Source organism: Silene latifolia, chromosome Y (genome assembly GCF_048544455.1).
Source record: "Silene latifolia isolate original U9 population chromosome Y, ASM4854445v1, whole genome shotgun sequence".
Classification (NCBI taxonomy): Eukaryota; Viridiplantae; Streptophyta; class Magnoliopsida; order Caryophyllales; family Caryophyllaceae; genus Silene; species Silene latifolia.
In genome coordinates, this window is record NC_133538.1 from 28,319,863 (window position 1) to 28,391,951 (window position 72,089).

Sequence of the window (72,089 nt, forward strand, 5' to 3'; positions counted from 1 at the left end):
CTTTTTATTCATTGTTACGCATTAATTAATAATCCTGCAATTCCAATTAATTCTATATTTTTAATTAAAATATAACTCACAAATATTCAACAAATGTATAGAAATAATTGGAATGAAAGAATTCTAAGGTATATATTAGTATAACATGTTAAGGCTCTATGATACACAAGTTTTAAGTAATGTAGAAAAACACTATAACTGAATAATAAGACTACCAAAATATTTTATAAATAATCAATCTCATTAGATACTGCGTATGTTGACGATAATAGTTCAAATAAAAATAGTGTTGCTTGATGTAGGATAATAAGATAAGAAATTATTATATGGATAAACTTCCCCCTAACCCAAACTTTTTATTCGTGTAGTCAATTTATTTGATAAGAAGGTTGGATTCTAGAAATTGCATGCTCGCTAAAATTTCCGATCTATATTTTCGGCCAGGTCCTAACTTAGAATAATGATTTCAATGTGAGAGTAATTATATATACTTGGTATGCTACCTTTATGAGAGAAAAATTAATTTTGTGGTTGTAATAGCTCTGTTTTTTCTTGGATTTAAAGTTTTAAGAAAGTTTAATTCATTCATTTTAGTTTATGTTTTACATGTTAATAAGTTAGTAGTCATAACTAAAGTAAGGGAGGGTAATATTAGATGTCCACTAATTTTTCCTTACTAAATTCAAAAAATGAAACAAGTTGGGATAACCAAGAGGATAAATGGAATAAAGAGGAATGGATGGAGGAAATAACAAACTGAAATGGAGGGAATAATATTAATCAATGCACAGGGTAAATTACGCAAACCGTACACTAGACCAGATACAATGGCGATGCATGAGTAATATGGATATAATTATGTCATCATACCCAAGACGAGGCTCATTTGAAGATAATTTTACCCGTGAAAGAATAATATCTAAGATATTAGTCTTGGGATATATTGTATAATATGTAATTTAGTTAAGTGTATAATATAATTGCCTATCTTGTAGGATATAATATAGGAGGTAGAAGATTTGATTTAGTTGAGGATTGTATATAAGGTAGGGTTGTACGCTCCTTTGCTGAATAAGAAAACATAGCCTTCTTCATTCCACTGTCATTCAGTTTTCACATGGTATCGTGAGCATAAATCGATCCAAACATCTTTAAGTCGACTTCATCATGGTAGGAGAAGACGGCAAATCATCAAAGGGATCCGGTCCAAAGACCATTCCCATAACATCACCTTTATACCTTCACCCGTCTGACAACCCAAATCTTAATGTCACGCAAATAATTTTCGATGGAAATAATTATGATTTGTGGGCGGAAGCTGTTAAGAATGGACTCGATGCCAAAAACAAATTGGCATTCATTGAAGGAAAGGTCAAAAAACCAGTCAATTTAGACGATGAAGAAAGTATTGAAGCTGTAGCATGGAGATCGTGTAATGCTATGATAAGGGCGTGGCTTCGGAACGTAATTGACCCGAGGCTACATGCTAGCATATCGTTCTCTCAGCCAGTAAGTGATATTTGGAGAGAATTGGCGGATAGATATGCGGCAGGGAATGCACCCCGTGTTCATCAATTAAAAACCGAGTTGAATGAATGCAAGCAAGGAGGAGACTCCATTGTTGAATACTACACTCGTCTCAAAACAATTTGGGACGAATTGGCGAATTATAGCAAGGCTAAGGACTGTACCTGTGGAGCGGCTGCCTCGTTGCTAAAGGAACGAGAAGAGGAGAAAGTACATCATTTCCTAATGGGATTGGACTCTAAATTGTATGGAAACATACGATCCAATTTATTGATGGAAGACCCGATTACCACTCTTACGCGCGCATATGCTCTGATGCTTAGAGAGGAACGGCATGTCTCGTTGACCAAAGTTAAGGAGGAAAGAAATGATACTGCCATGGCAGTTCGACATCAAGGCAATGGAAGAGGAAGGAATACCAGTTATAAATCAGAAAGTGAAGAAGAAATTAAGCCACCAAAATGCAATTATTGTGGGAAGTTTTATCATAAGGAGGAAGATTGTTATGATAAACATGGTTATGAGGAAGTGAAAGCTCGAGAAAGAGGCCGAGGAAGAAGGGGTGGCAGCTCTGGACGTGGTTATGGCAGAGGCAGAGGTCGGGGACGCAACAATTACCAAGCATATGCAGTTAGTGGAAGCTCTGGAACGAAAGATTGCGGACCTTCGAAACAGAATGTGCCCTTCTCGGATGAAGAAATTGTTCGACTTCGAAGCTTGATCATGGCCAGTCCAGACGGTGTTGACATGTCGCAAGGTATGAAATTTACTTTTAATGTTGAGTGGTTGATAGACAGTGGAGCGTCACACCACATGACGGGACGTCGCGACATTCTGGAGAATGTTTGGGTTGAGGACGAGTCCACTGTTAACCTGCCAGACGGAAGAAAAGTTCCTGCTAATGTTCATGGACAAGTAAAATTAAATGAGCATTTCATTTTGAAGGACGTATTGTTTGTACCAACGTTGACTTGTGACCTTATCTCGGTAAAACAATTGATAAATGAAAACAATTGCGTAATAACATTTTATTCTGACTATTGTGAAATGCAGGACTTGACTTCGAAGATGAAGATTGGACGGGGTGAGCATCGCGAGGGAGTTTATTACTATCGATCAATAAAACAACAGTCGACGGCACAAGTGACGGTTTCCAAGGAAGCACGGTTGTGGCACAGACGATTGGGACACCCTTCCAAAAATATTTTTGCTCGTTTTTCTCCTTTAGTTGGCAGTGATTTGCATTGGACTACCGATGAGGTTTGCGATTCATGTTGTAGGGCTAAACAAACTCGTAATTCTTTTGCTATTAACAATAAGAAATGTGGTGAATTGTTTGGTTTGATACATTGTGATATTTGGGGTCCATATCGAGTTGCTAGTTTGACAAGAGCACATTATTTTCTGACCATAGTTGACGACCATAGTCGAGGGGTATGGATTTATCTCATGAAAAATAAAAGTGACGCAGGAGATTATCTTAAAATGTTTTGTCAAATGGTGAAAACACAATTTGAAACACATGTTAAAACCATTCAAAGCGATAATGGGACGGAATTGTTGTCTGGTGATATGCAATGTTACTATAAAGAAAATGGAATTTTGTTTCGAACTAGTAATGTAGATACACCACAACAAAATGGTCGAGTCGAAAGGAAGCATCGACATATCCTAGAAAAAGCACGAGCTCTACGGTTTCAAGGGGGGTTGCCACGACAATTTTGGGGAGAATGTGTTATGACAGCTGCGTATTTAATAAATAGAACTCCTACACCTTTATTAGACGGAAAAACACCCTATGAAATTTTGTATCGAAGGAAACCCAAACTTGATAATTTAAAATTTCTAGGATGTCTGTGTTATGCTCATAATAAGGATACAACCCGAGATAAATTTGGTGAACGTGGAAAAAGGTGTATTTTTATAGGATACCTTCATAGCAAAAAGGGATGGAAACTTTATGACTTACAAGATAAACGAGTTTTTGTGTCCCGTGACGTTATTTTTTATGAGCACGTTTACCCTTATTTATTTTCGGGCAATGAATCTTTATCACAACATGAGGATGAAAAGGCTTTAGGATCGAATAAAGGAACGAATCTTGTCTTCGATCAAAGCATAGTGGACGATATACCTCATGTTGTGAGGGGGAGTAGTGATGCGTCAGAAGGAGTAGAGACAAATGAGCATGATTTGGACAAAGCAGGAACAACTATTGGTCAGGAAATGCAAACTGATGGAGAAGCAGGAGCCAATACTGAAGAGAAAAATGATAATGGGAACAGTGAGGGGCAAACCGAAGGGCAGAATGCCGAAGTGTTAGGTCGAGGTGCGCGAGAAAAATTTGAGCCGGCATGGAAGAAGGATTATTATTGTAAGTCGACGAGAATAATTCCCAAGAAATGCGATGCTCACCACGAACAATCGACACCTTCACAGTCAGGTACGCGTTACCCATTAGTTAATTATGTTGTTACCAATTGTTTTTCGACATCTCACAGGGCTTTCTTAGCAAAGTTGGATGAAAATTGTGATCCTAGCTACTATCACCAGGCAGCGCAAGACTCGAGATGGCGGGAAGCGATGAGTAAAGAAATTGAAGCCTTAGAGAAAAATGGAACTTGGAAGGTAGTTCCTCTGCCAAAGGGTAAGAAACCCATTGGTTGTAAATGGGTATACAAGATCAAATATAGAGCAGACGGAACAGTGGAGCGATATAAGGCAAGGCTAGTAGCGCAAGGTTTTACTCAAGTGGAGGGAATAGATTTTCACGAAACTTATGCACCGGTCGCAAAAATGACTAGTGTACGATGCTTATTAGCTGTTGCCGTGATGAAAGGATGGTTAATCGAACAATTGGATGTAAACAATGCATTTTTACATGGAGACCTAGAAGAAGAAGTCTATATGCGAATTCCACAGGGCTTCGAAAAGAAAGGGGAGAACAAAGTGTGCAGGTTAATGAAGTCCATTTATGGTTTGAAGCAAGCATCACGTAACTGGTTTGCCAAGTTGACGGTCTCAATGAAGAAATACGGGTTTGTTCAATCTCTTGCAGACTACTCTTTGTTCACCTTGAATCGTGATGGTATTTTCATTGCAGTTTTGGTATATGTAGACGATATGATCGTCGTTAGCAATGACAGGAAGGAATGTGCAAAATTCAAACATTTTCTTGACGAAAAGTTTGGCATAAAGGACTTGGGAAAGCTCAAATATTTTTTGGGTATAGAAGTGGAGCATAGCAAGGAAGGTTTGTTTTTGAATCAACGCAAATATGCTGTGAGTATTGTTGAAGAAACAGGGATGAAGGGAGCCAAGACGGCTAGTACACCCATTCAGCAAAGACACGGCTTGGCATTGGCAGGAGGATACGTCCTTAAGGACGTCATGAAGTATCGACGTTTGGTTGGAAGGTTAGTATATTTGACAATCACAAGACCCGACCTTGTATATGCGGTACATATTCTTTCGCAATTTGTGAATGAACCTCGCAAGGAGCATTGGGAAGCAGCTTTGAGAGTTGTACGATACATTAAACGAAACCCAAGCAAGGGTATTTCCTTCAAGAAGAATTCGGAGTTCCAAATCAAAGGGTATTGTGATTCGGATTATGCTAGTTGTCCATTGACAAGACGATCATTGAGTGGTTATTTTGTTGCATTCGGTGGTATACCTAGCTCATGGAGGGTCAAAAAGCAAAACACAGTAGCACTTTCGACAGCTGAAGCGGAGTATCGGGCAATGGCAAAGCTGACGAGTGAGCTCGTGTGGATTAAGTCTTTCATGGCTTCGTTAGGCGTCTTTCATACACAGCCAATGAAAGTATTTTGTGATAATCAAGCAGCCATACATATTGCGAGAAATCCTGTTTTTCATGATCGTACGAAACATATAGAAATAGATTGCCATTTTGTACGTCAGTATTTGGTGTCCAAAGTCATTGAAACGTTTCACATTCGAAGTAAGGAGCAAATAGCAGATCTTTTCACCAAGGCGCTTGAAGGAGAATTGTTTGATCATTTGCAATACAAGTTGGGACTCGGATTACCGAGAGCTTCAACTTGAGGGGGAGTGAAAGAATAATATCTAAGATATTAGTCTTGGGATATATTGTATAATATGTAATTTAGTTAAGTGTATAATATAGTTGCCTATCTTGTAGGATATAATATAGGAGGTAGAAGATTTGATTTAGTTGAGGATTGTATATAAGGTAGGGTTGTACGCTCCTTTGCTGAATAAGAAAACATAGCCTTCTTCATTCCACTGTCATTCAGTTTTCACAACCCGACTAATTGTCTACTTCCTCCCATCCAAACCAAAGGTAACACTTCTCTAATATACGTGAGGAGTATTTATATTGAAGTGTTATCTTTGTATGGAAGGGAGTATATGTTAAAAACAATCAAATCAGGTCAATTTCGCGTCAAATTTAAGGAATACTCGATCATACCTGGGCAACGCCCGGGCATAAAATCTAGTATGTATATATATAATTATATATATATAGGCGGAATGTTTGGTTCTTACGGTGAGTTGTGCTCACAAATCTTAGCCATTAGATAAGGGGTAGATATATGGTTTAGATGAATCTTAAAACAAAATAAGAATATGGTCCTCTCAAAATACACACTTTCGGCAATGTGGGAATTCCTATTGCAGTAATCAATATCACCCTATTCAACCTTCTCTCTCCTCCTTCAGGGGTCGGTGTCAATGGACATAAAATTCGGTCTGCTTCAAACCGTCATCACCGCCGGACTTTTCTCCGCCGTTTCTTTCTGGTATTTTATGATTTACTCCAATCAGTTGAACTAATTACTTTGAATCAATTGAATTGAAGTTAAATTTCTAGTTGCAATTTTTTCGCTTCAAATCGAAGGTATGGATTTATGTTCGGAACAGAATAAGCTCGTAAAGAGCTTGGTGATATCATCAATGATCTCCGTCGATGTCGCTCTAATTGGGATTCTATGCCGCCTTCTCACGTCTTTTAATTTTGCAATTTTTCTCTCTACTTCAATTTTACTGAACTATAATATTTGATGGTTGAAATGGTATTGTTTCAATCTCTTGTAGGCCAGGTTTGAGCTATGTGAACGTTTAAGAGTATTATTATGCGGCATTGCTCTCTTAGTTAATCTCCGTCTTTAAAATCTGAATGCAATTTCTGTTGACATCGGTTAAATGAGTTTGATTACTTTGAATTGATCAAATTACCACTGGTGAAAATCTGAATGCAATTTCTGTTGACATCGGTTAAATGAGTTTGATTACTTTAAGAATTGATCAAATTACCACTGGTGTTAGTTGGTGGTTTATGTTAGCATATCCTACATCGTGCTTGGCGGTTTACGTATGCATATCCTAAATTAGGGTAGGATTTGTACTCTCTTTTTTATATCTACATGGTATAAAAGATGGTTTTTTAAAGGATTTCTATTGATTGTTGGTTTTTTTCTTTTTTTTTTTTTTTGATGTGGGTTCTCAATGATGTCTATAGAATTAATACTCTTACTACTACACTTCTTCTCTCTTCATATAGAACTAGTTGGAAAGCCCGTGCGATGCACGGGCTCCCATTAGAATTATCTATAAAAATATACTTTTAAGTTTGATTTAAAAAAAAAGAGTCCAACAATATTGAATCATTAATGAAAAAAAAAAGTGTACTTGGTGTACGTAGTTGTCTAGTTAATCACCGATAAATTATTAGTACTTTTAGCAGAAAATTTTTGTCCTTCATAGGTATAACATCAAGAGTACGTATTTAACTTTTTCATTGTTACATGCACATCCGATTTTAGTTAAATACAAAACACTATGTCTATAACACATGCTGCAGCACACCATAATGAACCCTTAATAACGAAGACATGCCTTATGAGTTTTACAAATTATTTTCACCAACAACAACTAAGCAATACATAATGATGTTACGTAAAACAACATGTATCATAATTATATAAATTTAGTGTATTCAGAGAAAATGCTAGATATCTAACAATATAATTCTACCTTGACTATCTACATAAAACTAAAAGTATTTAATCCTTATAAACTTCTCGCAAAATCAATCCAAACTAAATTCTAATATAATTAGTATTCTAAACAATAATCAGTCAAAAATATATGTGATTCTATTACATAAAATGCAAGGGGCACCTAGTAGTATCATATTTGACAATATCGTTTAATAGTTTATGGCATCAACAAAATCGTTGAGTTACCAAATTAGTATTTTAGGGCATCGTTGAAAACGGTGTACGTTACCATGGTATGGCATAACCGACATAGTCCTCTTACAGAGTTAATGTTCCTCAACAACATAACTGACATGCCATACCTGGTACTGTGATAGAGCTTACCATTATGAGTTATATTTAAAAATGTATTATGTATACTCCCTTCTCTTCTTAAACATCTTCCACCTTTCTTCTTAAGGGGCCAAACTTTTATAATTTTGACCACTAAAATGTCAAAAATTATGGTCAAACTACCGCATTTACAACTGTGTAAAAGCAATACAAAAGATAATTGAAAAGAGGATGAAGTACATTTAGTGTGAGAAATTCCTAAAAGATAATGAATTTCGTTCCTTAAGTCTAACCCTACTAAAGTATTCTGCCAAGTCTTGCATAACGAAAACTAAAATTACATGCTCCCTAGTTGTCATAATTTCTGTCGCGAGTAAAAAGTTTACAAACTATAACCGACTCGACTTGTGGAGATCTTTACTCATTTATTCTATAACTTTCTCAAATAATTCTCATAATATTTTTACCCATGTCTAACACTCATGGTTGTCATCATTTAAAATTCAGTTTGAGTCTAAAACTTTATTTATATTTGTTGCATCCAAGACAAATGCGACATAATTGGACACTTGCGATAGATTTTCCCTTTTTATCAAATTTGCTTCTTCTTATTGTAGAGCTAACAATTTTTATTCTCATGTAAAAAGCTAACGTTTATTTATTTTGAACCAATTGCTTATTATTTTGTCCTCGTGATTATTATAGAGTATATTTGTAATTTGTGTTATAATGTCTAATTGCTAATATTTATTCGAACCAATAGTTATTTATTTATCAATCAAGTTTATAAAATTAAAAGGAACTTGAGATCAACTCCTAACAATAGGCTAGAAAGCAAGTAAACATGGCCAGACATAAATAAGAAATTAATTTGACATGAGTAAGGTCGGGAGATTATGAGAAATCTCATATTTAGGCTCTGTTTCTAAGAAATAAGCTTACGCTTATTTGACCAAAATTTCATTTATCTTAATTTCTTATAAGTATTTGGTAGATAAATTAATTACCAAAATAAGAGTAGCTTGTGAGTAATAAGTTACTTGTTTCTTATTTTTAATCCTTCAATTTAAAATATTAAATATGAAGTACTTACTAAATCCTTTTATGTCATTTTACTAAAAATTAACTATCTTTTGGTTAGTTTTCCAAACACTTTTTATTTAATCAGTTAACTTATCAACTCCTACTTTTCAGTTACCTTTCAACCTATTTTTTTTAGCTTTCAGTTAACTTTTCAATTTTACGATGACTAATGAAATCTGAGATATAGTATATGAATAAGTACTTTGTATGTTATTAATATACCATATAATTAGTTACATTGTGTATTTGGAGTACCACCTACTATTATTCTTTTAATCTTTCCAAATTTCTATGAGTCCAACACTCAAACTCTAAATGGTTAAAAACTGTTTCGATTTTCTGCATTGTAATTAATTTTTTTGTTCTCCGTGTTTAACTTAAGAAGAATTGTGCATTAAGTAAAATTTTAACCTTGCAATATGAATCTAAGAAGAAATCAATATTATGTAATGGGTAGATTACAATTGATCATCAGTTCATCATATATGAATAATACTATGAGTTGCTGCAAGCTTTAAGTTGTGCAAACCACAAAATTTTACTTCGGTTATTCTCGGTTTTGTTCCTCTACGATCTAATGATCTACACATTCTTATTTAGTATAAATTAATGAAACAAAATAGTACTCCCTCTAACCCGATCAATAGTTTACACTTTCTTATTTAAGGTGAAATGGTGAATAAGTCAAATAGTTTACATTTTTCTTTTCTAGTAAATAAACAAACTCATGTGGCTGGGGACCATTTTATTTCCTTCTCATTTCGTATTTCTTTTGTTTTTTTAATAATTATAAACTCATTCCTCTCTCGTTACCTTAATAATCGTGTATAAAGTAATTATAAACTATTGACCGGGAGGGAGTAACGTATATAGATCAGTGAATTATTTTATATGTATTGATCACTTGAATGCATGTTTATCGAGGCATGTATGATTTATATACACACTCCAATAATTATTTTGTGATTATATTTTGATAAAGTAACCGTAGTTTATACTTCGTGTAACTACGAACTACATCATCTTACCATCTTACCATAACACTTTAATCAAATAAATTCATTATTTATCCATTAGCTTCTTGAATTTTGATGCGGGAATACAAACTACAAATGTATGAGACCATAAGTGTGAGAAAAATAAAAATGATAATTTGTTTTATTATAATTGTCTGTTATCTGCTTGATAATTGTAATCTACTTATATTAGGATAATTTTACTAAAGTATATTTGATCTACTTATATTAGGATAATTTTATTAAAATTTGTTTTAAATATTAAGAAATCTACTTGTATTAGGATAATTTTAGTAAATTTGTTTCGAAATCTACTATTGTTAGGATTTCTAAAAAAGTTGGACTCTTTAATATCGCTTGAAAAGTTTCTGCTTTATATATATGTATTGATTAAGACTCTTGCTACTACGTATGCATATCCTAAATTATGGTAGGATTTGTACTCTCTTTTTTATATCTACATAGTATAAAAGATGGGTTTTTTAAAAGATTTTTATTGGTTGTTGGTTTTTTTTATGTGGGGTCCTCAATGATGTCTATAGAATTAATTAAGACTCTTGCTACTACACTTCTCTCTTCATTATTATTCCTCTTTATATTATACTTACATTAAAACCATACATTATACATTAAATGATTTCCGAAAAAGAAAAAACGAAATAAAATTGTAAAAAAAAAAAAAAATTGATTCAAAGAAAAATTTCAAGGATCAGATGATATTATTAATCAATCATTCACTTTATGTACAAAGGTAAAAATCTAGAGAACATTAACAAAGTATAATCTTTGAAATACGTTGAATACAATTTAATTGGACTAACTATTGCAGAAAATGGGAAAAAAATATATCTCTTTAGAAAATTAACAAGCATGTTTGGTTCACTACTTAGGAATGGAATGGATTGGAATCAGAAACCATAGGAGTATGGGGTTCCAATTCCATACCTTCCAAAACATGTTTGGTTCATTAGAAAAATAAACATGAAGGAATGGATTTTGAATCCATGGGGAGGAGGTGGGTATGGGATTCCAAGGGGCTGGGGTGGAATGAGAATCCATCAGGATTCTAACTCTATTCCAAAATACCCCAACCAAATAGTAGAATAACTAGAATCCATTCTATTTCATTCCAAACCTCTCAACCAAACACCAAAGTAAATATTTTGAAAAAAAATATTAGAGGACTTTAATTAGCGAAAACAAATTGAAACAAAGAAGTCACAAACACATTAAAATTATCATTAATCCGAGAAAATCTTATAAATCGACATCAACAACATGCATGTATTTACTGAATTGATGAGTCGATCAAACTGAAGAAAACATTTAACATTATCACATCAAACACTTAATCAAATATGAAAATATTCAACTTCATATCAACGAATTTTCAGATTCACTTGATTGAATATTTTTTGGCTAACGATTTTGATAAATATTTTGAATATATAAGATGAATTAATTGACAGGCTGAAAATTTAAATCTGTGAAAGAAGGTAGAGAGATAGCATGAGAGTGATGGTGAGGTGAAATATAGAAGTAGCTAGGTTAATTAATTATGTTTACAAAAATATAGTAGTACTCCGTATTTGTCTCTTTCTAAGTACTAGGAGTATATGATTTGGTTATGAGCCCAATTGTATCTACTTCTATAATATGGAGTATCATCCTACTATTTTCTTGGATCGTATATGAGCTATTTTAGGATAACTTAATACAGAGTATTTTATTTACGTTAACAAAGTAGATATGTTCTCATATACATTTATCATAAATGGTGTATCGTATTTGAGCCATTTGAGGATAACTTAATACGGAGTATTTTATTTGCGTTAACAAAGTTGATATGTTTCCATATACATTTATCATAAACGATGTATCTTATTTGAGCAATTTAAGGATAACTTAATACGGAGTATTTTATTTGCGTTAACAAGTTGATATATTCTTATATATACATCTATCGTAAACGGTTGTAACATAGTTCTATCTATAATAGCAGTTTAATGATAATCCTAATTAAATTATTTCATACTGCTTTCGTTTTGGTCAATTATTTACCTTTAATTTTAACACAAAAGCCAACAAAAGTCGAAGGGAAGAGTAGTAATAGCGTCAAATGATAAATTACTTTACTAAATTACTAAAATTCGTATTTATGTAGTGTTTAATACTATTGAAAGGGTTTTATAACTAATAATGATCGATAAATTCAATAAACGAGATCACACTTAGGCTAATAATTAATATTTATAAAAAATTGGACCGACCCAATAGACACTTTAATAAACATAATTTAATGGAATTTAAATGTAAATAGTCAGTCATATATCGGTAATCTTGATAAATGAGTATTTTTTTTTCATTATATGTGAGCCTACGCCAATTACTTTCACCACAATAGGTTCATAAAAAGTCATGTATATCATAAATAAAATATTTAGCATAGTGAGTACACATTTTAAATTCTAAACTATTTAACTCCTGTATCCAATGGTAGCGCCTGCTACTACGACATTACGACCCGTGCATTTTTTGCACGGGTTTAAAACTAGTTGAATATATTTCCGACTTTTTATCTAATTTGGCAAAACATTTTTGGGGAAAGTTAAGTATATAAATTTCAAAGAATCAAAGTGTGTACAACTCATCATATATGATATTTACATCAATACTATTCTGAGAAAACGAAAACAAAACTTCTTCAGGAAATTTGTTGCAACCAGGCTCTCTCCCGTGGTTTGCAAATTGCGGCATTCGATTTACGGAATCTATGAAGCACATCATCTATAACCTTCTGTATGACAAAGCCTGGTCTTTTAACCAAACCATTTATCCTTGCATCATTTCTGACAAGCCAAATAGAGTATAACAGATCCACATAACAAGCCCCAACAAACCTCTTTTACATCTTAGTAATACCTTTACACTTTGAGAACCAGGTGACCATATCATTCAAGTCCATAGAGACTTACATTTTCTGTTGAAAAAGGGCCAAACACTGTCTTGTGTACCGACACTCAGAGAACAAGTGCTTATGATCTTCAGGAGCAACTGCACAAATCTCACACCCACCATCCACAATGATACCCATTCTCAGCAGACGATCCTTAGTAAGCAAACGTTGATGCATGATCCATCAGCATATAAAAGAGGATTTAGGGATATTTAAAGTATTCCAACAAAGAAATCTCCATCTTACCTTAGGCTGACTTCCACAAAGCCAAGAGTAGCCTGCTTTCACAGTGTACTCAATGGAAGTGTCAAGCCACTGATTATTGGTGTAAGCTTGCTTAAATTTTTTCATAATATGTGTGATCTTCTTCCAGGTCCAGCTACAATCAGAAGGAGGACTGTAACTAGACCACTCACAATCTTTCATATAAACATGGGAAACCCACCTAACCCAAAGTGAAGGAAAAGTAGATCTAAATACTCAACATATTCATATATGTTTTATTTTAATTTGTCATAAAATTAAATGGTGGATCTTATGCATGCAAACATCAATATTTAAGAGAAGAAATCGGTTCCTTACATTGCATGTTTCGGATATTTGGGCACTAGTAGGGTCACCTACCTTACTAGTTCTTGAGCTCTCCAAATGGAAGAATAAGGATTCAAATATAGAATCCCTCCCAAAAGCATATACGCAAGAAATCTCTTAATAACCAACATTATTTAGATCTAGTAATAATATTAGTTTTACTATAAAATTGACACAATATAAATTTTATTTTTACTCTTGAATATTTCGGTCAAGAGAGAGCTTTTGTGAGGTTATTATTTCTCTATAAATATCATAAGATGTAGAGAATAGTGATTTCTTACTCTAGAAATTTTTATTGTGTATCACAAAATGAATGAATGAAAACATAGAGAGGAAAAATGCTCTCTTTCTTTTGATATGGCCGAAAAAGAGAAGAGAGAAGGAGCCTTGGGTAGGTAGCCCAATCCCTTTTATTTTTGCTCTTCTCAAAAGCATAGGTGTGCAGGGCTACTCCTTAGGTATAATAATTGTGTTTTCCACTCAAGATAAAAACACAATGTATATCATATACTCCCTCCATTATTTCGGCATATTCAACATAAAATGGATAGTCCATTTATTTTGTCATTTGTCAATTGTAACATATGTAACATGTTACATGACATGTCACAATGTAATGTATTTTTAACTTATTAAAAATCAACATACTCATAAAATATGTCATTTACAAAATCGACTAGTAATTCGTAATTACTCGTACCAAAAATGTTTCCAAATTATAAATTACAACATTCTGTATTTATAATAATTTATTCATTCCGTTTCAATTGTTTCTGTAAACAATGATTTCATCTAAGTAATAAAACAATTCGATTACTTAGACCGTGTCTCATTTAATCATATTTACAATAAGATACGTAAATTATACTCACAAAATCATCCGTCAATTTTAAGCAATTTAATTAACTCGTATCGGTATACGATTAATTAAATAATCAATTAAAAGTATTTCCCTATAGGTATGACCTAAGGGGATCAACTGATCACCACCGTCGCACGACAGTAATGTCAAACTCTAGTCAGCCAATCATTACCGATATGTGTGGACCAGTTCACTGTAAAATATTACATCCCACATGTATTCTTAAAATGAGATTTAATAATGATATTTAAATAATGTGATCGCACTATTGTTGAGGACACATTTCCCAACAATCTCCCACTTGTCCTCGACAAGTGTGCGTCACTAATTCTCTTGTCCTATTACTATCTCCCACTAAGTGCAAGGTGTCTTTCAGGTCGTACTTGCAAGTGATCATATCGAGAGTGGTTTCCTCGATCTGGAGAATAACTGTTTGACCGGATTTATCCACTCTGGATACCTTCCGAGCGTGGCCACGCATTTCCAGTTCATTACTCCTCGAGTGGCCCTGAGATATTGTTTTAACCCTGACAAGGGGGTGGACAATTCCTATCGCACTTATTCCCTTCGACTAGCCACAGCCATTATAACCCAAAATATGCCCATTTGACCCCATTTACGAAGGTCGTAGTAACACAAATCAAAGTTAATCTGAAACTGTGCCATCTTAGGCGAACAGTCTTTAGTCAAAAGAATCGACTCATTAGAATACTATAGCAGCTCTCGCCACGACCAGGCTATATAAATTGCCAGAACTCTATAAGCGGTCATAAGGCCCGACAAAATGTTCCTAACAGTCTGCCTATGTGATCGACTAGTCATCCCACATGACTCTATGTCATTTGAACTTGCCATCAATCGCATCACACTCTAGTCACTTCGAGACGTCACCTCATATAAGTGACTATGGGCGAATACAATGCTAATCCGTGTTCACTTTAACGGGGTTCAATGTTGTCTCTACAACCCATTTGGATGTAACAAAGTATAATAAAAGAGTTTTAAAGGAAAAACTCGAACGACAAATGCGATTATCACATATGAATAGTCAATGCCTGATTACTATTTCATGTTCTATAATCTAATTTGATTTTGTATGTAGTTGTTCATTTCAATTCAATTGAAATGACATGACTCATCATGTTTAGCCTTTGAGAAGGCTTTGGTTAGTAGGTTTTATCAACTTCTTGTACCTTACTCAACCTTACTACATGCTCGTTTTCCTTTGTAATGTATACATTTGCATCACAAAACTTTCTGAGTACGTGTCGATATCCAATCCAGACATAGGTCCTCTAGCCTAAGAATAGCTCCCACTGTTTTCACAGTGTGCGGGACTCATCCTCTTGCACATCTCATGATTGCAAGTGTACTCAATTTCCGTTATAAATATCTCTCATTGTTCTTTATTGCCTAGAACGATTCTAGAAAATCTACTTCTTAATTAACATAGCCACAATGGTATCTTAACCATCCTAATGTGTTTTGATTATGGTTTTGTCAGAAACCATGTGCAATCTCAATTGTCAATTGTCATTTGTGTAACACCCTTACACAAAATTGCATCATAAACACTTTGCTTTACTTCCTTAATGCTTCTGCAAGCACTTAAGGGTAATCTTTATGACTTACTTGGTAAAGATTACTTAAATTCGATTTTGAAAATAATTCATCATACTCAAAGTATATGAAGTGTTATACATCATTACTTATTTAATTGATCCGGCAGCGGAAGCAAATGGAATCAATCAAATATGTTCAATTTTATTGAACTAGTCATGAATCTTATTAACATAAGACTTCTTATTGACGCTAATATCATGTGGATTTATCTTCATAAATCTGGATATTAAAGATGTATTATATTACTCCAAAAGTCTTAAATCATTCGCAATGATCAATATGTCATTCACATATAAGACTAATTAACATTTTCGTAACTCCCACTAAACTTCATGTATAAACACAACTTCTCGACTTATCGGGAAAATTTTTATACCATGATCAAATCATTGATTCCAACTCATTGATGTCCTACTTAAGATCCTCTCTTAAGTTTCACATTATCTTAGGATTGTAAGAATCTATAAAACTCATGACATGTATTGAATACATTCCTTCTTTTGAAGAAGTGGGTTTTAGATTCACTTGTTGTATGCTGTATGCATATCCTCATAATGAAACACAATCCCTAAGAAGATCCAAATAGACTTAAGCATTTCAATTAGTGCAAAACCCTTTGCAACCAATCTTGCTTTGAAATCTCTCTTTATTAGTACAAAACCCTTTGTCACTAATCAAGCCTTTTATTTCGGATTTTCATGGCTCTAAGCCTTGTATTGAGTTGTGACTTAAACACTCTTATGTAAGTCATTTGTTGATTACTTTCCTGAAATAATCAACTTGAATCAAACAATTTTTTTGTAAGTTATAAGCTCTTTACTTCTTTAAAAGTAGCATGAATTCATCATTTTCAACAAGTGACGAATTTAACCTCCTAGGTTTTAAAGAAACAATGTCTTACATAAAACGTCTCATGTAGCCAAGAAAGACCAGTTTCTTGCGACATAACATTCTTTGTGGCTCTTGAATAATTTCTCCCACTCTCTTCTAGAAATAAACTTGTATTTTAGAAAGACAGTTTCACGAGCCACAAACCCGGTGTACTCGTGACAATTGAAAGGGAAAAATGTGCATTTGTTTCTTGTGAAAACTTACAAACACGGTACCCTTACCATTTCATATCTCATATGATTCGATTTAGTGGAAAAATAATTTAGACAAACCATATCTCATATGATAAAATCCCCAAAAGGATCAAGTAACTCAAAGTAACTTGATTGAAGTTCAAACCATATCGAATAGCATTTGAATTCTTATCTGACCACACATTATCCCATAATGTGTGTTAAGAGAGATTAACTTGTGATACTATATCACATTTCTTTTGGCTTATATCAAAGTCTTTACTTTGATAATCCCATCACGACTAAATCGTGATTCTTTGAACACTTTGAACTTCTTCAAAGATTTCTCTATTTACCTTATTAAGTGAACATATTAGCGTCAACTTAAATCGTTGGTAAAAGAAAATGATCAACCTATTATGGATCAATGATTTACAACCTCGATCTCCTTTTCAACCAAAAGGCACGAGACATCTTGCTTTGAATACAAGATACGCATATACCATTATCAATCTAATGGTTTCAAGAGTACTCGATAACTCTTTGCGTTAATCATTCCAGAATCTAAGGTTTAATCTTGGATTACCAATTTGAGTCTTGCATCATCTTCATGATATATCATTCTAGTTTGGTTTAGAATATAATCACCTTGATAATGGGTCAGCCATACATCAAATCGTGGTGCATAGGGTCACAAAAGTGAAACCTCTTTTGTATCTTAACAAGTTTATATTCTTATTTAGAGTTTATGCACTTAATAGTCACAATTAAGTACAACTTTAAATCCAAAAAAAAAACTAGATTGAGTACACAATTACTCTATCTCTCGACATTATTGTTGTTAGTCGTCATATTCTAATCATCCTATGTATCAAGTACAATGATGAAAACCTCCATTGGTTTCTAATATCGACGAAATAGTTCTAGCAAAATTTATGTTTAATCAAATAAACATTTAAAGAAGAAGGTCCAATTAGATGTCCCACAACTAACTTGTTGATTCTTCAATAATTTGGGATAGTTTCCTTTCTCGTGTCCAACATTTAAGACAATGGAAACTTTATCGGTCGGGATTGATAGGTTTAGTATCGTCATTCTCAACAACTTTACCTTTAACATTACCTTGTATCAATTCCATTATAATCTTTACTTCTTGAACCTCATCCATTTCTTAACGGTTTAAGAGAATGCTCCCACTCATTTCAAAGAGTCTTTACTTAGAGAAGTGATACCCGTCGTTGTGAGTACCAAAAATAAGATTTATAATTTCCTATTAAGACTAACCTAGGCTAGTGGTAACAGGGTCTAACCACAAGGAGGCAGACGTAATTTCTAGCTGTCTAATTATAGTCTAAGGTAACGATTGTGGGGGTTGAGTTGAATTGGTCTATAGCTAAGAATAAATAAAGACAGTAAACTAAAAAGACGGCTTAAACAGAAAAAGAAGGGGTACTAGGATGGTCGGTTCATTAAAGCTTCGGCGGCAGCATACTAAGTCGGTCTGAATCAAACACAAGTGAGGCGGGAAACAAGAGGTCCTCTCGGTCCACTCTTAACAAATAGCATCTTTCGATCTCGCTATAGGTCCCTAATATCACTAATACTGACTCTCGTCCTGAAAAGTGACTAACGGTCTAAACTATACCTATCATTCGATCTCAGCACAGTTTAGTCATCTTAATTGGTGGTCAAACAACTATCCCTATCTTTCGATCTAATGGGTCAGTCATAAATTAAGCATCTAACTGGTCGCATGCATTCGATTCGTTAAATACAACATTAAAATCAATTAAAACGAAGGGTAACCTCACGAGGTTAGTCGATCGACCAAGTATGTCAGTCGATCGACTGACACGCGAATTCGGTCCAATTTAATACTATGCCGCCTACGCCATAATTCGCCTACATCCTAGCACAAACTATTTAGCTACTCATGCTGAAAGTGATAACAACAATAATACTAGGGCATAAAAGTATAGAATTCATAATTAAAGCGGTAGAACAAACAATTAACATGCAACAATAAGATGGTTTCGGGAATCTAACTATCAATTCTACGCTAATAACGAAATAAAACGAACTGAAAGTAGAACAGGAAGAATACCGAAAATCGCAGGAGAACAGTAACGGAATGATTAGAAGTATGAATAAAAATCCGATGCAATTAATATCCGAACCCTAACTATGATATTCTAAAATTCAATGTGAAACTTAGATAAAAAATTGATGTAAAAAAAACTGAATCCTAAACTGATGTTTCTAGGTTACGTTATATAGCAACTAACGTAGCTTTATTTCCTAAACCTAACATAACTTTGGGCTTCAAGATTCACGGTCTTTTAATTCTCGTCTGGAATAGCAATTGGGTCGATCGATTTGCTAGAACGGTCGATCGATCGTCTTCGATAAACGATAGCTTCGAACCCGATGGTTGGTCGATCGATCGATGGCGTGGTCGATCGATCGCTTGAGCTGCTATCGACTTCTATAAACTCGTGGACTTGTCTTTTGGGCCTTGAATTGCGCACCAAGCTCGTTCCTCGGGTGAATACTTCATGTCATATGAAATGCAGGATACTCGGGGACGGATTTAGCTCAATTTCCGCTGGATTCTTCATATTTCTGCAATAATGTACAAAAATACGGAAGTAGACGGAAATAGGGAGAAATGTAGCATAAACTACATGAATGAGCTCTGAAATGCGTGTAAAATGGGATGTAAAACATCATATAAAAGACACGCATCAAATGTCCCCAAACCGAACCCTTGCTTGTCCTCAAGAAAGAACTAGACTCGATCTAAAGACCTAATGGAACGAGTTCAATCTCAGAGCGAAATGCAACATGTAAAGCCTAAACCAATTTAATGCACAACCAACAATCAATTAGCAAATGAATCATGCAAACGAGTTATGGAGCCGTTAAAACTATTGAACCGCCAACTGTAGAGACTTATCAAATTAGACTCTCACGGGTCGCTCAAATCGCTCAATAAGTACAGGTGAATATATGTAAGATAGAAAAAAGTAAATGTAATGACGCTCACCTAACTACGACCTATAAGAACATGCCTGCAGTCTAATATGAAAGCAATCTCTACAACCGTACATACGCATTCCAACTAACAAAAGACCATGACACATGCCGAGGTATAAATGTGGATATGTGAGGTATGGGTAAGAAGAGGCAAAACATTTATGGAAAAGTGGAGGTACAGGTGATCAAGCTAGTACCGAAACGGAACCATATGGCAACATCCAACTTCTTAATCAAAATCAATCGAAACGGTGCTATAGCAAGCACAAATCTCACAATCTCAAGAGATAAAAGTAATCAACTAACTCCCCATAAAATACGAATAATACATGGGAGCAAAAATCGCCAAAAGATAAGGGTTTGAATTATGCGAATTCGATTCTTTCTCTCTCTCGAATCTCAGTCGATCGACCAAAAGGGGCAGTCGATCGACTTCACGAACAGTACAGAACTCTTTTTTTTTTCTTTTTTAGAATCATTTTTTTTTCATCTTTTCTTTTCTTTTCTTTTCTTCCTTCATTTCATCTTCCCAATAACGTCTCAACAGAGCATATGCCACCAAAAATGAGTAACAACCCCAAGAACACAGACTATTAGCTTGACAAACGACAGGCTAAATGTAGGATGTAGTAATTAGGACAAAAAGGATATTTTTGGCGGTGTGGAGCTTATGGGCAAAACGAATAAGGGGAAACCTCTACCACATGTGTCAACCAACCACAAACCGAATGCGTACAGGTATTAAGAAGATCAAGTTCATATTTATGCACATTTATGTGACATGCCTCATAAGGAGTACTACTCACATTCCTAAATAAACCGGTCTTAGATGTCACCAGTTATAGGCTCTAAACCTCAGAATATGATGTAGTTTGCCAATTTTCTAAGTCAAGTTTCAAGTTCAGCAAGGAAATTAAAGAAAACTCGTAGACTAAGCATATATGATTCTACTAATAACATGTCAATTTAGCAAGGCTTAGGCAAAACATGTGCAAAATGCAATATCATCCTTGAAATACTACCGTTCCGACTCGACCTATATGCTAAAATAAACGTGCATTTTATGGAAATTTTTGAAATTTTATCAATTTTTTTTTGAATTTTTTTGAATTTTTCGTAAATATGTAAAATGAAATGAACAATGCAAAACAGAATGTAAACGTGAATGCAAGCAAATGATATGCGACGCAAAACCCTTCCCCAAACCAAATCGCACAATGTCCCCATTGTGCAAAATCATGTAATGAAGAAAAGAGAAATGGGAATTTGCGGGAAAATGAAATAAATAAGACATGAAGTGAAGATCGGGAACTTACAAGACTTTAAGCGCAGCAAAGGAAACCTCCCCAAACCAAATAAGTGAGCTAGGAGGTTTCGATGGCAGCCGATGCTACTAATAAGGTACCTGAAAGACAAATAAAACCCACGCATAAAATCGAGAAGACAATTTGAAGCGGTAAATATGTGCACAAACGAGAAAATTATAAGAAATAACGAACTGGACGGAAAATAAAGTGGAGTAGAAAACTCCCTTAAGTCCGCATATCGACCAAACACAGCAGGGGAGACGTCGTAAATAGGTACAGCAGCGTCTTTGGTCGATCGACTAAGGACAGCAGTCGATCGACCAAAGTGTCAGGAACAGTAGCTCCTGGAAAGTGCAACTCAGTCGATCGACCAATGTAGCCAGTCGATCGACTGAAAGTACTGCTGTACTCCTTATTTCTTCGTATTTGCTCAATAGCTTGAGCTAATGAGGTCTAAAAACCTACAAGTGCACAATAATACGTGCCCAAAATTGCGGAAAACCCAAAATAAAGTCTCAAACGTATAAAATCTTAAGCAAGCAAAATAAAATGCGAAGTTTTCGCGCACAAAAAAAAAATAAAGGGTGTCTAACAAAAGCAAATAAAATGGAGTCTATAAAGAGCTCGATCAACTAATAGTTGATCAAGAATGACCATGGTATGGCCCACTTCGTCGGCTTCTGGCTACTAGAGGTAGCCTTAACGGTGCTTATTTGAGCAGCTGCACCCTTCTTAGCTTCCACGTCCGTATGGCTCAACGGATCAACACTCTCATCATCTCCCCAGTCAAGGATCTCTTCGGGCTTATCAGAATCCAAATCAGACTCTCTGGCTTTGACCGGCTCGTCATCAACAACCTCATCAATTCTATAGCTCAGGCAACCAAGACCTCCTCTTTGAATGATCGGCTTCTTTACAGCTGGAGCAACTTGCAGCACTTCCTTCCCCAAACCAGCTCCTACAACATCTAAAACAACAGATTCTTCCTCCTTTTTGCTCCAAGTTTGGGGCGGAGGGGTTAACACAGAAGTAGTAATAGTGACAGGCAATTCAAGAAGCACAAAGTACGGTTTCTTTTCAGAAACCGTATTACAAGTCACAGGCCACATGGGGTCCTTTTTCTTAGCAGGTTGGGCAAAGACAATAGAATGCTTTCCCACTTTGAAAGTCAAGGTTCCTAGACCGACATCTATGACTCGCACCGGCGGTGTGCGAAAATGGCCTACCCAAAATAATGGGTATATGAGCATCCTCGGGCATGTCAAGTACAACAAAGTCGACGGAAAGAAGAACTTCCCTATTTGAACAGGAATGTCCTGTAAGACTCCTATTGGCTGGACCGCAGATCGGTCAGCCATCTGAACCGTCATATCTGTCACTGCGAACCTTGTTAATTTGAGCTTCCTAGCTAGACTCAAAGGCATGACGCTTATACTAGCTCCTAAGTCACATAATGCCTTCTCAATAGAGAAGGTACCTATATTGCAAGGAACAGAAAAGCTACTCAGGCCCTCTAGCTTATGGGGTGCAGTGTGAGACAAGTAAGAGCATGACTCTTTGGTTAATACGACAGTATGAACATGTTCAAGCGACTTTTTCTTAGACAGGAGTTGTTTCATGAATTTAGTGTATGCTGGCACTTGATTGACTAACTCAAGGAAGGGTACCTGTACATTCAAGCTACAAATAACTTTATCAAACTTACTGAAAGATACCTGTTCCTTTGTTGGCACTAGTCTCTCCGGATATGGGTTGTAAGAAGTACCTTAGCCCTCTCCTCTAAGTTGCGCATGCCGGCATCCGTGGACTTAGGCTGGAAGTCCACTGCTTTCTCCTTGTTAAAGCTCGAATCCTCCTCAGACCGTCTCAAATGTGAGCCATTAACCATCATCGGATCGAACTTCGGAATTGGGATGGACCCATCAGCACTCGGGTCTAGCCCTAACACTTTCGGAGTTGTCGTGCCCCGAAACAAATGGTCCCTCAAGTTATCGGGCATCGGAGGACGAACAATCTCGCTATCAGCAGTAATCTTGGTTGATCGACCACTATCCTCAGTCGATCGACCAAGGTGCACAGTTCCAGAAGCTGCTGTAACCCGCATATCAGTCGATCGATCGGGTGTATCAGTCGATCGACTGATATACCTGGTAGACGCCTTTTTCTTTGAATTTTTCGTTTCAGCTTTATTTTGACTCGGATTTGCCTCATTCTTTTCAACAGCATTCTCGACCATGGCAGGCCCCTCCAGGGTGGACCCACTCCTCAATGTGTAGATACCTCATTTCTGCACCTCCCGCAAACCACCCGGTGATGATTGGGCCGCATGTTTGATTCGCGGAACGATTTGTGACAGTTCGTAAGATTATCGTCAAGTGATTGCTCAAATATTAAATGTCAACCTCTTAGTTGTCATCTACGTCCCGATACGGTCGTTTTGGCAGTAATTAGAGTACATTCGGAGTCCGGGTCAAAAACCGTCTCCATTTTCTGATAACTGTTAAATCCCGAGTCGGAATGTTCTTGAATGTTCCGGATATTTCTATTCCATATTTCATAAATTCTATCTTTTGGCAAATAATATCCCGTAATATTCATAAGATAATCGAATTATTTCCGTCCTACCATAACTCAAACGCGAAATCTTTCTTCACGGAGAGAAACCTCACTGGGAATAGACGCAACGGCAGTCTTTGCGCCTCTTCCAAGAGACGCGATGGGCTGCGCCTCTTCCCAGGCCCTTCTTTGCATGTCTTACGTATCTTTTTTTCATATGTTTCCGAGATTCACTTCCAAAGAGTCTCCGAAACCCTATTCCTCCGTGTGATTAGTATAAATAGGAGCCTTCGTTCCTCATATTTCTCACGCGAGTGTCCGCCCTTCTCTTCTCCCTCTGCATTCTAGACTTTGTTCTTACTAATTGGCGCCTACGTGCTTGGACTTCCGACCACGTAAGCTCGGATCCTTCCGGTACCACCTCTCCGTTGCATGACCAACCAATTTGACCAACTACACTCAATCAACTTAAATTAATCAATCGTTTTCCTCTTACGAGGGCACTCTCTTTGCATTCGCGTCGAGCATTCACTAGTCGATATCTTAGTTCATCTCGTTTCGTCAACATGTAAGTCTGAGGGTGTAAATCTCTCTTTTATTTATTGTATTTTACTTGTCGTATCATCAATTGTAAGGTTTACGTCGAAAATACCGTTAAAATCGATTTCTAAAACCCTTTGTTAAAACCTGTTTTTGCGGATTTCCGAGATAACGATCGAGAAAGGACGCAAGAATCGCTAACGCGCCTCTTCGAAGGAGCGCGATTCTGCTGCGCCTCTTCGTGAGGCCGCCAGATTCTGCTTCCTTTCTTCTTCGTTTGTCCTCTCGTAATTCGTATTCAAATCTTTCTTTTGCTTGTTAAGTCATTAATTCTTCATCGTAGTATCATAATAATTCCACATGTATTATAATCATCATCATGTTCATGTTTTAATTGTCATAAATCCGACTTAAATCCCTTATAGTCCAATATTTGCGGGTTTTCGTCATAAAGTTCAATCCGGGTTGTAGGGATTCAATTTGTTCATATTGAGTTCCTGGAATTCGTCTTTGATATAGTTTTCATCTGTTCATTCACATGTTCGTCATTAATTTGTCATTAATTCATCATGTTTAGTTTGTTTCATTCACCGATGTCACTAATTAATCATTCAACCTTGTAAATAATCCGTTTGCATCCGTCTCATCCATGTTTATCGCTTTCATGACCATCATTGACATGTAATAAAAGTATTAATCACTTTCATCCGAGTAAATAATTTAATCGATCCATAAAATTACCAATTAACATTAACGATTTGCAGTTCCGGCTTCACGGCCAGAACTCACCCTTGGAAAGACGCAAGAATCAGCTGCTGCCTCTTCCAGAGGCGCGATCTATCTTTGCTTTGTTCGAGATGATTTACGTCCCTGAACTCCGTTTCTGCCTTGACCTAGTTTAATTAGTCCACGTATTAACTAACTAATATCCGTAATATCACGCTAATTCTTGTTCGTAATTTCATTCTTTTATTCTTTTTCTCAATCTATCCGTTTTAAAGGTATTTTCGACATAAATCGCCTATTCCAATGTAATTAATGTAATTTTCATTATTGTAATTTATGATTATTGTATTTCTTTTATCATTTGTATGTTTCCACATGTAAATCAACATTAAATTCCAACTTCGACCCAATTGTATGCTAATTACGTGTCAACCGACTTAGTTAATTCTCACATGCTAGGATTAAAACTTGGATGTTGCATTGCATGCATATAACCGACGATATATCAAGTACGAATAACTTCCCTAATCATTAGTAGAGGCCGCTATCGAGGCGGGCGGGATTAGGTGTTCGATCAAAAGAGCTTCCTAATACGTACGTACCCTCACCCCTTACTCCAGATCTCCGTGAGCACCCGTGTTCATTGGCATCCACGAGAGTCATTCTAGACATAGAATGCTAAGGGTAACGATTGCTTAGTGTTCATGTCACTACTTTGTGTCTTGACATGACACGAGGTATTCGAACGGTTCCAATTTCCCATAAAAATTGGTGGCGACTCCTTACAAAATACAAACGCTTGTTTTTCGACCTTCACCAAGCGCCCCCGTGGGCGGCCCGCTGTCCACAGGTTTGGCGACTCATTGGGGGGATAATACACTTACGTGTAGCAAGGGTGAAACTTGAACAAGGTTAGGGAATAAGTTTGTACAAGACAATTGTTTGTTTTCATAACTCGGTCTTCCTAGATCGTTTATTCGGCCTTCCTAGGCCCAACCCAACCCATTCGACCAATCGTCCCGTCTAAACGGTCCTAATTCTTATTTGGGCCTAAGGATGGATAGCGATTGACGTCATCCATACCATGATGCTTACTCTTGTTTGTATCAAGGGCCTTCACTACTTGAGGAAATGGACTAGGAATCGGCCTTACTCTTGTTTGGCACGAGCCTCTCCACAGACTTCGGGTTTGATGGTTCGGTATGGCAACCTACCCTTTAAACCAAAACCCTTCTAAATGCACTCAGCATCCCGTTATAATGCCTGTATAAATGTGTAAACCCTACGTGATCACCACTTCTAAACAAAACCATGACGAATTTTCAAAAAAATCAAAATCCTTATTTTCAAACAAGAATTTCGAAATAGGGCCTTCAATTAGCGCAAAATCCGGTCAAAACTCCGTCCGATTGTCGTGTCAAAATTCGGGCCACAAGCCCATTTCAAACCTCACTTCGAGTCCACTCCTACAACTACACTACAGTTGACTAGGACACACATTTTCAAAGACCTTGTCTTTCTTCAAAATCCACTCAACACAAGTGGCACACACCCACTTCACGAGTCAAAACTTTTCCTCTTTTAGCAAGTGTGATAGAATGGTCGATCGTGTTTTGATTTGTCGCCGATCTCTTATCCAGTTTCCAAGATGCCCGGATCAAGCGATGAAACAAACCTCCAGCAAATTCAAGAGAGTAATGATCGAATCCTAGCCGCGCTAGCCCAAATACAAATCACTCAAGAACAAACCTATGACCGCCTTGAACTTATCGAAGGCCGTATCTTTGATGTAGAGGGAAGGTTGCCTCCCCTTAAAGGTGAAGTACTACGTTTTTCCGATGACGAGTCTAAAGATGAGAATCCTATCATAGGAACAAGCTGCAGTAGAGAAGAGACTCCAATACCTAGAGGAGCAATTGATGTACCTTAAGGGGGATGACATTTATAGGGAAAACAATCGCAAATATGAAGCCGTCAATTCCAAATTGCCAACTAACTTTAGCATGACGGATATCCCTAAGTTTAAAGGACATGAGAACCCTTTGAACCACATCCGCGCCTTCAAGGATTACATGTCTATCAAAGGCATCAAACCCGAGATGTTCTTAAGGATCTTTCCTTCATCTCTTGACACCATTCCGAAGCAATGGTTCTACACTTTAGATCACAAAAAGGTCGCTACTTGGGAAGACGCCACAATCGAGTTCTCGAAACAATACGCGGATAATGCCGAGATCCAAGTCAACATGCGTACTCTAGAGGTTCTTACCCAAAATGACAAATAAGGATTCACCGACTTCCTAAGTAGGTGGAGGAAGACTAGTACTCAACTAGTTGAACGCCCGGATGAGGCTACTCTTGTGGAAAAGTTTGTGGATAATCTCAAGCCCATATATGCCAACCATTTGAGATATCAAAACATCAAGACTTTCAAGGACTTAACTGTACAAGGGACGCGAATTGAAGATGACATCCGTAAAGGACTCTTATCCAAAACGGTAGGTAGAGGATATCAAGGGTCCACAAGTCGTTCATACGGCTCTACTAGCAAGACCGACGAAGTCAACCTTCTCGAGCCATCCAAGAAAACTACTCCACCAAGGAAATTCACAAACCTTGGGGATACGTACTCCAACGCTCTAAAAAGGCTAATGAAACAAGGTAAACTCCAACCCATTGGACCTACTCCCGAACCCGAAAGGAAGTCCAAATTCAGGATGAAAATTCCTCCGTGAATACCATAGGGGCAAAGGGCACGACACAGAAAAATGCTACAAGTTGAAACACGTGCTTCAAGATATGATTGAAGATGGTCGACTTCCAATTCCACCAGGAGGTAAGCCCAACAACACTCAGAATCCTCTTGGAGTTCTAGTGATTACAAGTGATGAATCTACCTTGGATTGCTCACACCTCATTTCTCCCACCGAAAATGAAATTCATGCAATTGAGAAAGAAAGGCGCTACTCCACTATCTCCCCTACCATTTCCGACTTCATCACATGGGCAAGGAATGTAGATAGACAAGTGTGGGAACTAGAAGACATGGTAACGACCTTGCGCAATCCCAACGCAATACCTAAAGAACGCGTACCATTGATCTTCTCTCAAAATGCCACTATGCAAGAAGTAGTCACCGTGGTTGATAAACTAGTCGATCAAATCATACGACTAGAAAGTGACATCATGAGAATGAAGGAACTAGCTGCAGTCAATTGGGTTTGGGCCGATGATGATGAAAACGAATACCTCATTGAAAACTCCTTAGTCAAGGAAATAGTCCAAAATGGTGAAGACCAAGATGTGGATCACCTAACTCGTTCGGGTCGCCCATATCAAAGCACTACTCAAAACGGTCCAACCAACGTCATCACACCAAATGACAACGAAGATGACCCCACTGATCATTTGCTCAAGCAATTACAGAAGACCAAGGCTGATCTTTCGGTCGGCAACTAGTGGCAAGCTCATTTCCGCATCGCCAAGCTTTACTGCAAGCTTTGGCCAAATTGAATGTAGCACATAACTCCACTCCTGAAGATGTAGTCAACTTGGTCTTCCAAGAATCACCTAAGCTAAGTAATCCAGTTACTTTCTCGGATGAAGACTTGCCACCTTTTGGCGCTAGTCACAACCTTGCTCTATACATCACTGTCATTTGTCTAAAGAAAAATGTGCCAATGACCTTGGTAGACGATGGCTCCGCGGTCAACGTCATACCCCTCAAAACGGCATTCAAGCTAGGCATGAAAGAGTCGGATTGGACTCCCACCAATCAAGGTGTACGTGCATATGACGGTACACGACGAAAAGTGGTTGGACTTGCTAGCCTAACCATAGCCACGGGACCGATTGAACGAAAGGTTAACTTCCAAATAGTGGACATCGAAGCTTCATTCAACATACTTCTGGGAAGGCCTTGGATTCATGCTTCCAAAGCGGTAACATCCACCCTTCATCAAAAGATCAAGATTCCACTAAATGGCAAAGTTGTGACGATCACTTCGTCACCCATCAAGGCAATAATCGAAAAGCAATCAAACAATCAAGTCCTTGCAGATCCCATATACGAACTTGGGGGCTTCCAAAGTGTAAATGTCATAGAAAGTGAGTTGGCACCCTTATACTATAATCCCTACTCCAACTTGGTGGTCAACCACATACTCAAATCTCAGGGATACTTCCCTGGAATGCCTTTGAACCCAACTCGGAAAAATACCTTTGCACCATACAAGGAAGGCAACTCGACAAGGATACCACTTGGACTAAGGTACAAACCCACAAAAGAGGAAGTTCTCGAAATGCTCGCTCAAGTCCAAAATCGCAAGCACGTGGGAGTCCAAATGAGACCATATCTCCCCACTCTAAATGGGTACTTCGTTCAAGAAGGAAGTTCAGAACTCTTTCACGGATTTCCCGAACCTTGGCATTATCTTGAGAGGAAGTTAGCCGGAATCGAGATCTTTCACGATTGCTACTTCATTCCTCCCGAAACAGTTCCTACCGTCAAAACCCGTCAAGCACCTTGCTTAGACGAACAAGCCGTTAGCCTATTGTTTGGAGAAGATCGATTCATTAGGGCGCGCGAGATGAGATCATTACTATGATACTTCAGACGATCGCTTCAACCCCACCGCGTTGATCACGAAATCGACACAAAGCGGCGAAAGGATGGAGGAAATCTATCAAATGGACCAACAACCAAGGAAGACTCTTCAAGCTCACTCTTTTGGAGAAGGAGAGATGTTCAAAGGAGAACCGAGAAGACGACGAGTTCGAGTCGAGTCGGAGTCAGAGTCGGAGTCTAGAGAAGTCATTAGAGAGTCTACTTCTGTTGTCATCCCCACTCCCTTCGTTTCTCCTAGCTTAGCCTCGAGTAGTCACGGTAGTTCAGAAATGCCCCAACTCATGTTCCTTTGCCACCACCGACCATGGATCGGTTGGCTTCTTTGTTTCAACTTTACTCAAATCTTAATATGAATAAATCGGGTTACGCTTACTCTCTGTGTTCTTTCGAGTGCAATTCTGTTTATGATGATACTGAGGATGACCAAGACCCAGACTTGACCGAAATACCTCCCTACGTAGCCAAAGAAATATTATAAGAAGGGGAAGGGGGACCAGTAATAGAAGATACCGAACCCATCAACGTAGGAACCGAACTAGAACCCAAAGAACTTAGGATAGGGACTACCTTGAGCTCCACCGAAAGGGCCGATTTCATAGACCTCCTAAATGAATTCAAAGACGTTTTCGCTTGGTCCTACAAGGACATGCCGGGATCGACAGGGGATATCGCCGAACATAGGATTCCGATTAAGCCGGGTTTCAAACACAGTGAAACGAAAGCTTCGACGAATGAGAACAGAATGGGCTCTAAAGATTAAGGAAGAAGTTGATAAACAATTCAAAGCCGGGTTCATCAAAGTTTCCGAGTATTCTGACTGGGTAGCTAACATAGTACCCGTACCAAAAAAGGATGGGAGAATCCGTGTTTGTGTTGACTTTAGGGACTTAAACAAAGCGAGTCCAAAAGATGACTTTCCTCTACCTCACATTGACATATTGGTGGACAATACTGCAGACCACGCATTACTATCCTTCATGGATGGATATGCGGGTTATAACCAAATCAAGATGGCCATGGAAGATATGCACAAGACCGCATTCGTCACCCAATGGGGAACATATTGCTATACAGTAATGCCATTCGGATTGATCAACGCCGGAGCTACATACCAACGCACCGCAACTACACTCCTACATGACATGATGCACAAAGAAGTTGAGGTATATGTAGATGACATAATCGTCAAGTCCAAGGAAAGAGAGGGACATATTGCAAACCTTCGCAAATTCTTCGCAAGGCTACGAAAGTAAAACATGAGACTCAACCCCCAGAAATGCACATTTGGGGTAACATCCGGGAAACTCCGGGATACGTCGTCGATCAAAAGAGGTATAGAAATAGATCCTTCTAAAATCAAAGCTCTGATCGAAATGCCACAACCTCAAACAGAAAAAGAAGTCAGAGGATTCCTGGGAAAAGTACAGTACATAAGTCGATTCATATCGAAACTTACAATGATTTGTGAGCCTATCTTCAAGAAACTCAAGAAAACAGACCACACCATGTGGGATGACGATTGTCAAATGGCGTTTGACCGAATCAAGGAGATATTGGCTAAACCACCAGTGCTCATGCCGCCACAACAAGATCAACCTCTTGGTTTATATCTCACAAGAACGAAACCGCCATGGGTGCCATGTTGGCTCAAACTGTAGGAAGCGAAGAAAGAGCTATTTACTATATAAGTAAGAAGTTCCTGGAATATGAGTGCAAATACTCGCAACTCGAAAAGACATGCCTCGCTCTTGTGTGGGCAACGAAGAAGCTACGTCACTACATGCTTAGCTACTCCGTCAAAATATATTCCAAAATGGATCCAGTCAAATACCTCTTCGAAAACCCGTCCTCAACGGACGTCTTGCAAGGTGGACTCGATGCTCTCGAATTCGACCTCAAATATGTGCCACTAAAAGTCATAAAAGGTCGCGCTGTCGCCGAATTCTTCGCAGAAAATCCCATCAACGACGCACAAACCATAGATACTTGGTCATTTCCCGACGAGGATATACTTCAAACAGATGTAGACTCCTGGGATCTATACTTTGATGGAGCATCAAATTTAAGAGGATTCGGAATAGGAGTGTTGCTCATTTCTCCGAAGGTGAGCATACACCGATTTCTCATCAAACTCGACTTCGAGGTGACAAACAACGCTGCAGAGTATAAAGCTTGTCTCATTGGGCTACAAGCGGCAGTAAGCTTAGGCATCAAAAACCTCCGAGTACATAGGGACTCATCACTAATCATCAACCAAGTTACAGGATCTTGGAAAATCCGAAGTGAAAGCCTCGCACCCTATCGGGCTAGGATAGACCAAGTGGCTCAATTCTTTGATCACGTAACCTACTTACACCTACCTCGGGAGGAAAATCAATTTGCGACGCTCTTGCGAAACTTGCATCCTTGATAAATATGCCGGATCACATGATAGACATGCCCTTGTGTATCGAACGACCAGTCGAAACATGTCCACCAAATCACCAATGAAGAGGAAATCGCACAGAACCCCGGTTCCAAGCAATCCCGAATTTCAAGCTTAATGGTACCTATCCACCGGATATGGACAAAAGGGGACAACGTGCTATACGCCTATTAGCTTCCCAATACATCCTGATGCAAGGAGAGTTATACAAAAGAACACCTCTTGGTGTAGTCCTACGTTGCCTTGATCATTCACAGGCACGAAAGGTGATGGAAGAAGTCCACGACGGAGAATGCGGTCCCCACATGAGTGGGCCTATGACGGCAAAGAAAATCACACGTTTAGGGTATTATTGGACCACAATGGAATCCGATTGCATCAAATACGTGAGACATTGCCACAATTGCCAAATCTTCGGGAATGTACAACATGTCCCTCCTTCGTTGCTATACACGATGACATCTCCTTGGCCATTTTCCGCATGGGGAATTGACATAATCGGAAAGATAACCCCAGCCGGAACAGGAGGTCACTGTTTCATTCTAGTAGCAATTGACTACTTCACCAAATGGGTAGAAGCAGCTTCCTACACTGGTCTTACGGCTAAAAATGTGGCAAAATTCATACAAAACAACATCATCTGTCGATATGGTTGCCCACATGAGATCATTAGTGATAATGGGTCACACTTCCAAGCTGAAACCGAGCAATTGCTAGCCAAATATAAGATTAAGCATCACCACTCTTCGCCCTATAGACCACAGACTAACGGCGCGGTAGAAGCGGCAAACAAGAATGTTGTCACAATTCTCAAGAAAATGACTGACAACTACAGAGATTGGCCAAGCAAGATACCTTTTGCCCTATGGGGGTACCGTACATCAGTTAGGACGCCCACTGGAGCTACTCCTTTCTATTTGACCTACGGCATGGAGGCCGTACAACCAGTCGAACTAGAAATACCATCCTTGCGTATTCTACTCGAAAGCCAAATCCCTGAAGCCGATTGGAAGAAGGATAGATATGAAGAACTCATCCTCCTGGATGAACGTAGGCTACGCGCCTTACATAATGTCCAAACATATCAAGCACGTATCAAACGAGCTTTCAACAAAAGGGTTAGGCCAAGAAACATCAAAGAAGGAGACTTAGTACTCAAATCGGTTAGAGCTCTTTTACCTGTCGACCCAAGGGGAAAATTCAAACCTAATTGGGCCGGACCATATCTAGTCAAATCCATACTCCCAGGGGGTGCGGTTAGAATCACAGACCTAGATGGGAATGAGTTTTCAAACCCCACAAACCTTGACCAACTGAAACGATACTATGCCTAGAATAGGACCACACACGCGCCTCGCGTAAACCCATGTGTCGCTCCTGTGGCACTAAATAAACGGCCCCCGCCCACCAAATAAGCTAAGTGTCACTATGCTCTTGCATTTTGACAAATTTGTCATCCTCATATCATCAAATAAACTAATTTCGCACCTTGAGAACAAGCAAAAGCTCATGCTTAGTTTCTATGTTCATTACAAGCTCTTGCTTCGAACAATTATTCTTTTACATTTACTCGAACTACGCGCAAGGGTTTGATTTCGCTTTTTTAAGTGAATACGTAGGCAATCCTTCACAGGATTCAACCCATTATACCTAAAATGTAAATAGAAGGACATTTGCGTTGCATTTGAAATTCGACAAGAATAATAAAATAAAATCACAACGGTTTCATAACCATTCAACCTTTTTTATTCCATTCAATTTCTAAATAATAATAGTACGTTACATAATAAAAATAGAATAGGCTAGGATTCTAAAAATCCCTCCTTTTTTATGACAACAATAATAATAATCAAATAATAAATAAGGACTCGGGCTATTCCTCCATCTTCCCCTTGCCCTTGTCACTCTTGTCATATTTCTTGTCACGACCTCGAGCCGGGCGCTCTTGCACCACTTCAGACCTAATCACCAACGGTCTTTCTCGAGGCCCGACTCTTCCGTTCTTGCCAACCACCATTTCCGCAACAGGAGTAGTCTTTGATTTCTTCGAAGGGTGAATGACAAAACCGCTTCTTCTTCTCCCTCTGTCAGATGCTTCTCCTTCTCTTTCTCTCCCTCGCGCACCTTGTAGTCAACAGGTTCGCGTTTCCTTAGTCTCTCGCGCTCTTCCGAAGTCGCAGCCTTTCTCCACCTCAGATAGGAATCCGACACCCACAAAGCATTGGCGGAGAAACTCAAGAACCACATGTTTCTTTGGGCCCATTTGATAGCCCACTCTCTTCGGCTCTCTGTAGTAAGCGCCATAGCAGTCTGCGGGACGGTGTCAAGCGTCGGGATCGTCGCTTTCAGCCAACTTGCCTCATCAATCTTTCCGGAAAGATGCATACCATGAACTCCAGTCCCGGAATGCGCACGGACCTAGTGGGATCCAAAGAAGACACTCCAGTGACGGACTTGAGGTGCCACCACGGTACAACCCACCTAATCAACGGGCCATCATCATTCTTCAGCTTGTTCTTCCAATAGTCACAGACCCGGGTGAAGTCCACCATGTACAACCGCGTCCTCATCGCAATCATACGGGAATGATAGGAAAGTGCATGAACTGGGGGCTCGAGCAGTCGGAGCCGTTCCATAAGCCAAACCTACCAAAAGCAGGTATTAGACACCAAACAACAACAAAAAAAAAAAATGAAAAAAAAAAAAGGAAAAAAAGGAATGATGTCTTTTACCTGCAAAATGACGGGACTCCCCAAGAACGGCAGATCGCGGTTGGATTTCCTATTATCCAAACCCAAGATGATCTCCCTAAGCATAAACAAGCTGGGCTCTGCGCACTCCATTTGCTCAATAAGACCCAAAAGACGGGGATCACCTCTCAAATCTTCATCAACGTGTCCTTGGAAGACATACACGTGCAAAAAAAAAGCCAAATGCCCTCCTCCTGGCAACATGGGAAACAGAGGGTCGGCCCCGTTAATGAATCGGTCTACCAAATCCAACATTCTCACACCTTTCGGGGTAACTAGGCGATCCACCTCAAGTCTGGTCGGTCAAGCAAGTCTCGAATTTGCTCTTATACCCTTGTGAAGTGGAAGGAATGGCGAGTAAATGTTCGGATCCCATCCACCAATAGCGACTATTTCTTCGGAAATGGGCAAATGTCACCTCCTGGGAACGCGAAAACATGATAATTCGGGTCCCAATGGTCAAGGCAAGCATCCAAGAACGGTTTTACAATCTTAATGAGTTTCAAACTCAACAAAGACCCAAGGTTATAAGCACCCATGTCGTGCTTCTCCACATTCGAAAACTCGTTGGTCCATTCCTTCAGACGGATCTCCATAGTATTCATGATGACAATTTTCTCTTGAAGATTTATTTCGAGAGTTTTATGTGAATAGACGAGGAAGAGACGGAAGAATTGTGTGAATTAACGCCTCGTCGACGCTTCTATTTATACTAATTCTTTGTTTCCAAAAATCCGCCGAACGGACCAACTTGGGAACAGGCGCAGCGCTCGCGCGCCTCTTTTTCAAAGGGACGCAGCTCATGCTGCGCCTCTTCCCAAGCTCACTTCGTGATTTCCGCGTTTGGATCTTTCCTAATTCTATAACGAATAATTTCCTATTCTTACGGGATTTTATTTTGGTAAATACGAGCAGTTTACCATGTTTCAAGTTTCCTATTTTCGCGGGCACGCATTTCGAGGCGACATCGACACCTTCGCCATTTCATGACACTCAAACTTTTTATTCTTAGGAAATAAATTTCATTTTTTTTTAGGAAGTAAATTTCATTTTCTTTTTGGGAAACAATTTCCTTTTGTTTTCATTTCAACATTTCATTTCTACACTTACAGATTTCTCTTTTTTCTTTTTTTTTTTAGGGGGTAACCCTCCCTACCGTCCGGTCATTTCCGACAAAATTTTTGCATTTTTGCATTTTTTCGTGCTCTTTCGGGTCTCATTTTGCGCTGGTCAAAGGCCATATGTATAAAATGTATGTTTTGCGTGATTTCTATGTAAATTTCGGCAGCACGACGACGTAAACCGTTATCTACCAAACCTGTTCAAGAATTAACCTGCAGATACAAGCAACACAACCCAGCAGCAAAGGCACTCGGGCCATCGTATATAAAAATGTACAAGCAAACTGGGGGCTTGCGCCCCGAACAAAGTCCAAAAGTCCAAGCAAACTGGGGGCTTGCGCCCCAAACAAAGTCCAAAAAGTTCAAAATCAGATGTCCAAATGGACAAAACTACACAAAACTACTGCTGGGCACCCTCTAACTCAGCAACCCTCGCCGTAAGAGCAGCAATCTCGGCATCCCGAAACTCGAGCTCCCTCAACAAGCGAGCTGTCTCCTCCCGAGACTGGGTCAACTCTCGCTCCGACTCACGGCCAGCCTATAAATAGAAGTAAATTGGCTCATGTCAATCAATTCAAACAAAACTGAAAATCAAAAATCAAAAGAAATCAAATGAGGTTCATACCTGACGACCTCGACCACCGACGAGTGCCTCGATGGCGGTAGCTCGTAGCCGGTTGGCCACCCTCCATAGTGCCACAAACCGAGATGGCGCGACCTGCATTTCAAAAGAAATTCTCAGTAAATTGAACAAGTTCAATCAAATGTGTTCTTACACGAAAGGTATATAAGGCCGGAGGCTCACCCTCGAATCGAGATCTTGCCGCCGTCTAGGCCAAGATCCGTCAACGGCTACGTCAAAGTCACGCAACTCGGAGATCGTCGTCCTCCCAGTCGCGTCAGTGTACTCGAGGGTCTCGGGGTACTCTGGGGGCTCGATGCCCGCCGCCTCGACCTCCTGCAAGGACAAATAATTCTCATTAATCGATGATCTTTCGTCGTAATTCTCAAAATCAAATCAAGGAAAAGTAAAGATACTCACCACTACTTTGGCGCAAGACGCCAACCTCCCGTAAAGGAACGCCGAGTAGTCCCCGCCGGGAGAAGAAGGTCGTCGCCACGGCACCAGCCAGGTCCGCCTCCTCTCGGCCTCGGTGGGCTCCCGAACATCGTCCTCGGAGGATCGACGGGAACCGTCAACGCGTCCCGAGAGCACCGACGAGCCAAACGCTCGCCCGGATACCACACAGACCCATCGACGTCCACAACAAGACTCGACTCGGGCTCCTAGGTCGAAGGACCTCGGCGACAAGAGGAGGCGCGCCCGGCGTACTCCGCCCAAGGCCTGGGCACCCACTGCGACAAGATAAGGCAAAGATCATTCCTATGATCAAGTGAAGGCAAAGGATAAGAAATATAAATGAATACGAGTGGGATACTCACGCCGCTTAGTGAAGGGCGTTCACGTCCCGCCGGTAGACATTGTGAGAAGAGCGCTTGCTCTTCGTCCTGCACATCACCCAATCCCTCACCACGGGATAGGCCTTCTCCAGCGGCTCCGTCCTCTTGGGCGCGAGACTCGGGAAGTAAGAGTACACCCACGCACGTAGAACGGAATAATCAATGACGATCTTTCGTGATTTAATAAAGAAAGGAATTTACCTTGGTCTAAAGGAAGGTTCATACCTCAACAGTAGTCCAGTCCGACGGCGCCGGAGAAGTCCCCTTCTCCATCAACTCCGGACGAACCATGGCCCTCATGAAGCGGATGAGGACCGCAAAACCAGCAGTGACCCAGTCCCAGCGTCCTAGGGAACTCAGGTCAGAAAGAAAGGGAAGAAGCTTCGTCGATAGCCTCTCGCCCTTGTCTCCGAGGTAAATCGAAGACAAGAACCACCAAAGCCACAGACGAGCCCTCTGCTCAGCTGTACAAGGAGGAGGAGCAGTCTCCCTCCCATCGATCGTCACCAGCGCCGGGGTCTTCCCCGCAAAGTAGTCTCGGACGTAGGTACTGGGTAGCAAACCCGGCAAGATCGCAACAGCCTTCGGCGACAAGTTCCAGCCGATCAATCTCCTCGCCTCGGCCGAATCCGCCCTCATACCAGTCTCCGGCCACACCATCTCCTCGGTCCCACACGGCAGACCAGAAATCATGCCGTAATCCTCCAAAGTGACTCCCACATCACCAAAAGGCAGGTGAAACGTGGAAGTCGTATCCCAGAATCGGTCCAAGAAAGCGCGGACTAGGCTAAGGTTAGCCCGCAACTTCCTCTTCACGATATCCCTCCAGACCTGAACCAGAGGACCAAACGCTCTACGCTCGATCATGGCCCTCTCCTCCGCCGACAGCCGCTCGTAGTGCTCCATCGCTGTCGTGTAACCCGAGAACGACCTGATGTTCCCGGCCTCCTATAATGATTTGAAACAAAGCTATCTTTAGTTTTGGCTGAAATTTGCAAGAAATTTGAACTAAAAGAATGAAAGAGGACAGGTAGTGAGTAGTGAATTCCTATTTACCGGGCTCTTCACCGTCCCGTAGGGACGGGTGACCCTCTGCAGCCCACACGAGGTGCCTACTCTCCCGTGTCTCGGCCCACGCAGAGCTCCCCTCGGTGGCGACCTCCTCGCCCGACGTTGGCCCGTCTCGGGATCTCCTCCTCCTCGACACCTCCTCCTCGTGAAACTCGGCGGCCATCATCACCGCGGTGAAGGCCTCGCTCTAAAGCCTCCTCAACAAGATCGACGTCTATCTCCATGGGAGTCCTCCCGGAAGTAGAAGCCTCATCACCTGCAACGTTAAAGTAAATTCAGGCCCCGTCACATGACGACAAGCCTTTGTTAAGGAGTTTTCGAGCCTTGAGCCACAAAACGCCCTTTCCATGCCATCTTTGGCCATATTCCCGCCAACCCAATCACTCATGTGATAAATTGGGTCAAGTCAAGTCCAAGTCAAAGCCTAGTTCCAGGTTCAAGTCGAAAATTCGGCAGCATTCCGCCATAACGGCGATTATGCCCTAGAAAGGTGTCCTGAAAAAGTTGTCACAAACCAAAATTTCGAGATGGTAGAAAGTTTACCCATCATCCAAGGATCCCAAATACCAAATTTCATCGCCAATGGGCATTCCTAAGGCTATTTTCGAAGCAATTTACGGTTCAGCTGTAAAACCGTCTCAAAATTCACTCAAGAGCTCAAAACTCGATGAAAATTCGAAGCAAATATATGGTTATGTTCCTAACATTGCCTACTATCCGTTTCTAACATCAATTTGGCATAGCAAATCCATTTGGGGGAAAAGCCCCAAATTTTCGATCAAAAGGGTCGAAAACCCTAGTTTTCGCGGCTCAAAATTCGACAAATGTAGATGATTAATGCAAGATTGGAACACATACCTCGATTAGTCATGTTTAATGCAAGCTTTTGGATCAAACCTCGACGGAAATGGTGAAGATTTGAGAGAGAAATTGCAAGAATTGTGTTTCGAAATAATGAAATACAATCCTTCTGAGTTCGCGTTTTTACGCAGAAATAGCCAAATTGGGGAAAAGACGCAGCAGGCGCTGCGCCTCTTCCAAGAGACGCAGCTCTTGCTGCGCCTCTTCCTTGTGTTCCCTCCATACGGATTTTCAAAAATTCGTTATGAGTTCGTTATTTGTGGACCCATCTTTGGTGCGCCTCTTCTTCAACGCTATTATATTCTTTTGGTCCGTTTCGATGACTTTCTTTCGTTCCGGCCCGCATTTTATCCAGCGCAGCAGTATTTTGCAGTATTGCTCAAGATCATTATATCCAGCGCAGTAGTATTTTGCAGTACTGCTCACTCAAGATTTCTCCCACGACGATCTAGATGTTCCTAGTCGTCAAAATATTCCCCAACAAGAGTTTGTTTGAGACCGACGCAAGCAGATTCAACCTCAAGTTTTGCCAGAGTTCGCTTGAGACTAACGCAAGTGGATTCCCCAAAGCTTTCTGCGACGTCCTGCTTTGCTTTCAATATTTCTTGTTTCCCATGAGAGTTCGACCAAAGTTCCCTGTGACCCCTAATGCCTTCAGACACCAAGTTATCTTCAGACCAAAGAGTTTTGCCGAAGCGTCTTCAGTCCCGCTTCACCCAGGGGTATCTCAGGTATGGTTTCTTCTTATGGCTGGCGAGCTTCCTTACGTAGTCTAATGGACTTTAAACGACCCTCCCCGATAGTCGACAAACTCTAAAATGTTCCCGACGACAGTCCTTGGTTCGACCCCTTGAGCCGCCTCGCGTCGCCATAGTCGTCAGGTTGTAATCTTCGATTGACCTGATGGCTATACTTTGACTTTCGCCTTGTCCAAGCCTCAGTCAAAGTGGGGGCTCTGTAGATACCTCATTTCTGCACCTCCCGCAAACCACCCGGTGATGATTGGGCCGCATGTTTGATTCGCGGAACGATTTGTGACAGTTCGTAAGATTATCGTCAAGTGATTGCTCAAATATTAAATGTCAACCTCTTAGTTGTCATCTACGTCCCGATACGGTCGTTTTGGCAGTAATTAGAGTACATTCGGAGTCCGGGTCAAAAACCGTCTCCATTTTCTGATAACTGTTAAATCCCGAGTCGGAATGTTCTGGAATGTTCCGGATATTTCTATTCCATATTTCATAAATTCTATCTTTTGGCAAATAATATCCCGTAATATTCATAAGATAATCGAATTATTTCCGTCCTACCATAACTCAAACGCGGAAATCTTTCTTCAAAGAGGAAACCTCTTGGGAATAGACGCAGCAGGTCTTTGCGCCTCTTCCAAGAGACGCAGATGGGTCTGCTGCGCCTCTTCCCAGGCCCTTCTTTGCATGTCTTACGTATCTTTTTTTCATATCTTTCCGAGATTCACTTCCAAAGAGTCTCCGAAACCCTATTCCTCCGTGTGATTAGTATAAATAGGAGCCTTCGTTCCTCATATTTCTCACGCGAGTGTCCGCCCTTCTCTTCTCCCTTTGCATTCTAGACTTTGTGCTTACTAATTGGCGCCTACGTGCTTGGACTTCCGACCACGTAAGCTCGGATCCTTCCGGTACCACCTCTCCGTTGCATGACCGACCAATTTGACCAACTACACTCAATCAACTTAAATTAATCAATCGTTTTCCTCTTACGAGGGCACTCTCTTTGCATTCGCGTCGAGCATTCACTAGTCGATATCTTAGTTCATCTCGTTTCGTCAACATGTAAGTCTGAGGGTGTAAATCTCTCTTTTATTTATTGTATTTTACTTGTCGTATCATCAATTGTAAGGTTTACGTCGAAAATACCGTTAAAATCGATTTCTAAAACCCTTTGTTAAAACTGTTTTTTGCGGATTTCCGATGATAACGATCGAGAAAGGACGCAGCAACTGCTGCGCATCTTCGAAGGAGCGCAGTTCCTGCTGCGCCTCTTCGTGAGGCTGCCGCAGTTCCTGCTTCCTTTCTTCTTCGTTTGTCCTCTGTAATTCGTATTCAAATCTTTCTTTTGCTTGTTCGTCTGTTAATTCTTCATCGTAGTATCATAATAATTCCACATGTATTATAATCATCATCATGTTCATGTTTTAATTGTCATAAATCCGACTTAAATCCCTTATAGTCCAATATTTGCGGGTTTTCGTCATTAAGTTCAATCCGGGTTGTAGGGATTCAATTTGTTCATATTGAGTTCCTGGAATTCGTCTTTGATATAGTTTTCATCTGTTCATTCACATGTTCGTCATTAATTTGTCATTAATTCATCATGTTTAGTTTGTTTCATTCACCGATGTCACTAATTAATCATTGAACCTTGTAAATAATCCGTTTGCATCCGTCTCATCCATGTTTATCGCTTTCATGACCATCATTGACATGTAATAAAAGTATTAATCACTTTCATCCGAGTAAATAATTTAATCGATCCATAAAATTACCAATTAACATTAACGATTTGCGATTCCGCCACGGCCAGAACTCACCCTTGAACAGACGGACAAGAATCGCTGCGACTCTTCCAGGTCGCATCTATCTTTGCGCTGTTCGAGATGATTTACGTCCCGAACTCCGTTTGCGCTTGACCTAGTTTAATTAGTCCACGTATTAACTAACTAATATCCGTAATATCACGCTAATTCTTGTTCGTAATTTCATTCTTTTATTCTTTTTCTCAATCTATCCGTTTTAAAGGTATTTTCGACATAAATCGCCTATTCCAATGTAATTAATGTAATTTTCATTATTGTAATTTATGATTATTGTATTTCTTTTATCATTTGTATGTTTTCACATGTAAATCAACATTAAATTCCAACTTCGACCCAATTGTATGCTAATTACGTGTCAACCGACTTAGTTAATTCTCACATGCTAGGATTAAAACTTGGATGTTGCATTGCATGCATATAACCGACGATATATCAAGTACGAATAACTTCCCTAATCATTAGTAGAGGCCGCTATCGAGGCGGGCGGGATTAGGTGTTCGATCAAAAGAGCTTCCTAATACGTACCCTCACCCCTTACTCCAGATCTCCGTGAGCACCCGTGTTCATTGGCATCCACGAGAGTCATTCTAGACATAGAATGCTAAGGGTAACGATTGCTTAGTGTTCATGTCACTACTTTGTGTCTTGACATGACACGAGGTATTCGAACGGTTCCAATTTCCCATAAAAATTGGTGGCGACTCCTTACAAAATGCAAACGCTTGTTTTTCGACCTTCACCAAGCGCCCCCGTGGGCGGCCCGCTGTCCACACAATGTGATGGCGTTCAAGGTCTCCTTTTGGTCGGTTTGAGTCGGTAAGTGTCCCGGAGCTCGAGAGGTACTCTTACTAGCCAATTGAGCAATTTGGCTCTCTAGTAGCTTCATCCCGGCCTCTCTTGCTTGGGACTCCTTCATCAACAAGTTCTTAAACTCAGCAAAATCAGAACTATGGGATTGTTGTTGCTGCTGCGGCACATAAGGAGGTTTTTGATATTGTTGTTGCTTTTGATGAGGGGGCACATAGGGTTGCTGCTGCGGAGGTGGAGTTTGATTTAGGACATTCTGGCTACTCCACCTCAGGTGGGGATGAACATTAGGCTCATAGTAAGTGTTTGTCTGCCTATAATGTTGAAATGCAGCACAAGACTCAAAGGGACTAGGGCAATTCTTCGAAACGTGTCCCTCAGCTCCGCACCTTTCACAGACGAAAGGACCGTCTGACACAACATTTACTTGATACATACCCCCCTTTGAAGCTCCTCCTAATTCATATTTGTCAAATCTCGCAGTGAGAGCTTCAAGTGCAGCTACAGAGGAAGATTCAACAGCTCTCCTTTGGTTCCCTCTGGAATTCCCATACTCAGCCTTGTGGGTGGCTAGATCGTCGATGATCTTCCACCCCTTGGTCTCTCCCAAGTTCTCAGCAAATCGGCCATTGGCTGCAGCATCCAAAATAGCCCTCTGATCGTCATACAACCCATTATAAAAATGATTGCACAAGCTCCATTTTTCGAAACCATGGTGCAGTATGGTTCGCACCAGTTTCTTAAATCGGACCTATGCCTCGTGGAAATTCTCATCCGGCCCTTTTTTGAAACTCGTGATTTGGGCTCTAATAGCAATCGTCTTTGAAGCAGAAAAGTACTTCTTGTAGAATGCCAATGCCAAGGAATTCCAGTCGGTGATCCCATGAGCGGCTCGGTCCAGATCTCTATACCACTCCCTTGCAGCATCACGAAGGGAGAAGATAAACATGGTCTCCTTGATCTGGTCTTGGGTCACACCGGTTGGTGGGGGTATGGAACAGCAGTAGTCAATAAACGTCTCCATATGCTTAGCTGCATCTTCATTTGCAGCTTCCCCGAACTGGTTTCTCTCCACCATATTAATGTATGAAGGCTTTGGTTCGAACTTCCTGGCATCTCCTGGTAATTCGAACCCCTTATATAAGTTTGCAGCTGTCGGCTCAGAATGGCTAGCTATACTCGCTTCCTCAGCCATGACTGGAATTTCTGGAGAAGTGACTGTCTCGGCTGAAGAGGTGGAAACGGGTGAAGACTGTGGGTCTTCCTCGAACAGCTCGTTCTCGTGATAGCTTGACAGAGTACTCAGCTCTTCCTCTGTCGGTAATACCCTTTGTGATCGTCTCAACTCGCGCAAAGATTTCTCTATCTCAGGATCGAATGGTACTAGTTCACCACCCTGTGACCTGCGCATAAGAAGAAACTACAAAAAGAATATAAGAAAAGTAAGGAACGGAAGTCCCTTAAACTAAAGAAAGACTAAATAAAAAACAACTAAAAATTAGAACAATTGCCTCCCCGGCAACGGCGCCAAAATTTGATACCCGTCGTTGTGAGTTCCAAAAATAAGATTTATAATTTCCTATTAAGACTAACCTAGGCTAGTGGTAACAGGGTCGAACCACAAGGAGGCAGACTTAATTTCTAGCTGTCTAATTATAGTCTAAGGTAACGAATGTGGGGTTGAGTTGAATTGGTCTATAGCTAAGAATAAATAAAGACAGTAAACTAAAAAGACGGCTTAAACAGATAAAGAAGGGGTACTAGGATGGTCGGTTCATTAAAGCTTCGGCGGCAGCATACTAAGTCGGTCTGAATCAAACACAAGTGAGGCGGGAAACAAGAGGTCCTCTCGGTCCACTCTTAACAAATAGCATCTTTCGATCTCGCTATAGGTCCCTAATATCACTAATACTGACTCTCGTCCTGAAAAGTGACTAACGGTCTAAACTATACCTATCTTTCGATCTCAGCACAGTTTATTCATCTTAATTGGTGGTCCAACAACTGTCCCTATCTTTCGATCTAATGGGTCAGTCATAAATTAAGCAACTAACTGGTCGCATGCATTCGATTCGTTAAATACAACATTAAAATCAATTAAAACGAAGGGTAACCTCACGAGGTCGATCGATCGACCAAGTCAATGTCATCGATCGATCGACACGCGAATCAGTCAATTTAATACTATGTCGCCTACGCCATAATTCGCCTACATCCTAGCACAAACTATTTAGCTACTTATCTTTGAAAGTGATAACAACAATAATACTAGGGCATAAAAGTATAGAATTCATAATTAAAGCGGTAGAACAAACAATTAACATGCAACAATAAGATGGTTTCGGGGAATCTAACTATCAATTCTACGCTAATAACGAAATAAAACGAACTGAAAGTAGAACAGGAAGAATACCGAAAATCACAGGAGAACAGTAACGGAATGATTAGAAGTATGAATAAAAATCCGATGCAATCAATATCCAAACCCTAACTATGATATTCTAAAATTCAATGTGAAACTTAGATAAAAACTTGATGTAAAAAAAACTGAATCCTAAACTGATGTTTCTAGGTTACGTTATATAGCAACTAACGTAGCTTTATTTCCTAAACCTAACATAACTTTGGGCTTCAAGATTCACGGTCTTTTAATTCTCGTCTGGAATAGCAATTGGGTCGATCGACTGGTCTTCAGTAAACAGTAGCTTCTGGAACCCGATGGTTGGTCGATCGACTGATGGCAGTGGTCGATCGACTGCTTGAGCTGCTATCGACTTCTATAAACTCGTGGACTTGTCTTTTGGGCCTTGAATTGCGCACCAAGCTCGTTCCTCGGGTGAATACTTCACGTCATATGCAATGCAGGATACTCGGGGGCGGATTTAGCTCGATTTCCGCTGGATTCTTCACATTTCTGCAATAATGTACAAAAATACGGAAGTAGACGGAAATAGGAGAAATGTAGCATAAACTACATGAATGAGCTCTGAAATGCGTGTAAAATGGGATGTAAAACATCATATAAAAAACACGCATCAAACTTCAAGAAGCAAAGTTGAATCTTATGAAGATTACTCTTTAATTCAATTGTTTTAGTCTTAAAACTTTCATTGAAGTGGTTGCGTTATTTTGGTCAATTACGAATTCTGACAAAACTAATTACCAAAACAATTTATCGCTTCAAGGTACTTAATTTAATTAAGTATATGAAAAACAATCCATTGTAAGTAGATGTGTTGGTCAAGAATCAAAAACCTGTTTGATAATGAATAACTTTAATCTATACTCTTTATAAGAGATCCTTAGCAATGGTTCATTTGAGGTTTTAGAAGCAAATTCATATTTGTCTTAAGTTACGATGTTTTAATGGAGATTTGAATAAAAATCGAAATGATATCGTATATGAATTGTAGTAAAGAAATAGAACAATATGATAACGGAATAGTGGAAAACTTTACATTTATCGTTTTATTAATACTTGTAAATAACAAGTAAAGCATTTACATAGTGACCTCTACCCAACTATGGTAAATGATTCCAAGATCCAAATTCATATTAACTTGGGCACGGTAGGGCCGATTCATCCCATATTAATATAACTCGGTGGATTAACACTTTAATCGATTCTACTTTTAGAACTCTTGGTCGATAAAATTACATTAACATTTATCTTTAGCCCGGAACACATGCGACTACGGTCACGAATACTTCCGTTGAGCTCAATCAAAATTTCGAATAAATGTGTCCATGATCCAAATCCACATCAACTTGGGAACGGTAGGGCCGATTCAACCCTTATCAACATGAATTCGGTGGATAAACATTTATCACCCACTTCCCCTACGTAACAAGGTTTGTACCCCGGTAGGGCCGAGTGCACTCCCTCGCGAAATAGGTTTTCATGGTTTCTACTCTTTGGTAAGGCTATATCTCAATTGATTGTTTTAGCGAGAGGTCATGTCAATTTATTATCTATCACGTTTTAAGTGAACTAAAGCGGTGAACTACGATAATTGTAATTGACACGGTCGATAAACTCGATGAAAGATGATGCATGTTTTAGTTATGGCGATTTAGCGATGCATGCGACATATAAATAAAATGCCAAGCATAAAAATAAATCCTAGTATGGCCTTCCTAAAATAGATAATCTAATTATCTATTACATATTCGGAAACCAACTCCATTGGTCCCTTGAACTTCGGTTGAGGCACGCATCTCGAGGTAACACCGTCTTTATGAATCGTCTTCCTTGAGTGACTCCATCTTCAAGGAACTCCGAAATAAATAAATTACATAACAAATTACATAATTTCTTATTATACACTTGTAACTAAAATAAAATAAATCTATTAAATTACAAAACGGTGATACGAGATCACAATAAATTACAACCGAATCGATATTCTCATACATTTCGGGAAATACCAATTAAAAACTAAGGCCATACTAAGTAAAAATTACATAATTCAAAAATTACATAAATAAAATTATGACAATCATAAATAAAATGCAGCATTAAAATATGTATGAACATGCCCAATTTTATGCTAAATCGCCTTTAATTAGCCAATATCGTATATTACTCGGTTTTTACGGATTTGCGTGATTCAATATTTTATAATCACAAAAATTACATAAATTCATATTTATGCACAAGTTAATTACCCTAACTTCTTAGGACTCAAAATTAGTCTCCACTAACTATTTGACCATAATTAATTCATATTTCCTAATATTGTTCATAAAAGGACTCAAAATTACAATAAAATGCTATAAACTTCAAATAAATCACTAAAAATTTCAAATAAATTCAAAATTTGAAATTTAAACTCATGAACATTCTGGAAAATTACCATGACACTCATAATGTTCAAAAACTTAGGTTAAAAATTTCGAAACTTATCGGAAAAATAATGTTGCGGTTTATCAGATATATCAATAAAAATCATAAAAACATGAGAAAAAATATATTCATCAACTTTTCAATTTTAGATCTGAAAAAGATAATAAAATGCAACATGTGACGTTTTTCCTTAGTCATGAAGTATGTTTTAGCAATTTTTTCACTAATTAAGTCACTATTTATGCTATTTTTCATCAAAAATCCATAAATCATGCATGAAGACTTCATTATAGCCTATTATTTTACACACGTCTTGTAAAATTGCATGTGACAACATACTAAATTTCTATGACCAGATCCGAAATATTTCTCATATTAACCTATTTTTCATCTAAATCCGATTTTTATCATGAAAAATCCATTTTTCGAGCACAAGAACTCATAAAATTATGAAAATTTACAGATCATCTAAAAATAATATATATGAAAACATGTCCAAAAATGACATTTTTATCATAAAAATCACATTTTAATACCAATATTATATAAAATGAACAATAAAATCCATAAATTAACCAAAATATCCTAAATACATTTTAGGATCATAAACTTTAACATGCAAAAATTAATTTTGTGATATATCATAATAACACAAATTATACAAGTTTTATATGTTAATCTTTACAACTCGGAAAAACTTTTAACCGATTTGCATGCAAACAACCATGGCTCTGATACCAATTGAAGGAAAAGTAGATCTAAATACTCAACATATTCATATATGTTTTATTTTAATTTGTCATAAAATTAAATGGTGGATCTTATGCATGCAAACATCAATATTTAAGAGAAGAAATCGGTTCCTTACATTGCATGTTTCGGATATTTGGACACTAGTAGGGTCACCTACCTTACTAGTTCTTGAGCTCTCCAAATGGAAGAATAAGGATTCAAATATAGAATCCCTCCCAAAAGCATATACCCAAGGAATCTCTTAATAACCAACATTATTTAGATCTAGTAATAATATTAGTTTTACTATAAAATTGACACAATATAAATTGTATTTTTACTCTTGAATATTTCGGTCAAGAGAGAGCTTTTGTGAGGTTATTATTTCTCTATAAATATCATAAGATGTAGAGAATAGTGATTTCTTACTCTAGAAATTTTTATTGTGTATCACAAAATGAATGAATGAAAACATAGAGAGGAAAAATGCTCTCTTTCTTTTGATATGGCCGAAAAAGAGAAGAGAGAAGGAGCCTTGGATAGGTAGCCCAATCCCTTTTATTTTTGCTCTTCTCAAAAGCATAGGTGTGCATGGTTACTCCTTAGGTATAACAATTGTGTTTTCCACTCAAGATAAAAACACAATGTATATCATATACTCCCTCCATTATTTCGGCATATTCAACATAAAATGGATAGTCCATTTTATTTTGTCATTTGTCAATTGTAACATTTGTAACATGTTACATGACATGTCACAATGTAATGTATTTTTAACTTATTAAAAATCAACATACTCATAAAATATGTCATTTACAAAATCGACTAGTAATTCGTAATTACTCGTACCAAAAATGTTTCCAAATTATAAATTACAACATTCTGTATTTATAATAATTTATTCATTCCGTTTCAATTGTTTCTGTAAACAATGATTTCATCTAAGTAATAAAACAATTCGATTACTTAGACCGTGTCTCATTTAATCATATTTACAATAAGATACGTAAATTATACTCACAAAATCATCCGTCAATTTTAAGCAATTTAATTAACTCGTATCGGTATACGATTAATTAAATAATCAATTAAAATTATTTCCCTATAGGTATGACCTAAGGGAATCAACTGATCACCACCGTCGCACGACAGTAATGTCAAACTCTAGTCAGCCAATCATTACCGATATGTGTGGACCAGTTGACTGTAAAATATTACATCCCACATGTATTCTTAAAATGAGATTTAATAATGATATTTAAATCATGTGATTGCACTATTGTTGAGGACACATTTCTCAACACAAAGATGATCCTTTTTTTAGCAAGCCACCAAGTATACTTACCCAACAGAGCCATATTCCAATTATTAGCATGTTTTAGTCCTAAATCACCTTCCTCTTTGCTAAGGCAACAAGTATCCCAACTGATGTTTGGAGTCCTCTTATACTCATCCCCTCCACTCCATAAATAGTTCCTAAAAATGGAATTAATTTTATTGATAATACCATTTGGAATAAAAAAAAATAGTTACCCAGTAGGAGTGGAGAGTGGAAAGGACAGACTGAACCAAAACCAGCCTACCAGCATAAGATAAGTGTCTGGATCCCCACCCTCTTATTCTGGCAACAATTCTATCCACCAGTTTCATACCTTCTGCTTTAGACAATTTTTTAGCAGAAATAGGCACTCCCAAGTACTTGAAAGGCAATTGACCTTTACGAAATCCAGATACTTGCAAAATATTATCCATAACAGAAGAGGACATACCATTAAAAAATATTTCAGACTTTGCTTTGTTCAAGGTCAAGCCTGAAGCATTTGAAAAAGTAGAGAAGCTCCTCAACAACCACATGATGGATGTCTCAGTACCCTTACAAAAAAGAAGTAAATCATCTGCAAAAAGCAAATGATTCAATCTGATATGACCACAGAGAGGATGAAATCTGAAGCCATCTTGTTGAGCAACCACCCCTAAAATCCTGGAAAGATATTCCATGCACAAAGTGAAGAGGAGAGGGGAGAGTTGGTCTCCTTGCCTCAGACCCCTTTTTCCAGGAAAAAAGCCAAAGGGGCTACCATTAACAGCCAAAGATTAAGATGGAGATGTCACACAAGCCATGACTAGGTAAACAAATTTCTTTGAAAACTTTAAGGCCTGAAACATTTGCTCAAGGAAGGACCACTCAACAGAGTCATAAGCTTTCCTCAAGTCAATTTTGATCATACATCTAGGAGAAGAGGATTATAAAGCCTCACTAAATCTTGGCAAATCAGCGCATTCTCAACAATATTCCTTCCTTTCATAAAACCCCCTTGACTCTCACTAACAATATCAGGTAAAACTTTATTAAGTCTACTACACAAGACCTTAGCAATGCTCTTATAAATAATGTTGCAGCAAGCTATAGGACGAAATTTCAAAACAGACTTAGGATTAGTAACTTTAGGGATAAGAGTGAGAGTAGTAGTATTAATTTGCTTCAGTAGTTTACCAGTTTTGAAGAAGTCTTGTATTGCAGCAATAATATCAGCTCCAACTACCTCCCATGAGTCTTTGTAGAACTGACTAGTGAAACCATCAGGCCTAGGATATTTCATGGAAGGAATGGAGAAAATACAAGATTGAATCTCATCAGCAGAAACAGGAGCCAATAGAATAGCATTATGATCCTCAGTAACAACTGGCCCAGTTCTAACAGTGGGGAAATGTACAGGTGTGGTGCTATGAGAATTCCCAAGAAGCTCCTTGTAGTAGGTTAAAAAAGCAGCCTCAATATCTTGAGAATTAGTGTACACAATATCATCAGTACCCCTCATAGACATCACCCTATTATGAGTCTGCCTAGCTTTAATCTGACCATGGAAAAAACTTGTATTCTCATCTCCCATCTTTAGCCAGTCAATTTTTGCTTTCTGACTAAGAAAGGAATGAAAAACTTTACATAAATGTCTGTAAGAATTAGCAGCCTCAGTCTCAGCTGCCAAAATAGTATGATCAGTAGGGCAATTATGCATCTGAATTTGCAAGTCATCCAAAATAGCTTTGGCAACCCCCACAGCTTTCTCCATATCAGCAAACTTGTTCCTATTCAGTAATCTCAAAGGTTTCTTCAATGCTCTAAGTTTGGTGACCACTTGAAACATTAAGGTACCAATCATAGGTTGATTCCAGACATCTTGCACCACATTCTTAAAAGAAGAATCCAAACTCCACATGTTATAGTACCTGAATTGAGGCCTCCTTTGTTCCTTGGTATGTCTTCTATAGCATACACAAGGGTTGTGATCAAACAGACCCTCGGGAAGAAAGTGAGCATAAGAATTACGGTACATGCTCATCCAGTCATCATTAACAAGAAACCTGTCTATCCTAGAAAAGCCCCTGGAAGCAGGATTTTGCTTGTTGTTCCAAGTGAAAAAGGCACCTTGACCTTTAATATCAGTAAGACCACAATATTGGACACATTCCCTAAAGTCAGCAATGTCATTCCAAGTAACATCTCTCTCAATCCTTTCATTATAGTATAAAACATTATTGAAATCCCCACAAACTCTCCAAGGTCCAAGATACAAATAATAAGTATTCTTCAACTGAGTCCACAAAGCGGATCTATGACTGTCATCATTGAATCCATACACCACAGAGAATAAAAAATTATCACCAGAAGAATTCTCAGCTACTCTAACAGTAATAATTTGAGCATCACTATAAAGAGTTGTAATGGTAAACACACTAGGATTCCAGATATTCCATACTCTTCCCCCAGAATGAAAAGCATTATTATTAATACCTTGCCAATTAGGAGCAACATTATTCAAAACAGAAAGAAAATCATGCCCCTTAATCTTAGTTTCTACTAAACCATAGAGACCAATATTATTCTGAAAAATGAATTTTTTAACATCCATTTGTTTATTGATCCCATTTATTCCCCTAACGTTCCAACTGCCTATATTATCCATTAATTGTTATCCCAGGTGGTTCCTCCAGTCCCCCTACCATTGCAGTATTACATGTCTTATCAGCTAGTGCTTCAGCATAAGATTTTGATGGAGAAAGATGAGTCTTTTATAACTGACGTTCTTGCCTGGAAACTTGTTGCAGCACTGAGACAGAAGGTATGGTTGAGGAGTCATGATGAATTGGCCCCCCAAATGGCACCTCTGTTGGCACACCAGAAACCTTGCTACCATCAGACTGACTAGCAGTAGGTCCGGTTGGTTTTGGTCTCCACACCTTCTGGACTGGCTTAGGCTTAGGCACCTCCACTTTCTTTTTCTTACACATTTCCTTAGTGTGTCCTATCCATTTACATGCTCCACAAATAGTTGGTTTCCATTCAAATTCTACCAGACAAGTAACTTCCTTACCCTTCTCATCTAAGAAGGTCAACTTATCAGGAAATTCATGTCCAACTTCTACTTCCACCAGAATACGAGCATAACCAAGTCTTGTCTTATCCTCAGTTAGGGCTGAGCAAAAAATCAGATTATCCGAACCGATCCGTTATCCGATCCGCATCCGACACGAAAAACCGGATACCCGATCCCAAAAAGACATTCGGATCGGATATCCGATCCGAAAATTTCGGATACGGATCGGATATCGGATATTAATATTTGGAAAATCGGATATCCGTATCCGATCCGAAAATTACCAATATACTTTTTTTTTGGATTTCTGAACTTTGGGCTTCGTTGGCCCATACCATACTTCTCCATTATTTCATATATAAGGTGAAATTTCCACTCCAACCCTAGAATATTCCTTCATTACAGCCGTCTCTTATTTTTTTTTACCTCACTTTTCTGATTCTCTCTCTCTCACTCTCCCATCAAATTATGCCAAGAAGTCAAGAACTCATATCTTATTTTCATCTTCACCAATTCAAATAATTATCTTCATCGTTTTTCGATTTTAGTCTTTATTTTGCTAATTTTGTGTGTGCCAAATCTATGCACGTCAACGTCTGTATTGGCAATGGACGGATCTACTGTGTATAAGATTCCTTCTTCACTCGAGTTTAGTTAACGGTGCATCTGAAATACTCAGATTACTAAGATTTTATGTCTTAACATTTCATTGTTAGATTTGTCCGTATCAAATTTTTATTAAGGTTCTTCTATTTGCTATTTTGGTGTATTATTGAAAATGATAATTGAACATGAGATCTGGTTTTAACTTGTTGGAGACATGATTCACACCCTAAACATCTTGATTTTGGAGAACCAAGGTCGAAAAGTTAAGCAAGGATGTCAAAAAGTTACACTAACACGCAAGAGTAAAGTCTTCGTTAAACCAAGCTCAAATTTCTAGTAATTCGTATCGGATATCGGATGTTTGGATATCCGATCCGTTATTTTCGGATCTTAAAATCGGATATCCGAAGTGATTCGGATCGGATATCGGATACTGAAAATTTGATTTTTCGGATTCAGATCGGATATCCGATCCATGCTCTGCCCTATCCTCAGTGGCTCAACCATTCTAATGAATTTCCCAATTAGTCCTGTCAAGTTTTCAAGGCTAGCCTTTCCCCAGAATTTAAGTGGCAACCCACAAAGACGCATCCAAATAGGAACAAATTTGACACGCTCTTTCAATAGGCTACATGACTCAGTCCAGGGTTTGACAACAAGAGGCTTGTTATCAAACATAGGAAAACCTTGCTGTAACACTAGCTTCTGACACTCTTTCGTAGGAAACCTAACTAGAAAAACTCCATTGGGTAAGAAAGAAATTTTATCAAATTTATAGACTCCCCACAACTTAGTAATGAAACCAGAAAGCAATTCCCCGGGAGGATTACCCCTAAGGACATAACAGACCACAGCAGTATCCCAAAACTTAATCTCATCATCCCCATCTTCCTGAGTAAGCTGTAACAAGGACTTAGAAGGAGAAGATACAGAAGACGAGCACTTTTGAGGAGAAGACCGCTTACCTGTCACCTTCGTCCAACCAACGCCATCATCCACCTGCTCAGGGACATCTTCATCTTCAACAACAATTTCCGAGAGATTAATTTCAGGAATACCCACAACTTCACTCATACTTTTTGTCCTCTTCGCATCCTCAGATTGAGGACAAACGGTGCCTTGAGACGATTCCGCAGGATCCATATCTAAGTTCAAATTAGAGCAATGAGAAAACGAAAGTCTAAGTTTAGCCCTAGATCGTATTGTATGTTTTTTGTTACTTCCTCTCATCGAGACCAAAGGTTACAGTTGCTTTATCACACTTGTCGAGGCACATTTTGTAACGTGCATATCTTTAGTTACACGTTATTAAAAATTATAAAAATTTGATATTCTTGTAGCATTCATGACGATAAATCAAACAAGATCTCACATGACTATATTTTGTCTTATAGATTAAGAATACTATCAAAGATTCCCTACGACCATAAATAGTGCCAAAAAGCAACTGTAACCTTTGGTCTGGATGGGAGGGAGTATTATTTTGGGATTTTTTGGTGATTTTTCTTGCCATTGTGCAATCAAAATCTTAAAGAGAAGGCGGAGAAACCTCTCTCTAAAATCCCCATTTCTTTAATTTGGCAAAACATTGAATCTACAAAAGGTTGGTTGACAATTAAGCCATTCCTAAATGGAATTTTCAGGATTCGTATGATTGTTTTTTTTGTGCATTGGATCATTAATCTGATGCTTTGGTCTTTAAACTACAAACAGGTTTTTTAACACTAGCTCTGTTCTTGATCTTACAGTTGTGGGTTTAGATACGATTGAAGGAGATTCGCTTGCTCATGGTCAGCCAGCTTAGTACTTTGTCTTGTTCTAAACCAAACCTCGAGTTAGGCGACACTGTATATTTGCTAGGGCATGCCCAGAAAAAGGAGCTGACAATGGGTGAAGGTAAACTGGTTATAGCCACTGATAATCTCACTAAACTGTCTACAAAAGGCTTTATTTGGAGCCCGGGATCAGCAAGATTCGATTCCCATGGAAATCTTGAATTTATGATCTCCGATGAAAATTGCCACGTCACCAAACACTAAATCGCCCTCAATTTCTTCATCCTCGTCAATTTCAAAATGAAGTAGAAGGTGGATAATAGAAATATAGAATGCCAGTTTAGCTAAATGTCACTAAGTGTTCCTGGCAAATGTTCGATGTGCTATAAGTACTTGTAGCCTTTTTGAAGTTGATTTGAGTATCTTCCTGAAAATAAAGTGACTTGTATTTTGGAGTATTAGGAATCCTCTGAAAACTTAGAAGCATTATATTCGCGTTTTGTCTGGCCTAAATATATTTATGGCCATGCCTGATTTATCTCTTCAGTTGTTGAAGAAACGGTATGTCTTAATGTGTTTGGTATCCTCAAGCATGTATCTTACCACCTGGTTGAATTCAACTGTGTTATGTGTTATTCTATTGTTACTCTAATGTCACTATTATTCCATTGTTACTCTATTATTATTTCATTGTTAACATGTGTTATTACATTTACACTATTATTCTTTAGTCACTTTATTCTATTACATTTACATGAATGGAAAAACATTAAAATAGCATAGGAGTAACACGGAATAACAATGGGAAATATTAGAATCACAAGAGTAACACGGAATAATATTATAATAACATAACATTAACACGGAATAAAATTGAACGGGTAACATTAAAATAACATAAGAGTAACACGGAATAGCAACTGGGTAACCTTAGAATAACATAAGAATAACACCACAATAACACTACAATAACGGTACAATAATATCACAGTAACACTACAATAACACTATTATAACACTAGATATTTGTCAATATTGTCAAACCTATTAGCCCAATTGGAAGAGCGTGTTCGATGCACAAAATATGAGTTCAACTCCCATATACTCCATCCTATTCTAAATAAACTTCTCTATTTTCATTTTCGACTATTCACAATAATTTCCCTAATTTTATTTTTGGTAAATGTTTGTGTGGTCCAAATTTAATTGTATGGTGAGGTTGTGTGTTTGCGTAGTCCAAATTTAATTGTATGGTGGGGTAGTGTGTTTTCTTAAATTTTGTGTATAAGGGAAACGGGGAAGTTTATTTAGAATAGGAGGGAGTACGTTATAATATAATCTAGGTTTATTTGCCAAGTTTCTCACCTGTGTTACCCTAGTGTTATTGTAAGGTTACACGGGTGTTATTATAATGTTATTGTGGTGTTACTCTATTGTTAATGTAGTGTTATTGTGGTGTTACTATAGTGTTACTTAATTGCTAAATTTCTCACTTGTGTTATCCTAATGTTATTTTAGTGTTACTCTGGTGTTATTGTAGTGTTATTATTGTGTTACTTTATTGTTATCGTTACTCTATTGTTAATGTAGTGTTATTGTGGTGTTACTATAGTGTTACTCAATTGTTAAGTTCCCACCTATGTTAGCCTAGTGTTATTGTAGTGTTACTCTTGTGTTATTGTGGTATTACTCTATTGTTAATGTAACGTTATTGTGGTGTTACTATAGTGTTACTCAATTGCTAACTTTATCACCTATGTTAGCCTAGTGTTATTGTAGTGTTACTCGTGTTATTGTAACACTTTATCACATGCGTTAGCCTAGTGTTATTGCAGTATTATTCTTGTGTTATTGTAGTGTTACTCTGTTGTTATTGCTATTTTGTCACCTATGTTATCCCAATGTCATTCTAATGTTATTGTAGTGTTATTGTGGTGTTACTCTATTGTTGAAGGAGTGGTGTTACAATTCATGGAATATACAACCAGTTGTATATGTTGTACGGTGTAGAATCCGAGCTTTGTGATTAAGTATCCGACCTTTATGTTAAAGAATATGAGCTTTATTAGAAAGCATTGAGCTCATCCATTTACACATTAAAAACATGAACTTTGATTTAGCTCAAAAAAAAATATATAAGCTCGAATTCTTATACGTTAATTGTACAAAGCTTATGGTACAACTGGATGTATAATCCTATTTGTGGTGTTATTGTGGTGTTAGTCTTGTATTATTAGCTCTTTATTTTAATTATACAAAACACAAGTTAACCAACACACCCTCCTACATTCGGTTTTTCCCATTCACTTGAGATAGGAATCAAAACTCTCGACATGTTAATGGATGAACCCACCCTTAATCCTCTTTATATAAAAACAAAAATAACAGAACCTAGCATGTTCCAAATTTGACCGATTATTCAATTCAAATTTTCAAATCGTATAACTGATTATAAATATAGCATCCTTACACTTCTACAGTAACCCGTTTCATTAAGAAAATTTACCGGATTATTCCATTCAAATACTCACTTTGGTTGATACCTCTTTCATGGTTTAAATTGATATTCGTAATTACTCAACGAAGGTTAACAAAAGATGCCTTAATAGGCAACCCAACAATTTTAGAGTACATTAGGACATTGTCTTTTTCATGGGATTTACATAGGTTTGAAGCTCATCAAAATGACAGCCCAATTCAACACAGGCAGCAGTAAAATAATCCACCAAGAATGGCTGGATGTCGGACAATGCCGAACTATTATCCACCTCCACCTCCACCTGTTGCTGCCGCACCACCAAGGCAGTCACTGAGATAGCCACCCAGCCAGACCTTCAGTAAAACGGCCTCCAACACCTCTGCCACCTTACATAAACAAAAGTGCCAGAAACTGAAGAAGACAAGAATAGTCACCATTGCTGCGCCAATTATATAACCTAAGAATATATAACAAATGATTGAAATGGAGAGAGTATAAACGAGACAAATGCCCCAAACCGAATAAAAATAGACTCCCCACTTGAACTAGAAATCCGGTTAGAATCTAAAACTCGACGTAATTAAACGAAACCCCGTAAACTTGAAGGAACTTAGGAACATATATACAAAATAAAAATGGAAGGTGAGAGAGAGAGGGAGAGATACATTTTCACTAGCAAGCTTGATGCAATTACGAAACAAGTCGATAATCTGTTAATCATCAAGTGAAGGGGAAGTGGAAGCAGAAAGTCTTCGAAAGTTACATCGAGGACTTTACGACGGATAGTGATGGCCCGTACTTAGCTACATTGACACGCCTAAAATGTCGCACTAAAAGACGGCCAAATTAACAATTTATATACCACTAAACACACTAATTAGCATTAATTATAAACTAGTAAAATAGCAAGCAAGGGATCGAACCCAAGAGAAGATGGGTTTTGCGATAGTGAAATTAAAAGAGTAATTAGAACAATTGTAAAGAAGTAACAACAATTAAGTAAAAAGGGGGGTTTTTGGTTTGGTTTTAATTGTAACAAAAGCAAGGCAAATTCAAACAAGAGTGCAAAGCAAGTAAACAATCAAGAGTTTAAGACGGAAATTAATCAATATTAGAAAAGACTTAACCCGACTCAAAGTTTGGCACTTTAGTTGACAAAACCCCTCAATCAATCCTTCAATTATATATTATCACCCTATTGTGAAGATAAATCTTCTAAATCTCCTTAATAATGGCCAAATGACAAGGAAATCACACTTAATCAAATAACCCAACTTATCAATTCTACCAAGTAGAAATCACATACATTGGACAAATTAACAAGAAGACATGAGCACAAGAGATTCAATAGGGGTAATTAGACACAATGAAATCACAATTAATGCCTAATTACAAGTTAATCCTTTACTTGCTAGTTAAGCCAAGAAGAAATCACATTCATTAGCATAATAACAAGGTATTGCAAAGATGAGATTACAAGGAAATCACACTTAATAATCCCAACAACAATAAATTAAGGAACTTGATTAATTAAGCAATAAGGAAATCACACTTAATTACTCAATATAAACAAGGATTCCAAAATTCAAACAATAAACACAAAAGGATTAACAATGATAATTAAAATTAAGGAAGGATTAAAGGATCTTACAACCAAAGATTAAGCCTTGAGTCGGATTAAGATAGGAGATTAGTTCTCCATAATTAGATCTAATACCCAATTCAAAAGATGAAAATATTCCCAAATTACAACCTTGATTAATTAAAGTGAACAAAAGATGCTTAACCTAATTGCAAACTTCCTATTTATAACCCCCGAAACCTAGTAATCAATGGGCTTAATAAAGGGGAAGGCCCGTAATAAAAAATGGAAACAAAAGCTATCAAACCCAGATTTTTCGCACCGTGCGAGTTCTGGGTCTGGAAAACTCGCACGGTGCGAGTTTGCTCCTGGAGTCCGTCTTCCTTTCGTTCTTCCTTTGATCCTTTGGAAGGCTTTCTTGGTGCATTTCTTCAAGCTTGTTCTTGGCTCTTCCTTGGACATTTCTCTCGATCTTTCGACTTCCTAATCTTCACTTGAAATTAGGCTAAATGGTGAAACATATGGAATTGGCTAAATAACGTCAAAAACGTCACAAACCGCTACCAAATGCTACCAAATGAGCTCAAAATGATGCCAAAATGTTGTAGAAATAGGAGCTCATCAAACACCCCACACTTAGCCCTTTGCTCGTCCCGAGCAAACTAGAATAAAACTAATCACCACCTAGGCCAAGAAGTATGGGCACTCCTAATCCCCTCTCTTCACCTCACTTCTTCCTTCTTATGTCGTCCCTCAACTAAGCTCATGGTCACTTTCCTTCATAGCTCCAATAAGTGAGTGAGTGACCCAAATTCCACCAATTCGAACCTCTCTTCTCTCACTCCCCCTCCTTATGTCATCCCTCTTCTAAGATGATCCTAAGTCCACCAATTCATCCATTCATCCTTCCCAAAACTCAACACTACCTCCTTATTACTCCCCTTTATCACTCCACTTGGTAATACAAGGCTACCATGGTCACTAAAGCCCCTCCTATCTATCAATTTGGTAACCTCAAACACCTCCATTCTTCAACAATTCACAACAACTCAACAACTCATCAATCAAACACAACTTTCCAACAAAGTATAATACAAGTCAACACAATCCCATGCTTCAAGTATGCCAAGCACTAGTAACAAAGTAAGCTTCCAAATCCCCCTCCTAGTCTTGGCATATCACTATCCTACCCTTCCGGCCTTCTTTGACACCTCCACTTATGTCACCAACACCATGTAGGAAGTAGTAAAAATATGTGACAAGACTTGAGAGTTTCAATCATTTTTCATTTTGCCTAAATTTCTCATTTTGCCTAAACCGCCCGCCCTTGCGGGTTTTCGGTTTAGCATTTTCCTCACTTCTACTCTCGTGGCTCGCACTCATTTTTTCATTTTGCCCGGAGTGCCCTTTTGGGTTTTCAATCCGACCTCGGCCACTTTCCCATTTTTGCCTAGGATGCCCTTTCGGGTTTTCATCCTAGCCGTTTTTTTTTTTTTTTTTTTTTTTTTTTTTTTTTTTAAATGAAGTATAATGCATGGAATTGAATATATAACAATATATACATGATACCAATTCATGCCCACCCCACACTTAAATCTTCACTTTGTCCCCAAAGTGTGAGATGAACACCCTAAACTCACTCAAGAGTGTGAGCTTAAGGCACCTCCAAAGTCCGGAGGTCCTCCTCTTCTTCTTGTTTCTCTTCTTCTTCTCATCCTAGCCCTTTCGGCTTTTGTTTCCTCAACCCTAGCCTCATCATACCCTTGATATTGGGTGGGGAATTGTTGCATGAATTGAGTATTCATCGCGGCCACCATATCAAAAGTTGCGTTTGAAGTATAACACATCTCTTCCAAATCTTCTTGATAATGGTGGTAGTGGTTTTCGGTGATTCCCCACCGAGCATTCTCCGTTAGTTGCATTTGGGAGAGGGTAGATTCAATGTTTGAGACACGGTTGGTGATGTTGGTTTGCCATGATTGGAAGGCCGGGTAGTTGAATTGAGGGTCCGAAAAAGGATATTATGGTTGTTGTTGTGGCATTTGGGGAGGAGTGAAATGTGGCTCATCAAAGGGGGCATTAGGCATGGGTTCATCAAATGGTGCATCATTATGAGGCATGTCACCAAAAGTCAAAGCCCCCCCCACTTGCGGTTGCTCTCCTCCCTCATCCTCTTCCGGCTCAACTACTTGGGCTCTATCAACCCAAAGGTACACAAAGGCATCGTCGGGAGGCATGTAAAAATCTTGTGCACTCCCCCAACCCAAGGGTGGTGAGTCGGAGGGACGGGGTAGATACATGTAATGCTTGGAGTTTTGCCCACCCATGCACCAAATGACCAAGGGGGCGGTCTTGTCAACCACCTCAATCATTTTTGAGTACTTCAAGTAATGGAGGTCTATGCGACCACTACCCTCAAGTTCGAAAGCATCGGGTGGAATTGGTACACCCGTCTTTTGCACAATTAATTCGATCATGCCCCCAATAAAAATGGTTCCTTTGGGGTTCTTTTGTAGTTCAAGGCACCCACTCACAAATAAGTCCACCCAATCCGCACTTCCTCCTTCCGGTCATTGACCAAAGACATTGAATTTGTTGGTATTGCATTTTGGTTGGTTCGGTCATGACCAAGAAATTTGTATTTATATGACGGCTTAGGAGGCGTAAGACCGGGTTGGGGATGGTGGTATTCTTTGAGTTCCCATGACGCACATCTCCTGTAATATCGTTCCAAAAAGCACTCATTAACTTTTTATCAAGATTTTCCTTGACGGGGGCTTTGGTGATATGGAGGGCTTCTCGAACCTCATCATAAGTCATGGTATGGACAAGGCGACAAGCCCGGAATTTGATCCCTGGGACCTTGTCCCTACCCACTTTCACTTTTTCCAACGACGAAAAAAAATTCAAGAGTAACACCCCTCCGGGTGTATGCGGCCATGTGAGTGTAGGCCTCAAGGCCAACCTTTTCCAATAACATTCGGGTCAAGTCAAGCATTCCCAATTTAGAGAGGACATTTTGGTCCAAGAATTTGGTTTGCACAATGGTTGACACCGAAGCAAATTTCCTCCAATTCGTGAGGGCCTTGTCTCGGAGGCCCTCCTTACCCGAATACTCCTTTTCAACATAATCCGCGGCTCCCTTGGATCCTTTTGAGGAGGAAGCCGCAGTTTCTTTGCCTTTTCCCATTGAGAACAATTAGCTTATCAGAAAACACACTTTTTGAAGAAAGTTTTGGGTGAGGCAAATGATCAAACACCTAATATGCACTACAAAAATTGTTGTGCTAATTAGTTATTTGCTAGAGTAGAAACACCTCACTAGTTAAAGGGTTGTTTAAGAACGATTTCAACACAATAAAACAACTAAATCTCGAATTTGAGGCACTCAAATTCGAATTTTAGCAAGCAATGAATGACAAGGAGAAGAATAAAGTGTTATACCTCCCTTTGATCCTTGTTTGTGTCGTGTGGTGAAGAATGCTACCCACGAATGCTCAAATTCGTCCCTTTAATCCAACTTGCAACCCAAAACCTTCAATTTCTTCAATTTCTTCAATTCGTTCAAACCCTAGGTCGAGTTGGTGATGGTTTTTTCGGATTTGCTGCAATTCACCTTACCCAAATTGATGTTGGGGGATAAAAGTTGATTAAACTTGAAGGTGAATGCTTGATTTGGGTGATTTTAGAAAGATTTTGATGGTTGATTTTAGGGGTTTAGGGTTATGGATGAAGAGAGAGGTAGAATGTTTAAGAGAATTGGGGAAGAAAAATGCTAAGTGTCGATGAAATTGGGGCTGAAATTCGCAGATTCTCAGAAACTCGCACGGTGCGAGTTATGCCCTCAGAAAAGTCGCACCGTGCGACTTTGCTGCTGGATGTTGATTTTTTGTTGCTTAATTCTTCACTTTAGCTAATTCTTTTACCCATCATTCTTCCTTCCTTTCTTCACATATGCCCTTGAGTTGATATCCTATCACTAAAACACACATTAAAACATCCTAACATGCCAAAAACATTAATGAAAATGCAAATGATTAAATTTATTATGCAAGAAGTAAAGGATGCAATGAATTTAAACATGCAAAATGCAATATAAACAATGCAATGTGGAATTTAAATATGCAACGGAAAGAAATATTTACAAACTTTTGCCGTTTATTTAACGTCGATGGCTTGACAAAGTTGCACTTTCATCAATTTGAGTAGATTGGATCAACAAGATGGAGTGTTTCCACTTCACCCACTTCAATTCCTTCATGATAATGCTTTAGCCTTTGCCCATTCACTTTCAAAACTTTCCCGGTCTTCAAACACTTGATTTCTATTGCTCCATGTTGAAAAACTTTCACCACTTCATATGGTCCCATCCATCGAGACCGCAATTTCCCGGAGAAAAGTCTAAGCCTATTTTGAAAAAGCAAGACTTTCTCTCCCAATTGAAAAACTCTTCTTGAAATCATATTATCATGCCATGCCCTTGTCCTAGCCTTATAGATTGATGCATTCTCATAAGCCTCATTCCTAATCTCTTCCAATTCATGAAGTTGAAGCTTCCTATGGAGTCCCGCTTCATCCAATTGCAAATTGAAGGATTTAACCGCCCAATAGGCCCTATGTTCAATCTCCACGGGTAGATGACATGGCTTCCCAAAAAGTAGTCGGTATGGTGACATCCCAATCGGTGTCTTGTAAGCCGTGTGGTAGGCCCACAAGGCATCATCCAATCTCGAGCTCCAATCCTTGCGATCGGGATTTACCGTTTTCTCAAGGATGGCCTTAATCTACATATTGGAAACCTCGGCTTGGCCGTTGGTTTGAGGGTGATAGGCCATAGATACCTTGTGAATCACCCCATACTTTTTGAGAAGGGCACCAATAGCTTTGTTACAAAAATGCGTGCCGCGGTCACTAATCAATGCTTTGGGAAACCCAAACCGAGAGAAAATATTAGTCTTGAGGAACTCTCCAACCACCTTGGCATCGTCGGTCTTAGTGGCCTTGGCCTCCACCCATTTAGAGACATAATCCACCGCCAAGAGTATGTAGATGTTGCCATAAGATGCGGGAAATGGCCACATAAAGTCAATACCCCACACATCAAAGATTTCGCAATAGAATATCGGGGTTTGGGGCATTTCTCCTTTCCTTGAGATATTGCCAAGTCTTTGGCATCTATCACAAGTCTTGACTATGGCATGGGCATCACGGAAGAGTGTGGGCCAAAAGAAACCGCTTTCCAACACCTTTCTAGCCGTTTTCTTGGCTCCAAAATGACCCCCACAAGCATACTCGTGGCTAAACCGAAGAATTGACATGATTTCGGTGTCCGGCACACACCTCCTTATCACTTGATCGGCACAAAATTTCCACAAATAAGGATCATCCCACACATAGTACTTGGAATCACTCTTGATTTTGTCTCTTTGATTTCGAGTCAAACCCGGTGGAAATTTGCCCAAGACCAAGTAATTCACGATATGTGCATACCAAGGTTCGATAGACATCAAGGCAAGAAGGGCTTAATCCGGGAAGGTCTCCTTTATTGAACTTTGTGGTACTAAGGAGTCTTCTTGGATGATTCTACTAAGATGATCCGCCACCGTGTTGGTGGAGCCTTTCTTGTCCTTGAGTTCAACGTCAAACTCACTCAAGAGTAGTACCCATCTCATCAAACGGGGCTTGGATTCTTTCTTAGAGACAAGGTGCCTCAAGGCGGCATGATCCGTGAAGATGATGACTTTGGCTCCAAGGATATAAGATCGGAATTTCTCTAAGGCAAACACCATCGCAAGAAATTCTTTCTCGGTATTTGTATAGTTCCTTTGAGCCTCATTCATCATTGTCGATGCATATTGAATAACATGAGGTGCTCTTCTTACCCTTTGGCCAAGTACCGCGCCAAGGGCATAATTGCTTGCATCCGACATTATCTCAAACGGTTCATTCCAATTGGGAGGTTGAATTATAGGTGCCGAAATAAGCTTCTCCTTGAGCATATCAAAAGCTCCCTTGCATTCTTCACTCATGACAAATTCACAATCCTTTTGAAGTAGCTTGCATAGAGGAGCGGCAATCTTGGAGAAATCCTTAATGAAACGCCGGTAGAACCCGGCATGACCTAGGAAAGACCTCACTTCACGCACATTAGTAGGATAAGGCAAGGTGCGAATGGTATCGACCTTTGCCTTATCAACCTCAATCCCCCTAGAGGAGATCACATGTCCCAAAACTATTCCTTCATCAACCATGAAATGACATTTATCATGGTTGAGAACGAGGTTGGTATCAATACATCTCTTCAAGACCCAAGTAAGATGACTCAAACAATCCTCAAAAGATTGGCCATGGACGGTGAAATTGTCCATGAATACCTCAATAAAGTCCTCAACATGATCCGAAAAGATACTCATCATACACCTTTGGAACGTCCCCGGAGCATTGCAAAGACCAAAAGGCATCTTTCTATAGGCGAACGTTCCAAAGGGACATGTAAAAGTTGTTTTTGTTTGGTCCTCGGGTGCGATTGGGATTTGAAAATACCCCGAGTAGCCATCCAAAAAGCAATAAAAAGCCTTTCCCGCTAACCTCTCCAACATTTGATCCATGAAGGGAAGCGGGGAATGATCTTTTCGGGTCACGGCATTGAGCCTACGGTAGTCGATACATACCCTCCACCCATTTTGAACTCGAGTGGGGGTCAAAACACCTTCATGATTCTCGACTACCGTTAGCCCGGATTTCTTTGGGACAACTAGGGTTGGACTAACCCATTGACTATCGGAGATAGGATAAATCATACCTACATGAAGGAGTTTGAGTACCTCTTTCTTCACAACATCCATCATTGGAGGGTTCAAACGTCTTTGTGGTTGTCGGACGGGCTTTGCTTCATCTTCAAGAAGAATCTGGTGCATGCATAAAGTGGGACTAATGCCCTTGATGTCGGCCATTGTCCACCCAATTGCTTCCTTGTGTTGCTTAAGAACCCGGATGAGAGCCTCTTCTTCCTCCTTAGTAAGCTTGCTTGAAATAATCACCGGTAAAGTTTCTTCATTTCCTAGAAATACATACTTCAAGTGGCTTGGTAAGGGTTTCAATTCAACAGTAGGAGGCTTGACAATAGAGGGAACGGGTTTCTCCTTTGGTAGATCTTCTAACAATTTGGAAGAAAGGAAGAAAAGTTCCTGGACAGGAGGTAACTCGTACGGTGCGAGTTTTTGGGCTGAGAAACTCGCACGGTGCGAGTTTGCTGCTGCCTTCCGGATTTATTCCTTTTCTTCCCATTCTTCCATTGGGGGATTTTCCTCTAGGTCCTTGATTGTTTCCTGCAAATCACAAGACAAAGCATACCACGTATCCTCTCCAACCAATCCATTAGTCAAAACAACATTTAATGGATCAACTTTGCACAATTCATACACGGTTTGCACAATTGGCTCAAAAACTTCAAGAAAACACAAAGATGAAGTCTCGGAGGGGTATTTCATAGCCTCATGTATGCTATACTTAATCTTTTCCCCCTCAAATTCCATTGTGAGGCGTCCACTAGATACATCAATCTTGGTGTTAGAGTTCTCATGAAAGGCCTTCCTAACAAAATGGGAGTGGAGCCTTTCTCGGGTTCCATTTCAATCACATAGAAGTCGGCGGGGAAAAGCATTCCCCCCACCTTCACCAAGACATCCTCCACAACCCCTTTAGGATAGATATTGGACCTATCGGCCAAACAATTGACCGTACGAGTCGGTTTCAAAGGTCCTAACTTAAGTGACTCATAAAGGTAATTGGGCAAGACATTAATGGATGCACCTAAATCAAGCATAGCATGTTGACAATCCAAATCACCAATTTTACAAGGGATGGTGAACATGCCCGGGTCACTACATTTTTGTGGCAACCGTTTTTGAAACATTGCCGACACATGTTCACTAGCCCTTACCTTTTTCATGCTCTTTACCTTGTTGGTCCTCTTAGTAGTGCACAACTCTTTCAAAAATTTTGCATGCTTGGGTACACTACTAAGAAGATCAAGGAGAGGAATGTTTACCTCTACTTTACGAAAGATATCATAAAGGCTTGAAGTCTTCTTGTCAACTATCCTTGTATCATTCAAAGCACTTGGAAATGGAGCTTGTGGCTCATATTTCGGAAGCGGTTCATTCACCCTCACTTGTTGAGGTGTAGATGCTTCCCCTTGTTCCACTACCACTTCAATTCATCTTCAATCACATCCTCCACTTCATGAACAATAGGAAGTGGTCTTGTCTTCTTAGGAGCTTTGGGTGCCTCTTCCAACTCTCTACCATTCCTCAAAGAGACCGCTTTTGCTTGTTCCTTGTTGGGTGGAGGAATGGTGTGAGAAGGGAGACTCCCTCCTTGGGTGGGTTGAGAATTGAGTGTAGTGAGGATTTGACCAACTTGGGTCTCAAGGTTAATAAACCTAGAGTCGGTGAGTCCGTTTTGTTGGTACACGGCGATTTGAAATTCCTTGGTTTGTTGTTGCATTGCCATTTGATTCATGGTAAGAGTTTTCATCATTTCTTCCATGGAATTTTGTGATTGGTTTTGGTTTTGATTTGGCTTTTGAAATGAAGAGTTTGAAGCCCCTTTTTGATTTTGATTTTGGTTTTGATTTTGGTTTTGATTTCGGTTTCCACCCCATCTCATATTTGGATGAGATTTCCACCCTTCATTGTAAGTGTTAGAATAGGGGTCAAACTTCCTAAAACCAATAGCCTTCACCGCTTCAATTGCCTCCTCCGTTTGCAAAGATGGACACCCATCGGTGGGATGAGTTGGGTCATTACAAAGACCACAAAATTTCACATGAGAAGTACTCCCACCCCCTTTTGTAAGTTCCTTGACCAAATTGGTAAGAAAATCAACTTTCTCCTCCATATGATTGAAGCTTTGCCTTAAAGAGAATGTTCCACTTGACTTCTTAATTCTCCTCCCAAAATTCCTAGAGCTTCCTACCAACCTTTCAATCAACTCATTTGCTTCTTGGACCGACATGTATTCAATTCCACCTTGGGTGGCGGCTTTAATCATTCTAGCATCATCCTCAAGTAGACCACCACAAAAGTTCAAGAGAAGATCATGATCGGTATACCCATGGTATGGGAAACTAGCAAGAAGTTGTTTAAACCTCTCCCAATACTCATACAAGTTCTCCCTATCCATTTGTTCAACATTACTTATTTCTTTCTTCAATTGAGATGAGAGACTAGCGGGAAAATACTTTTCTAAGAAAGCCTTATTCATTTGATTCCAAGTGGTGATGCTCCCGGTAGGGAGATAATAAAGCCAATCATTGGCCGCGTCCTTGAGTGAGAAAGGGAAGGCCCTTAATTGAAGTTGCTCATCGGTAACCCCATTTGGCTTCATGCTTGAGCAAACCACATGAAATTTGTTGAGATGCTTGTTGGGATCTTCCGTGCTAAGTCCATGGAATTGGGGCAATTGGTGAATGAGCCCGGACTTCAACTCAAAGGTGGCATTTTCCGCCAAGGCCGGAAAGGAGATACACAAGGGCACGTGTGTGAGATCCGGGGCGGTAAGTTCCTTAATAGTTCTACCACGTCGTGGGTTCTCTCTTGCACCATGCCCAAGTGGTTGTTCTTCCTCACGATCACCCATGATGATTTGAATGGGTATGGGTTGTTCAAAAGGGATGTTGTTATCTTCTCTTTGGTCTTGTTGAAAACCGGGATCAATTTCTTCAATAACCAGGTTGTCTCTTCTAATACCTCCTCCTACTTTTGGCGCCGTTGCCGGGGAAGGTAACGGTTTTGCTAGTGTCACCTTGATTCGGTACACCCAAAAATAATCAAATATATTAATACATACTATCAAACCTATCACAAACTAGGGATTCACAACAAAACAGTTACTCTTCTAAGATTGACGGCATAATACCTGTTACAAACTTCTCTAGGCAAGTAGACTGGTCGAAACATATATGAGACCGTCTTACACGTGAGACCGTCTTATACAGGACTTAATATTCTTTGTTCAATTGAATGAGTAACAAGGGTGGGTGGCAAAAGAGACAAACTGATATTCAATTTTGTGGATAGTATAAATATTGCATGTGCCATCAATCTAGCATTCGCTGATCCGATAAGACATGCTCCAATCACACAAGCAGTTAGAATATATTGCCTAGTTTGTATACAATTCCCAACCCTACCCATTTCCAGTTATCTACGGCTATAACAGGGCATTAATCTCAAAATAACATGAATCAATAAACATTATCATCAACTCAATCACAGCGAATCAATAAAACAGGCCCCCAACAACTTTTTATACAATTCCGACAACCATTAGCAGCAATATTAATTGAATCTCAATTACCAAGCTCTCAGCATACAATCCAACATGACTACTTGTAAAATCACAGTAGATTATTCTCTATCAATCCGCACATTAAAATGACTGAATCAATCAAACTTCCATCAAATGAGATTTACACCAACCTTTGAAGACGGAATAAGGAAATAAGATTTATACCAATTCCATTCATAATTCCAGCGAGATTCTTCTTGAAGCCACCGCTATTATTCACAAGCCACCTTGCCTCGTCCGTAGTATCGTAATCGCCATCTTTCGCTTTGAATGAGACGACTTGATGTGAGATAAGGTAAGTTCTAAAACATGAGTAATCAAAAGAACATGGGAGTTTAGATCTAAAACAAGTTAAGAGAAAAGAAGATAAATAAGACGATAAAAAGGGACTGAAGGTAGACGGAAGACATGGAAAGGGAGGAGAGAGAAACTAGGTTGAATTTCACCACAAAATCTCATTTGTAACGGCACGTATCCGTCACTTTGAAGTGACGGATACCATTTTTCTCTCACAAATGACCCAAATAGAGGAGAGAGGGAAGCACGTGAGGGTGTCCCCACCTTGTCCCCCTTATCTGTTTTGTGAGTGACATTACCCGTCACTTGCTCCGACCCGTCTTCAGCAAGACTAATTGGAATTTCACATAGATAGCATTATTGAGGGAAAAACCGAACAGAAAGGGAGTAGTCGTATTAGAGCATCTACAATGGTAAGCTAGTTGTCACTAGCTTACCTTTGCCACATCATTTTAGTTACAACCATTTTAAGTTAGAATTTACTCCAATGATTTAGCCAACTTATTGTTAGCTTAATTGGACTCACTTAATATACTCCTCTATTTATTTATTCAATTTTCAAATTTCCAAAAAAAAATTAAAACTTTATTAATAGGATCACTATTTTCCTATTAGTTACATTACACTTGTGGGTCCATTTAAGCAAGTAGCTCCATGGAGCTACTAGCTTAAAATTTTTTGGGCAAAGCTAGTATATATGGCCAACTCCAATGGTTGAGCTACTAGCTTGCAATTTTATGAAATTGCAAGCAAGTCCCTAAGTTAAACCATTGGAGATGCTCTTATTGAGGAAAAACCGAAAAGAAAAAAAAAGCAATATATAGGCGTACGAAATCGCATCTATTTTGATCTGATCTTATGGCCGAGATTTGTGAGCACAGACTCATCATAAGACACTAGACTCATAAGAACCCATCCTATCTTTTTTAGTCCATGAGTCCAGCGAAAAAATATCACTGGTTGTACTAAACAATATCACACCACTGAACCTAATTACACCTTTCACTATCTTCAATGTCAAGTCACAGTACTTTCTTTATCGACGACCCCATGCCGACGATATCGGTGGCGTTCGCTACCCCTGTAGTGCACCTACCGATCCACGTCCTTAAATCTCTTCCTCCTTCTATTTCCCGTCTTTGTTTTTAAACTTTAAAATCAAACAAACATCGATTCAACCACTATATTCCCATCCATGGCGGCCTGCATCAACTCCGAAGACTCATCATCTTGCTACTGCTCCACACCCAACTCGAAATATGGGGTCTTTTGTAGGGATTGTGTGTGGCGAATTTGGGGTTGGATGGTGGGTGTGTTATGGAAGGGTGGTAGTCGTGGTCGTGAGACGGATTGGCGGGTAGTGGTGTGGTACTAAGTCAATGGTGGTGGTGCTGGCGGTGGTGAAGGTGTGGCGTTAGATTATGGGTGGTTTCCGTCGACGGAGAGTTGTGCACTTTCAATATTCTCAGCCTTTCTTTTTTACTGTTTATAATGCGTGTTTTTCGTGATATTGTTTAGTGTGAGTAGTGGTATTGTTTTGTCCATTCTGTGATATTGTTTCTGGACTCACAACTTACACTAAAAAAATCGTGATATTCTTGTGTATAGCGTGTGATACATAAGTGGACCAACGTAAGTTGACTTGGGATTAGAACGTTAAACCTCAGGTTTGGCTTCGTGCTTTGACCTTCGGGGGACCCATAGATTCATACTTATATCAACGACATTATGAATATACGAGAATTGATTATAGACTTGAATAGTAGAGAAACGCACTAGTAGAAAAAGTCCTATTGATATCGCCACAAAGACATCGATTTTAGTTGAAACGATGTAAATTTTTATAATTAACATCGGTTCTTACAAAAACCGATGTATAGTGTGCACAATTTTTTTTCCCTTCTATCGGTTATTTTCAAAAACGATGTACAAAAGTATTTATGCCATCGATTTTAACATAAATGATGTAAATGGGATATCAACATCGGTTTTAAATGACCGATGTAAAGAATGTTCTCATTAATTGCAATAGATTAATCGACAAATGCTGTAGCCTCTCCCCTTCACACGATCCTTCACTTACCCTTTACAGTCCACAGTCGCCAACTCGCCATTGCACAACCCATCACGCCGTC

The 72,089-nt window shown here is 39.0% G+C and overlaps 1 protein-coding gene across 1 annotated transcript; it reads right to left on the reverse strand.

The window, feature by feature from the left end:
- Nucleotides 1-12,650: 12,650 nt before the first annotated feature.
- LOC141627773 (uncharacterized) lies at nt 12,651-50,484 on the reverse strand. The gene is made up of 4 exons (XM_074440994.1): nt 50,051-50,484; nt 13,149-13,347; nt 12,922-13,055; nt 12,651-12,795 (listed from the first exon to the last, which is right to left on the reverse strand). The coding sequence occupies exons 1-4, from the start codon at nt 50,482-50,484 to the stop codon at nt 12,651-12,653; spliced, it is 912 nt and encodes a 303-aa protein (XP_074297095.1).
- Nucleotides 50,485-72,089: the final 21,605 nt, after the last annotated feature.

What these genes read in the sequence shown, in the direction of transcription:
- LOC141627773 (XM_074440994.1), bottom strand. Translation starts at nt 50,484, where the DNA reads ATGGAATATCTTTCCAGGATTTTAGGGGTGGTTGCTCAACAAGATGGC. An exon ending in GGTAGGCTGGTTTTGGTTCA is followed by an intron (nt 13,348 to 50,050) that starts GTCTGTCCTTTC and finishes ACTTTGGGTTAG; the next exon opens with GTGGGTTTCCCATGTTTATA. An exon ending in TTTGTGGAAGTCAGCCTAAG is followed by an intron (nt 13,056 to 13,148) that starts GTAAGATGGAGA and finishes TTGCTTACTAAG; the next exon opens with GATCGTCTGCTGAGAATGGG.